Source organism: Xyrauchen texanus, chromosome 14 (assembly GCF_025860055.1).
Source record: "Xyrauchen texanus isolate HMW12.3.18 chromosome 14, RBS_HiC_50CHRs, whole genome shotgun sequence".
In the NCBI taxonomy this organism is placed as follows: Eukaryota; Metazoa; Chordata; class Actinopteri; order Cypriniformes; family Catostomidae; genus Xyrauchen; species Xyrauchen texanus.
The window spans coordinates 38882424-38948462 of record NC_068289.1 but is presented as its reverse complement, the minus strand read 5'-3'; the positions used below and the strand labels follow the sequence as shown (position 1 = coordinate 38948462).

Here is a 66039-nt window from a genome sequence, read left to right as displayed (position 1 = left end):
TACAATTCACTTACAATCGAGCAACTCAGCGTTTAATGGCGCCAGGTGCATGTGCACGCTACCTGTGCATGCATTTACATTTACATTTATGCATTTGGCCGTCGCTTTTATCCAAAGCGACTTACAGTGCACTTATTACAGGGACAATAATTAGTGCTCCTGAGAGATGGTAGAGCCCAGGAACCCAAATTACTCCACTGCTGACACAGTGCTGTTCAGGATGGTGGGGGTGGGGTTGTGGGGGGATTTCTCCTGAAGTCCACTCTCATCTCCACTGTTTTGAGCGTGTACAGCTCAAGGTTGTTGTGACCGCACCAGACAGCGAGCTGATCAACCTCTCATCTGTATGCAGACTCGTTATTGTTGCGGATGAGGCCGATTACCGTGGTGTCATCTGCAAACTTCAGGAGCTTGACAGTGGGGTGTTTTGCATTGCAGTCATTCGTGTAAAGGGATAAGACCAGTGGAGAGAGAATACAGTCCCATATTGACAGCATCATCCACAAACCTGTTTGCACGGTAAGCAAACTGAAGGGGGTCCAGCAGGGGTCCAGTGATGTCCTTGATGTAGTCCAAAACCAGTCTCTCAAATTACTTCATGACCACAGACGTGAGAGTGACAGTTCTGTAGTCATTAAGTCCTGTGATTTGTTTTTTTGGGGGGGCTGGAATGATGGTGGAGCATTTGAAGCAGCCAGGGAACTTCACACTGCTCCAGTGATCTATTGAAGATCTGTGTGAAGATGGGGGCCAGTTGGTCAGCGCAGACTTTCAGACAGGCAGGTGAAACACCATCTGGGCCTGAAGCTTTCCTAGTCTTTTGTTTTCAGAAGACTTGGCACACATCCACCTCACATAAGTGCAGATTGATTAGCAGGAGGGGGGGTTCCAGGAAGTGTTGGTGTGTGAAGTGAATTTCAGAGCGGTTTGGGGTGTGAGATTGGACTTTTCAAACCTGCAGTAAAACACATTCAGTTCATCAGCCATTTGTTGATTCTCTCTACAGATTGAGGGAGTGGTGTCTTATTCTTGGTAATGCTTTTCAGACCTTTCCACACAGATGCAGGATCGCTGGCTGAAAACTGTTTTCAGTATTTTTCTGGCCTGGATGTAGAATATTTTATCCCCACTTCTGTAAGCATCGTCTTTGGCATGATGGAGCTGTGAGTTTTCCTGTAAACCATGTTTTATCGTTATTGAATTATAAAAATGTCCAGGTAGTTCTGCAGCTGTCTTCACTGAAAATGATATATGATGTCACAGTATCTGTGAGCTCATCCACGTCTGTAGCTACTGCTCCAAAACCACTCCAATCAGTGTTGCTTTGCTTTGCTTTATTAGTCCATCTCTTTACAATCCTTACTACAGGTTTAGCTGATTTTAGTTTCTGCTTGTAAGTCAGCAGAAGATGAATCAGACAGTGATCAGAGAGTCCTAAGGCCGCACGTGGGACAGAGCGATATGCATCCTTTACAGTGGTGTAGCAGTGGTCCAGTATATTTCTGTCTCTGGTGGTGCATGTGATGTGTTGTTATTTTGTCAGTTCACGGGTGAGGTTATCTTTATTAAAATCACCCATAATAATGTTAAGTGAGTCTGGGTGTTGATGCTCCATGTCTGTGATGTGAATGAGGAAAACTCCCACTGCGAGTAGAAGGGCTTACAGTTGATGAAGAGCACTTCTAAATTAGGAGAGCACATCTTCTTCAACGCTGTTACATCTGTACACCAACTGTCATTGATGTAAAGGCATGTTCCACCAGCTCTCATTTTCCCAGATGTTTCCGCAACGAGATCCACTCTGAACAGCCGGAAGCCCGGGCAGATTTAGCACACTGTCTGGGGTGGCTTCACAGGTTTCCGTGAAACACAGATCAGCGTAGTTAGAAATGTTCTTATTTGTTTGAGTGAGAAGAAGCGGTTCATCCATTTTGTTTGCAAGGGAGTCGACATTCACCAGATGAATACTCGGCAGCAGAGTCCGAAAGCCGCGTTGAAGAAGCTTCTCAAGCACGCTGGCTATTGATAGTCTACTGAATGTTTATTTAAACACTGTTTACTAGCTATAGCAAGTAAGTCGTTAAGTTGTTATTTAGCTGCTGTTATACAGTGTGTGTGTGTGTGTGTGTGTGTGTGTGTGTGTGTGTGTGTGTGTGTGTGTGTGTGTGTGTGTGAGAACTAGACTAGTCACACACAAGTTTCAAGTGCATTCATATAGGGCAACCTAGGGGCTAGTTGTCACACTTTGGGGTAAGTTGTCACAGTTGGAACCTTATTCTGATTTGGGACTAGCTGTATGAAACCAACACACAGTATAAAGCACTGTAAGAGGAACAAACATTTATATAATTGGACTTTTGACTCAAAACCATGATTACTGACTTATAGCTATTGTGACAACTTGCCCCGTTCTCCTCAATGTTTTCATGTTTTTTGACTTTGGATTCTGGTGTCTGTAAGTGTTTTTCCTTTCATTTTAGAAGGTCAGGTACCACACAAACTTGATTTCTCTTAGATAATTGTAGTTAGAGGTGACTGACCTCCTTCTATGAGAAATACAACCCACCATGTCTAATAATCAAATGAGATGAAGTACCTTTCATTTGTAATGTATTAACTAAATTATCCCCCAATAAAGACATTACTACAATGTTATTATATAACCATTTTTACAAATCTAGCAAAAGTAATTTCATCATGATACTGTTACTATCATGATACTTTTTAATGCTCCATTTGAATGAGGGTGTTGATTTGGGTTTGATAACCAGCAGCAGATTTGACTGTCATCTGGACTGAGGTGGATCCCTCGTCCTCCTATGGAGAGACACACGTCACAAACTTTGACTTTTCCATTTTATGTCATTTGTGCCATTTGTTAGTCACCTACACACCCAAGCATCAGATGAGGAGTTTTATGGGAAGTTTACATTTTAATGTCATGTGACATAATCCAGGCGGGTTAATGGTACACCCGTTTAAATTCCCACTGGAAAAGCTGACGTACTGAGGAAAAAGTACATGTTAAAAAGGTTTAAAAGCATTTTAAAGTGTGTTTACTTAACCCGAAAACATTGGTTTTCTACACAATTTGTAACATCGATTGTTTGTGGATAGTTTATTTTTGTTAGTGACATTGCATGATTTTTAGAGTACTGATGCAGAATCTGTAAAATAGGCCTATATTTCTGACACCTCATGGGGAATTGTTGTGTTTATATCAGTCGTAATTGACAATATTAATCCATATTTTATCCTCGCCAATACTATTTGTTTAATAATCAAGTGATCTAAATTGAAGCGAGAGGATGCACAGAAAAATGTGCCTTATTAGCACATCATGTCCCCCAATTCATATCTTGTGAATAATAATAAAAAATGTAATCTGGTAAAATATCTTAAACTCATCTGTTATGTACAAAAACTTAATTTGGTGAATGTTTACATGTAGAGCATTATCACTGTTTTCAGACTAATGTGTTATTATTAACGAGCTGTAGAGCCAGAGCACTGGCATTATTGAACGATTATTTACAAACACAATTCTGAATAAGTTGGGACAGGGGCAATTTAAGACTAACAATTTGACGAGTTGAAATAACTAGTCGATGTGAAACAGGAGAGGCTCCAAAAACAGCCGAGTCCTTCAAGAGCAACGATCATGCCAGACTTTTGCCAACAGATGCTTCAGCAAATAATCCAGCACTTTCAGAACAATGTTCCCCAAATACAAACTGGAAGGATTTGGGGCATTTCACCCTCTACAGTGCACACTATAGTTAAAAGATTCAAGGAATCTGGTCAAATCTTGTGCGTAAAGGGCAAGATGAAAACCACTTATGAATGCACGTGATCTCTGATCCGTTAAAAAGCATCATTCATCTGTAATGGATATCATGAACATGGGTTTGGGATTACTTTAGTAAACCTTTGTAAGTCAACAGCACTCGCCGCTGCATCCACAGATGCAAGTTCAGACTTTACTATGTAAAGGAGAAGCCGTACATCATCACTGTCCAGAAGCGCTTCCGACTTCTCTGGACTCGCTCTCATCTTAGATGGAAAGTAGAACAGTGGAACTGTGTGTTTTTAGGTCTGATGAGTCCTCATTTCAAATAGTTTTTGAAAAACAGAGGCGTTGTGTTCTCCGGGCCAAAGAGGAAAAGGACCATCCAAGCTGATATCAGCGTCAGGTCCAAAAGCCAGTGTCTGTATGGGCCAGAGGTGTGTCAGTGCCCATGGCATGGGTAACTCGCACATCTGTGAGGGCACCATTAATGCAGACCGACAGGTACACATTTTGGAGAAGCATATACTGCATCCAGCACCGTCTTTTCCAGGGACGTCCTGCATTTTCAGCGGGACAACTTCAAACCACATACTGGCTCAACTGAGCGTGTTGCAATCATCTGATTTTAAATGACTGTGCATTAAAAAAACTATTAAATTCACAATGTAAAACATCATATAATGTGTAGTTTTAGTGCTTTCAATATAGCAAAGGGTGAATATATAATTTACACACCTCTCATTTTTGTTTTTATTAGCATTTTTCATACTGTCCCAAAATTTTCAGTACATGGGTTGTAGAATAACCATTCATTATTGTCGAGTTTGTGATGATTTTGACTGACAGTGTCTCTATAGAAAAGGAAAAAAGTCTTTATCAGCAAACGTGAATTGCTGGGAAACTGGACGTACATTATATGATAAGCGATTGCTGATAATCTATCCACATAAATTTCTCACAGTATGTGGAGGCTCATGCTACTCTCCTCGATCCACACACAACTCACCACACGCCCCATTGAGAGAACCACTAATCACCACCACGAGGAGGTTACCCCATGTGACTCTACCCTCCCTAGCAACCGGCCCAATTTGGTTGCTAAGGAGACCTGACTGGAGTCACTCAGTACACCCTGGATTCAAACTCACGACTCCAGGTGTGATAGTCAGCGTCAGTACTCGCGGAGATACCCAGACCCCCATTCTAGGTCATCATTAAATTATTTCTTCATTGAAACATCAAATTATGCCCCTTCAATGACTGTTGAAATAAAAAATTATGTGACGTTTTCTAGAGTTCTTGGTTTATTTTTTCAATTATTATTATTCTGTTTATATGTTTATATGTATAATTACAATTGTACATTTAAAATTGTATTTATGATTTTATTTGTAGCCTTCTAGTAATTTTACCCGTTGTCGTAGAGTGAAGTCACTGCTTAAGGAGCCGGTGGAAGAAGGAGAGTGGTGAAATTATTAATAATAATTACATTATAATTTAAAGGAGCATGCATCCAAATTCTGATAACATGTTTAAGTCTATGGATTGTCCAGTAATGACGTGTTGTTTCCTGTGACCGAGCAGATAAAGTGTGTTGTAGTTTTACTCAGACCTGACATGGTCTTTGTTTTCGATTTATGAGTTGTGCGTGTGCACGCAGAGTCTCTGATCTCCTGCAACATGCGTCTTATTGAGCGCTTGGCAATGCAGAGGTCAAGTCCATTTAACCCTGCAGTGATCTGTGGTCGCCACGGCAAGCTTCTTTTACCGTGTTGATGGAATATGATGCTGAGCGGTTGTGGAATGTTACAAGTGTTTTGAAGGGCCTCCCTAAAACCCCGCAGCAGGAAATGATGACACGGCAGCTCGCAAAATAACGACCACCTTGCATGAAAGTTCTGCCTTTATAGTGGTCTTCAGTTCACTTCCATAAAACGCAGCTATTTTGGCCTGTAATGTGTGTCAAATTTCCCTCAAAGGCTTAATTTCAGTGCCTTTGATAATAAAATACTTTAAAGCTGATATGTGGACATTTCTGGAAGTGAAGATACTTTTCTGATGTATCACTTAAAAACTATAAGTAAGTTATTTTCATGAAAAGTTTAGCAATGTGACTCTGGTGCATTCAAAGCATTGCTCGGTTAGTTTGAGCATCCCGACCAGCACCAAATATAAACAAGACTCAATTAATGGTGCTCAACATTAATTACATTCTTGAGAGAAAACAAATGTTTTTTCAATTCAAACCAAGTTGAGAACAATTTTAACCTTTGAAGCTTGGATGGGCCCACAGGGAAAATAAAAATACTTTATTAATATTAATAACTACAGTCTTGACAAAAAATGGGTTTCGTTTGAAAGATTAGAAGCTCTACTTTCCAACACATGTAGATATTATGACCAAAATTGAACAAATGCTTTGAAATTTGCAGATAAATCAGAAGTGTTGCATTTTGATCATTTATAAAAACTTTGCATTGCACAAATTATTACAATCAGTAAGAACATGAAATTCATCAAATATTCATGTGTCATATGTTGTTTGAAAGCTGTCAAAGAGTAAAATACAACCAGAATATTTGTTTTACTCACTCACAAAAATATTGCGAGTAATAGCTAAATATATGTCTTTGACAATTATGTTAGTGTTGCTTATATGCCGCATTTTTGCTAATAAATTCATGCAACACATCATTATTTAGAGTCTGTGATTATCTTTCAATCGAGTCCACACACAAGATAATCAGATGTATAGATCATTAGATAATCCACATGAAGCACAATGTTACATATGACCACCAGGAGATGGCGCCAAATACATGACACAGACTCAATGATGACTCAAATGACACAGAATGAAACTCATTCTGTGAAATCTCATGACTAAAATCATGTGTGCATGCTATGCAAACCTTTAGTCATTGTTGTGTTTGCATGTGTAATTAGTTCTTATGTACAATTATTATCTTTTATTTGTTTGGAGATGTTTTTGGCCACAAATTGTCGTATCAACACAAATGTTTCTCAGATACAGTTGACATGATTGAGAACAAAACAAAAGTAGTTTTTTGGAGCCACCTTATTTACACCCAGAGATATATAATGACAAATCAGAAAAGCACGAAAAAATGTAAATTATTCAGCAGTTTCTTAGATTGAGAGTCTCAGAATGTATCATAATCTATAACATAAAAAAATTTGGAAAAAATGTATTTGCAATAATACTAAACACTTGAACCTCCTTTTTTTGTCTAGTTATAAGCCTTTAATTTTTGGTATGCCACTGAAAAATGAAATCTTTAAAATAAAGCTTAAAGTGTTAGATCTCTGCCATTGCATACATCTCTACAATCGCAGGTTGATGTCTTATTTCTAAATGGCAAAGACTTTTTTAGCAGCCAATTCAAGGTGTTTTCACAGCATTCAGTTTCACTGTATATTATAAGGTATGGCTCTATAAAATCGGTTTTATATTTTCCCAAATTCCATGATTTCTGATTTTATTTTTTTCTGAATTCCGTGTTTGAAAGTTTAATTCAATTTTATCATCAATAAAACGAAAATAAATTCATAGCACTTCAAGAATCAAATGAAACAGTACAACAGTGGCAGAGCTAGGGGGTGGCCAATGGGGTGACCAATGGGGTGACCAATGGGGTGACCAATGGGGTGACCAATGGGGTGGCCAATGTGGTGGCCAATGGGGTGGCCAATGGGGTGGCCAATGTGGTGGCCAATGGGGTGGCCAATGGGGTGGCCAATGGGGTGACCAATGGGGTGGCCAATGTGGTGGCCAATGGGGTGGCCAATGGGGTGACCAATGTGGTGGCCACCCCACTCGCAATTGCTGTTTTTGTCTTTTTATTGGTCATTTTTTTTGCCACAATTTAGTTCTTTAGAGGTTAAATCATCTCAAAACGTAACATTTGTGCACACCAAGGTCGCCGCACCTCTCCGTCCCGGGTGTCGTTGCATCCACTCTCTTTTCACACAAAACAGAATGAAGCACTGTAACGTATTCAATGGAAAGGAGGAGGCGAGAACCGGCTTGATAATATAAATGATAGTTTAATGGTAAACTTAAAACAAAGACACAAACACATAAGACGGACATGTCCGCTAACGATCTCTCTCTCCCGCATGGCCCTCTGCAGTCAGCCTTTAAACCTCACGGAGGCATAATTAGCCTAATACGGGACCGGTGTGTAGTATCACGACCCGGCCCCGCCCTCCGCCCTGCCACAAGCACGTTTAGTCTTTATGTTTTTGACAACAGCTTCTCACTTCCGGATACGCAGTTCATGATATGGATTAATGTGCCTCTTAAACAGCAAAAGGCAGCGATTTAATCATATAAATATATAGTTTGCATGTGCTGCATGCATCACAGTGAATATGTGCCCTGCTCCTTGTCATCACACACACACACACACACACACACACACACACACACACAGAATATGTGTGATGTTTATGATGTGGTATTATCTGTGTACGAGCGTCCGTCTTCACACATTCACTTTAATGTGCACAGCACATCCAGACTATACATTTATTTCCATCTTCAACATCTGTTTGTCTTGTATCTCTGTTGGTTTTATCGAGCATCTAGGAAGCTGTTCTCAGTTCTACAGTGTGAGCGACAATGCTTTTAAAGGACGTTTGTGTGTGCCATAGTGTGTGTAGTGTGCACTGGCAGCTGTGTTGGCACAGATATGTACAGATGCGGACAAGGCCGACAGATTGTCACTGTGCAAGCACCTCAACTAAAGAGTTTGCCCACTCAACGCTAATTGGGTGAATAAAATCCCAGATGCATTTTATAGTGCAACAGAAATACCAATAATAACCAGAAAAATATAAAGCAGGATTTTTGTTCCAAAAAGCAACAATCAGCACTGATTAATCGGTTAAATCAATATATCCTCTTCCTCTACTTGAAGCATCAGCAAAGCATGGGTAAATAGAGGGATTTACTGTGTTTCTTGTTGCATTTGGACTGTTTTGGTTACAGTAAGTAGGTTTTCAGTGTCCTGAAGTAACTCACAATGACTTTGAATTTCAGGGACACATTTTACACTGTTAGGCAAAGAAAAATGCTTAAAAATACCCCTTAATTTACATAATGGAGAGATTGTAACCCAAAGTCAATGCAACACTTTTTAGATAATGTGTTGTGTAAAATGCTTTGCATTAACTGTAATTGAAAGCATATTCAACACCTGGTCTATCTCTCTTGAAGGCCTCATAATGTCCTCGGCCCAACGCATGTATCCTTGCAATTAGGATTGTGGAAACTATTTTTCAAAGTACATCACACAAGTGAGGTCGATTATCTGGGCCTCACACAAGAGTTCCTGTGTAGTTTAGCTGGAGGGCAGCAGATATAGTATGGAAAACACTGTCCATTCCCCCCAACAGCTCACATAAAAGGGTTTGGTGCCCATGTACAGTAGTATTTACATTATTTACATGTATAACACAGCAAATAGCATCTTTCTTTGTTTACCCAATTAATACTAATTACAAAACAGGGTTAAGCATCAGTATACTGATTAGAAAAAATAATCCTGTAATACAGCTCTGCATTCAGTGCGTTTGCATGCACAATATTACCCCAATTGTTTATTAACTGCTTTAAACAACCAGTCTTAAACTGTTCGCAGTCATCAGTGTATGGTTGTGCATGTAAACTCCTCCCGTCTCCCTGTTAAATTATAAGAGGAATGAAATACTAGAGTATTGTCATGTTCCTGTAGGAAGATTATCTGAGCCTCGCAAAAGTGCTCACTAGTCTGACTTCCTATTCACTACAATAAGTGCACTATAGCAAGTGACAGCACATGTCCCCATTCACTGTCATTCATTATATGGATTGGGAATGACATTGGGGGGTAAATAAGGTCGGGACTTTTATTCCGTTCATCTCTTTTATTTTTGGCACAACAGACCTCTATCCCAGGACAAATGATTAAACAACCTGGTTCCAGGTGTAAAAATCCCATTCTTTTTGTTCCATAGGGCAATTGCTAGCAATAACTCTGAGGTTGCTAATTGATGGTATTCATCTCTTAAAGCTATTCTTAGTTCATGTAGTTCATGGCATCCAGCAGTTTTTCCATCTGCAACAATTTATCAAAGCAATATGTTGCCTGTCAGACACCCCAAGACTCCACAAAAATGTGTCCACAACAACACCTAACAAATAAACCTGTGGGCTATGCATAACAACGATAATGTTGCATACAGCAGGCAATTTAAAGTCTGATACTGACTCAAATTGAAATTAATTGCTGAGTGCAGTAAATTGGTACACCAGTTTTAAAATGATAAATTGAGATGCAACTTCTCGAAGTTTACTACGCTTCTAGTAACCACACAAAAAGCATGCTCCAACACGCTGAAAATATGACACTAACTGGTTGTTGGACGTCTAGTGGAATATCCTGTCCCATTTGTGGAATATGTACCTGTTATATGACTTCTGTCTGGATGTTTTACAACGGTCGCCTTCAGGAACCCTCAGACATTCAAATGATCCCAAACAGCCGATTTATGTCACTGGTGGATATATAAATTGTCTAGTGGAAGGGGTTTCTACTATTTCAGCCCCCATGCTTCTGGGTCATTCCATATCAACTTAACCAATCGGGTCCCTGGTAAAAAAAAAGTTTATTGGTGAAAGAATTACATAAATGATGGTGAAAGCCAAAATATTAAAAGCCATGGATCAATATTTACTGAGTAGTCCATTATTTTGTAAAGAAGGGTCAAAATGACAATTCTCGCTTATGATTTTGGAGCTTAACTACAGGTAAACAAATAACCTTAGAAAAGTGTCCGTGTCATTATTTTATTTCTACACATAGATAGGTAGGTCTATTACTAAAATCAGTTGACTTCAGCACCTCTTGTTACATTATATGCATATGCTGTGAGTCTAAATATGGGAAAAAGCACTTTTTTTGAGTGTTTTTCCAAAGTTTGAGTGCCAATAATCCTTTTATATTCTGGTTCTGAACAAACTTTACTTTGGGTATCTTTATTTTTAAGGCCCAATATTGTTAAATACCAGACATATGGGGCTCTCAATGTGGCTCCATGTGCAAATTGTTACCCATTCTCAAAGGACGTAAAACCAAATATAGGTCACATGGTATGAAGCTAGTTGTTCTTGTCCAACAAAGCAAATGTCTGAAGAACAAGATATGTTGAAACTATAAATGTTACATTATTTATTCACATAAAACTGTGGTCAAAATCTGGATTTTTGGGAGTCCAAAAATACACTATCTTTAAGAAATGACGTGTTGTTCTTCAGTTTGTGCAATACCTGTATCTACTTTTGTAGTACCAAGAAGCATCGTCATTTTTGTGTATATTTCTTCTGAAAAAGGGTGAGCAATATCAGCCAGACTTTCTGACATTTGGTTGATTTGACATGGAATAACCCTTCTGTGAGATGTGTTGTCTAGAGGTATACCCAAGTATCAAGAGGTCGCAGGTTTGAAACCTGCTCATCTGTTTTTTAATCAATAAATCTAAACAGCATCTTTTATTTCAGTGGACATATCAAGAGCTGAGATTTATTTGGTTGCATTTTATATATTAACATAACTTTTGCATTTGTTTTCACCAATCATCTGAGCCATAAAGTGTGACTAATCAGCCGCAGGATAATGATGTCATGACAATACTAATTGTGCACAGTCCCAAGTATTTTCTGCCCATATACGTATTGTTTCAAAGAACAATTTTCCTACTGATCTTGATCAGATCTGCATCTCTTATTCTGGACTTTATTTTGTTTCTATTCCATAAAGCTCAAGGTCTCCTTCATTCTTCAGATCATCCGCAATCTGATGAATTTACGTTCAGGCCGTTTGATGACATCATGGCTTTATTGTCTTCATCTTTGTGTGTATATGACACTGGTCTGTCTGGTTTTCTTTATGTATATGATTTAAAGCTGCTGTGCCAGCAAAACGCTCATGAGAAATACAAAAGCACAAAACATGCCATATGTCCAAATCTGCCTGCTGCACATAGAAAAAATAATAGAGCAGGTCCCAAACACAGACTGAGATATTGAGGTTCCCCATCTGTCACTCACTCGTGGTTGTGTCGAGTGAAGCGTCACTAGGGGTCTTTCTTGAAGGTCTCGGTTACCTCTGAACTTGAGAAACTGGCAGACAGAATTTGCATGTCCCTCTCCCGGACATACGGGTATAAAAGAAGGGAATCATGCATCTGTTTAATCAGATTCTTTCTTTGGAGCCGAGCGCTTGTGTGTTCAGCAAGCTGGTGTTCCACGACTGTTCCACTCACCTCTAAGTGCATTATCGTGTTGGTGCCAACAGGTTCTTCTGGCCTCCAAGAGATGACTTCCTGTGGTATCTCTTTGATGATGTGCTCGAAATCATCCAAGCACCACAGTCTGTGACATCCCGCCACATGAAAATCCAGAGGGATGTGTGGATGCGACTCTCCCACTCACTGTCATAAAGCTCTTTTCAGTTTTTCAGAGCATGACCAAAGTTTTCCTTTACATCTCCAATTTGAATGTTTCCCCTCCCCCAGTTTTATAAAGTTTAAAACCAGCAGATCATATAGAGGAACACTTTGTCCATACCACCCTGTCACAGTGAACCACCCCATCACATCAGTCACCAGCCCGCCACATCAGTCACCACCCCGCCACATCAGTCACCACCCCGTCACATCAGTCACCACCCCGCCACATCAGTCACCACCCCGTCACATCATTGACCACTCCACCACATCAGTGACCACCCCGTCACATCATTGACCACTCCACCACATCAGTCACCACCCCGTCACATCAGTCACCACCCTGTCACATCAGTCACCACCCCGTCACATCAGTGACCACTCCGCCACATCAGTCACCACCCCGTCACATCAGTGACCACTCCGCCACATCAGTCACCACCCCGTCACATCAGTCACCACCCCGTCACATCAGTCACCACCCCGTCACATCAGTGACCACCCCTTCACATCAGTGACCACACCGCCACATCAGTCATCACCCCGTCACATCAGTCACCACCCCGTCACATCAGTCACCACCCCGTCACATCAGTCACCACACCGTCACATCAGTGACCACCCCTTCACATCAGTCACCACCCCGTCACATCAGTGACCACTCCACCACATCAGTGACCACCCCGTCACATCAGTCACCACCCCGTCACATCAGTGACCACCCCTTCACATCAGTCACCACCCCGTCACATCAGTGACCACCCCGTCACATCAGTCACCACCCCGTCACATCAGTGACCACCCCTTCACATCAGTCACCACCCCGTCACATCAGTGACCACCCCGTCACATCAGTCACCACCCCTTCACATCAGTGACCACCCCGTCACATCAGTCACCACCCCTTCACATCAGTGACCACTCCACCACATCAGTGACCACCCCTTCACATCAGTCACCACCCCGTCACATCAGTGACCACTCCACCACATCAGTGACCACCCCGTCACATCAGTCACCACCCCGTCACATCAGTGACCACCCCTTCACATCAGTGACCACCCCGTCACATCAGTGACCACCCCGTCACATCAGTCACCACCCCGTCACATCAGTCACCACCCCTTCACATCAGTCACCACCCCGTCACATCAGTCACCACCCCTTCACATCAGTCACCACCCCGTCACATCAGTGACCACTCCGCCACATCAGTCACCACCCCGTCACATCAGTCACCACCCCGTCACATCAGTGACCACCCCTTCACATCAGTCACCACCCCTTCACATCAGTGACCACACCGCCACATCAGTCATCACCCCGCCACATCAGTCACCACCCCATCACATCAGTCACCACCCCGTCACATCAGTGACCACCCCTTCACATCCGTCACCACCCCTTCACATCAGTGACCACACCGCCACATCAGTCATCACCCCGCCACATCAGTCACCACACCGTCACATCAGTGACCACTCCGCCACATCATTCACCACCCCGTCACATCAGTCACCACCCCGTCACATCAGTGACCACCCCTTCACATCAGTCACCACCCCTTCACATTAGTGACCACACCGCCACATCAGTCATCACCCCGCCACATCAGTCATCACCCCATCACATCAGTCACCACCCCGTCACATCAGTGACCACCCCTTCACATCAGTCACCACCCCTTCACATCAGTGACCACACCGCCACATCAGTCATCACCCCGCCACATCAGTCACCACCCCGTCACATCAGTGACCACTCCGCCACATCAGTCACCACCCCGTCACATCAGTCACCACCCCGTCACATCAGTGACCACCCCTTCACATCAGTCACCACCCCTTCACATCAGTGACCACACCGCCACATCAGTCATCACCCCGCCACATCAGTCACCACCCCATCACATCAGTCACCACCCCATCACATCAGTGACCACCCCTTCACATCAGTCACCACCCCTTCACATCAGTGACCACACCGCCACATCAGTCACCACCCCTTCACATCAGTCACCACCCCGTCACATCAGTGACCACTCCGCCACATCAGTCACCACCCCGTCACATCAGTGACCACCCCTTCACATCAGTCACCACCCCTTCACATCAGTGACCACACCGCCACATCAGTCATCACCCCGCCACATCAGTCACCACCCCATCACATCAGTCACCACCCGTCACATCAGTGACCACCCCTTCACATCAGTCACCACCCCTTCACATCAGTGACCACACCGCCACATCAGTCATCACCCCGCCACATCAGTCACCACCCCATCACATCAGTCACCACCCCGTCACATCAGTGACCACCCCTTCACATCAGTCACCATCCCTTCACATCTGTCACCACCCCTTCACATCAGTCACCACCCCGTCACATCAGTCACCACCCCGTCACATCAGTGACCACCCCGTCACATCAGTCACCACCCCGTCACATCAGTCACCACCCCGTCACATCAGTGACCACACCGCCACATCTGTCATCACCCCGCCACATCAGTCACCACTCCTTCACATCAGTGACCACCCCTTCACATCAGTGACCACCCCTTCACATCAGTCACCACCCCTTCACATCAGTGACCACACCGTCACATCAGTCATCACCCCGCCACATCAGTCACCACCCAGTCACATGCCACGGAGAATAGCGGTAATATGCTCAACCAGTCATGTGATAAGATTTGCAGATTGACGGTCTCAGACGCGGAGGCAACTGAGATTCATCCTCCACCACCAAGATTGAGGCGAGTCACTACGCCACCACGAGGACTTATTGGGAATTGGGCATTCCAGATTGGGTAGAAAAGGGGAGATAATGCAAAAATTTACAAAAAAAAAAACATCTCAGTTTTCCCAGTCCACACTACATATATCCACTTGGGAGAGCTCAGTATTTGCTGGATAAAAACACTGTCTCAGTGTGGACGGAAGGCCAAAACGTAGAAAAATAACCATTAAAATGTATCCGGAATAACGTGGACGTATTCTCAGTGTATTAGCAGATGTTTGACTTTTCTCTTCACCCACACAGTGATATTTATTTCACTGTCTGTGAAAGTAATTCTGACATCATCGTGCCTGTTTATGTCCTTTTGCTGTAGCCACAAATCAACTAATACAATGAACAGTGGATCTCATTTTTGTGTCACTCGATAGAGACTTTAGTTGTATATAATCACCATGTTTGACAGATGTTGACATGAAGCATGAGTCATATTGTACAGTTTGAGTTCAGTTTTCACTAATGAATCTCTGATCTCTGATCTCTGTGGGATCTGAGTGTCACTCAACAGCAGTTCCAGCGGGCAGCTGGCATGCTGTCCACTAAGAGCGCTGGCGTCCTGCTGTACAACATATGGCTGAAGTTATGCCACATTCTGACATCATACAGGTCATCAAACCCAATCGCAACACAGTTCTGCAGGCTCAGGCTTCCACATTCTCTTCCTGGTGATGCCATTAGTTCTATGACATCAGGAAGGGAAAACATTGTAATTCCCAGTTGCATCAGTTCTTTGTGTGCATCATGTGACTGTGATTCGCAACAGTTAACATGATGAATGATGAGAATAATTTCTTGACTTGACAAATTACCTTGGCACTGATGGCTAATCATGCTAATTAACACCACATGTATATTTAATTCAAAGGTAGGAAAGGGTTGAGATTCCTCTGCTGTCTAACAGCTGCTTCTCATTAACTTCTAATTAACTTTACTGCACTTTAGGTCCTGTGAGTAGAAGGAGGCAATTCTGTTTCCTCTAACCATCTTGGTCATCACCACAAAATGTACTGAAAAATCACCCGTCTTTAAGGCTCAAACACTCATATACTCTATGGCTTTGTTCCATTTATAGAATCAGATGCATGATACCGATGTGTGACTGTAGAGTTCAACAGTGCCTGTCCACTTTTTCAGCCATCTTGATTCTGGATTTTCTTGAAAACTGTAAACACTGTGTCTCTGTGGCACTATCGCAACCCGACCCAACAGCATTACTCAACCAATGGCGTGAGCAGGAGGCGGGACTATCTGACTGTTTGAAGAGCTGCAGAGGAGGGGCGTATTCAGAATGCAATTCCGTTCAGGGGTGCTAGTGTCGCAGAAATGACATACTCGGCTATAAATACAGATTAGCACTATATTAACATCAAACTCAGTTATATGTCAAATCTGAACATTTCAATTAGGATGCCCCCTATGTAGACGGTACAATAAGCAAGCCAGCAAAATAATTTTATTAGCGAGTATCTTTGTCTTGCTTACCAGTAAAAATGTATTAAAACATTCTTAACCCTTGTGCGACCTTCGGAACATTTTTGTCTTCTTCAATTTTAGTTTTTTCGATCATTTTGGCTGTTAATGGCAATGGCATAAATTTTGTCAAAGGTGAGTATTTTGGGGGGAATTTTGATATTTCAACCTCAGTTCATATAATACATCTATAATACATCTATAACCGTTAGGCACAGGAACAGTTTTTTCCCTCAGGCGATCATCTCATAAACAGTTAAAGCCGCCCCATTGAGCGATAATTATGTGCAATACACAGTTTAAATCTATTTATATTATCCAACATATCCACTTCTGCCATTACATACATTACACTATACATAATATACTGTATTTTTGTTCTTTATATAACAGATTTTTATTAGATATGTGTGTGTGTATGTGGGTATGTATGTAGGTGTGTGTCTGAGTGTATGTATGTATATGTATAATTATTTATTTTATTATTCTCTTTTTTTTCTACTTTGTTTTGTTTTTAATTATGTATGTCTTGCTGCTGTTTTTGTATTGTTGTACACTGAAAGCTCCTGTCACTAAGAGAAATTCCTTGTATGTGCAAGCATACTTGGCAATAAAGTTGATTCTGATCTATAACACACTGTGAACACACAACAGTCACACTCGGGACCTTCAGGACACAAATGTCCCCATTGAAACCCATTAAAACTGTAATATTTGATCTCATTTGGCAGACCCACTTACAGAGCACTTATTACAGGGACAATCCCCCCGGAGCAACCTGGAGTTAAGTGTCTTACTCAAGGACACAATGGTAGTGGCTGTAGGGATCGCACCAGCAACCTTCTGATTACCAGTTATGTGCTTTAGTCCACTACGCCACCACCACTCCCAAAGGGAATCATGATACAGTGTTTCCAGCGGTTTCAGAGCGGTTCATAATCAGTTAATTACTGCTTATTTTTGTTTTATGACGATGTTTATTTTACAGTGCGTATATAGTAATAAAGTTATAAGACTGAATATTTTCCCTTATCTGTTTGTGTGAGGAACTTGGAGTACAGATATTTCAAAATAAGAGTCCCCGGTGTATTTTCGGCTTGTTTCCTACATTATGCACCTGTTTTTTCCTGGTTATTATGGGAAATTAGTTTGTTTGTTGCCACTGTGTTTGTACCATCACAATAAGAAAATACTATGAATATTTTGTAAACGTTTAATAAATCAATTTGAAAAATTATTGGTCCATTTATCAGTTATCGGCTTTCTTCCAACACATTATTGTTTCAGCAAAATCCAATATCAGTCCACCTCTAATTCATATGTGTTAATATGTTGGTAAATAAAACAATTTTAATATGATCTGGTATAGTCAAACGGTACTAAATTTATTTAAGTCTTTAAAAGTCTTCAATTAAAGGTAGGGATGTGTCGACACATATCGATACATTGTGCTACTTTGTCTCACGATATAGTATCGGTAATTTAGATCCATGTATCAATGTTTACATTCAACTATTTGTGACATTGTAACTGAAATAATTTGAAATGATTTGAAATTGAAAGCTTGTGAATCAGAATCTAATCATGATATCACGATGTATCGAATCATGAGGTGGCTGGCGATACTCAGCCTCACAGTGGGGTACGAATGTGTGTTGGCCCCTTAAAGGGATTTTGGGGCAGCTTGCTAAGTTTTGGAGTTTTACAGTGTAAACACAGACCCTAAAGTTGCATTTCTAATAACTGACAATAACATTAAAGATCTGTTGTTGTTCATCTGGTTGACTAATGAACTCTAATGAACTCTAATGAACTCTAATGATCTCTAATGAACTCTTATGGATGTGCTAATAAAGCACGTTTGTTGAGGTCTTCTGAGAACAGATGCTGCCAGATATTCTCTCAGGTGTCTGTATTTGGCAAGCGTGAGATGAACACAGTGGTATGAATGAAATCTCATGCCGTTTCCAGAGAGAGATGGAACATTCTAGACATTCCTCCAGTGAGCGGTGACCGCTGCTGAAGTCTACCGCAGTACTGCAGAGTAAATATTTAGCATTTCTTATCACTAGCTTCTCAATTCCACCTGATTAATTTGTGCTTCATTAATGTTTGAAATGAATAACTTGGACGGACAAAAATTAAACAAAGTTTGTCAATAAGATAATCAAAGCTATTTTGAGTTCCCCAGTGACCGTTGGTATTGGTTGGTTATGATTATATATTACTAAAGACTATTTAGGCCTCTGTGTGTTTAGTCTGGTGTGGTCTGCAGCTTATTCTGGCCAAGAACTGCCGATTTAGTCAAGAAGAGGCCGCCTGATTGATACGTCGAGCAAGTTGTTTTGATTAGAGGCACGTGACTTGTTGAGCGTGTTACCGTGGAGACGTAGCGTGTGTGGAGGCTTCACGCTATTCTCCGCGGCATCCACACACAACTCACCACACGCCCCACCGAGAGCGAGAACCACATTATAGTGACCACGAGGAGGTTACCCCATGTGACTCTACCAGGGGTGGACTGAGAAGAGAAATCGGCCCGGGATTTTACATAGAAACTGGTCCAAAATTGTTGCCGGCTCAAAATTCGCACAATGGCCAGTCCGCCCCTGATCGCCCCCAAAGTGCGTCGGCCCACCAGGAAAATGCCCGGAATGCCAGATTACCAATCCTGCCCTGGACTCTACCCTCCCTAGCAACCGGCCCAATTTGGTTGCTTAGGAGACCTGGCTGGAGTCACTCAGCACGCCCTGAATTCAAACTCACGACTCCAGGTGTGATAGTCAGCGTCAATACTTGCCATCTCCTGATGATACAAATGGACCGCTTAAATTAAAACTCCGCCCATTACAGCGGCCGGCATCTTGGATTATGACGTTTATTTATTCGCTACAATTCATGCAGACATTTCCCAATCAAAATATTCTCCTGACTGATCCGCACAGAAAGAATAACACCAAATTTCGACTTTGTTAAAGGTTAACACCAATTTAATGATGTTGCATTGAACAGGAAGTGAGGCAATATCTTGCCAGTGGTTTGTCATACTGAAACAAAACTTTATGGGTCAAGAAATGTGAAAAATTGCTATTTTTCCCCGTAACTTTTTAACCGTATGTCCTAAAATCATGAGTTTGGTGTCTATGGACTCCCATATCAGCCATACTGCCTCTCGGGCACATTAACAACTTAAAGTTAAATATCTTTTGAGTGCACTGTCAGATTTATAAGAAATTTGGTATGCATCTCTGACATCATGTCCTGAACATACCTGAGCAGATTGGAGACAGCGCCACCTATAGTTCAAAAGATAATCCACACTTGTGTGCTGAGTCCAACCTTGTCTTTTTGCCATTTGTGAATCATGTCAACTGAGTGGCACAGTGTGTACATTGCTGTAAATATATATATATATATATATATATATATATATATATATATATATATAAATTGGCTAATCTAGGACAAGGGATTTCGATTGCAGCATCATAGGGATGCATCAAATGCTCGCTGCATTTCCTGTTGTCTTCTCTGCAGCATTAAACTACGAACTGAACCTGTTACACTTCATCAGGGAGACATCAATGGGAAACTCTAAAATCTAGGACATCTAACATCAGCTGATGACACTAAAATGACGTTCATCACTCGGGGATGTGTGACTCCATCTGTATGCGAAGGCTGTCGGTGAAGTTGCAAGCTCGGCTGCATTTCACATCCTTCTTATACTGTCTCACAGTGCAGTGAACACACAAACTCCTCCCGCTGTACTGAGGATCTGACCTCTCAAACCTCCGGTTCCCCGTTTAATACAAGATAATCCAATAGTTTGACTGAATGCTTAATGACCTTGTCTGTGTGACGTTATATCTATTAAAGCCTGTTGCCAAATGATGAGACAATTTCAGAATTTAACAGAAACGATTATTGCAAAAGGTGTTTTAGCACAAACTTTATAATTAACATATTTTTTTCAAGCAAACTCATTATGTGTATGTTGAAATACAGGTTGTCATATGAACAAGCAGTCAGTAAATACTCTCAATTATTGGTTCATTTCAAGTCAGACATGACATTAATTTGAGGTTCAGTAAGTTTTTGATTCTTTTGTTGAAAAGAACCAGCTGATAAGGCATTTGTTTGGTCATTGTTGATTCAAAAGAACAAACTCATAAGAGTTCGGGATCAGACTACATCGGTCACACTGTAGATTTAAAAGTCCCGATTCATAAGAGTTAATATTTTGGGAGTCGGACTACACTGTTTGCACTGTACGTTTTGCATTGTACATTCAAAAGAACCATCTCATAAGAGTAATTTGTTTGGGAATCGGACTTCACTGGTCACACTGTAGATTCAAAAGAACCGGCTTATATGAGTAATTTGTTCGGGAATCAAACTACACTGGTCACACTGTGTGTTTCACGATGTATATTCAAAAGAACCACCTCATAAGAGTCATTTGTTCAGGAATCAGACTACACTGGTCACACTGTGTGTTTCACACCATAGATTCAAAAGAACCGGTTCATTAGAGTCATTTGTTTGGTCATTGTAGATTCAAAAGGACCGACTCATATGAGTCACACTGTAGATTCAAAAGAACCAGCTCATATGAGTCATTTGTTTGGGAATCGGACTTCACTGGGCACACTGTAGATTCAAAAGAACCGGCTCATATGAGTCATTTGTTTGGGAATCGGACTTCAATGGTCACACTGTAGATTCAAAAGAATAAACTCAAAAGAGTCATACGTTTGGGAATCGGACTTCACTGGTCACACTGTAGATTCAAAAGAACCGGCTCATATGAGTCATTTGTTTGGGAATCGGACTTCACTGGTCACACTGTTGATTCAAAATAACTGGCTCATATGAGTCATTTGTTCGGTAATCAAACTACACTGTTTGCACTGTGTGTTTCACGATGTATAGTCAAAAGAACCAACTCATAAGAGGCATTTGTTCTGGAATCAGACTACACTGGTCACACTGTGTGTTTCACGCCGTAGATTCAAAAGAACCAGTTCATAAGAGTCATTTGTTTGGGAATCAAACTACACTGGTCACACTGTAGATTCAAAAGAACCGGATCATAAGAGTCATTTGTTCTGGAATCAAACTACACTGGTCACACTGTAGATTCAAAAGAACCGGATCATAAGAGTCATTTGTTCTGGAATCAAACTACACTGGTCACACTGTGTGTTTCACAGCGTAGATTCAAAAGAACTGGTTCATAAGAGACATTTGTTTGGGAATCAGACTTCACTCGTCACACTGTAGATTCAAAAGAACAAACTCAAAGGAGTCGTTCATTTGGGAATCAGACTTCACTGGTCACACTGTAGATTCAAATAAACAAACTCATAAGAGCCATTTGTTTGGGAGTCGGACTGCACTGGTAACAATGAAGATTCAAAAGAACTGGCTCATATGAGTTATTTGTTTGGGAGTCGGACTGCACTGGTAACAGTGAAGATTCAAAAGAACTGGCTCATAAGAGTCATTTGTTTGGGAATCAGACTTCACTGGTCACACTGTAGATTCAAAAGAACTGGCTCATAAGAGTAATTTGTTCGGGAATTGTACTACACTGGTCACGATTTGTGTTTAACACTATAGAATCAAAAGAACTGTCTCATATGAGTCATTCGTTCAGGAATCAGGCTACACTGGTAGCGGTGTTGTAGTTCCGCTGGATGGTATAATGTAATTCATAGGAAAATATATGACTCATGTAACGGAAGCCAGCTGATAGATAGCTGTGAAATGTGTATAAACCTCACCCTCCTGACCTCAAGAGGTACACTAGCGACTGACGCTAGGGGCTGTAGCTTTTAGCCTCCTTGTTAGCGCACCCGTCCTCCATGCCGGAGACGCCGGTTCGAGTCCCGTTCGAAACGGGCAGAACAGGACCGTCACACTCATGTTATGTAACAGAGGTGCTGTCTTTAAATCATGTGTCTAGTTTATTGATTACAGATGTTAATGGTTCTTCATGCTTTAATGTTTGGCAGAACATATGGTTTATGTGCACCAACATGTTCTCTTAAACCCTGTCATCAGACTTGAGCTCAGGGTTAAGGATAATTTTTAGGCTGATGTGAAATTAAACACATTATAGGGGAGAGTGGGGCATGTTGTGACACATTTAACTCCAGTGAATGTTTCTCAGGGTGGGTTTTATTTTTGAAAGTCTTGGCTACAAAATACTATTGTGCACACACTGACCTTTGTGACAATATGCCCCAATAGCAAGCACAATTGATCTACCATATGATTCCCTTATCAGACCTGATATTGAAGAACTGAAAATATCAGGAAATCAGTAAAAAGTAAAACTGATTGTGTCTGTACAAAAACATACACGCTGATGTTTTTAATAAACATATTTTAAAATGATGTGTTCTACATCTGTTCACATACTTCAAACATCTTTCTAATCTTGAAGGCACAATGAAATCTATTGACAGACTGAAGAGTTAAAGAGAATGCAAGAGATATTACTGTTTCCATTCATTAGTTTATTTACTTTAAAGAGAAAGGAAATGTTAGAATATGTTTGGTTTCATTGTTTGTTTGGGTTTTGGCAGCTCAAACATTCTGCCAAACGTCTCAATCTGGGTTGAGAAAGAAAAACAACAAACAAGCTCAATAATAACACATTAGTAATGTCTGTAGATCATTATCTTTTATTATTTGGAGATCTGTGGACCATCTGCAGACATTCAGATCATCTGACAGGAGACGCAGACAGATGCTTCAGAAGTAGAGCTCTGTCACTTCATATTTACTGTTCAATAAAAACTGAGAAATGTAACGATCAGATCCGTATCGGTTCTCCCTTTAAGATCTGAATGTGTTTTTAACCATTTCCTGTTTCAGTGGCATACCGAAAATTAAAGGCGTATATCTTGACCAAAAAAACAAAGAGGTTCAAGTGTTTTGTGTCGTTGTATGAAAACGGTTCTATTTGTTTTATTATATAGATTATGAAAACATTTGTGTTGATACGACAAAGCAATCAAAAGTTCCAACATTACAAATATAATTGATCATAGTGTCCAAAAACATCTCCAAACAAATAAAAGATAATAATTGTACATAAGAACTAATTACACATGCAAACACAACAATGACTAAAGGTTTGCATAGCATGCAGACATGATTTTAGTCATGAGATTTCACAGAATGAGTTTCATTCTGTGTCATTTGAGTCATCATTGAGTCTGTGTCGTGTATTTGGCGCCATCTCCTGGTGGTCATATGTAACATTGTGCTTCACATGCATTTTGTGTGTGTGTGTGTATATTTGTGTGCATGAGTGTGTGTATATATATGTGTGTGTGTATATAAGTGTGTGTTTGTGTGTGTGTGTGTGTGTGTGTGTGTGTGTGTGCGTTTGTTTGCATTTACATTTATGCATTTGGCAGATGCTTTTATCCAAAGTGACTTACAGTGCACTTATTACAGGGACAATCCCCCCGGAGCAACCTGGAGTTAAGTGCCTTACTCAAGGACACAATGGTGGTGACTGTGGGGATCAAACCAGCAACCTTCTGATTACCAGTTATGTGCTTTAGTCCACTACACCACTACCACTCCTGTTTGTGTGTGCGTTTGTGTGTGTGTATGTGTGTGTTTGTTTGCATGTGTTTGTGTGCGTATATTTGTGTGTGTGTGTGCACATCTGGGCAATAACAATGTGATTTCTGATGGTATAAGATGGTAATATAATTGTACTTTGATATATAACTATTTATGCACATTCTGTAGTTGCATGTAGTTACTTCAAAGAATACCGTGTTACTATCATGGTGTTTCGTTATATGATTACCATATTCATATAGCTAACCATTGCATTAACATAGTGCGTCAAGGTAATGGTCCAAAAAACATGGTAATGCCATGGTACATTTTTATGTGTTCGTGTAGGCTAATACAGGTTTTGATAATCTTGTATTTATCTGCAGAATTCATTTACAAGCTGCAAATGTCTTGAACTTTATAAAGACTTTCTTCATCACTGGCAAACGACAGGACGCATTTGCAGGTTTGGTTTTCATTGACTGTAGATCCACTGCAGCCAGTTTATGTTTATTTTCCGTGTTATAAAATACTCCATGAGCTTATTGGCAAATGAGTGTGCACACAAATGATTCAGCAGTGTGAGCGCAAGCTTTCTGAGTCATTCAAATTGAATTGTGAATGATTCAGACTGCCCTCCTATCACATGGGGCCAATTCATTTTAAAGAACCAACTCAGATGAGCGATTCATTTGTGATCAGATATCTTTCGTTTTTTTTTAATTCTAAACTGGCGATAGTAAACACCGGGTTCAAGGCTCTTCCCAAGGCTACACTATCAGAAACATAGCTTCGCTACTGAAACGCTACTTGATTTACAAACTAACGAGGCTAACCTCGCTACTCAGAAATGTAGTTAAGCGAATAGCCTCGCTATTTGGAGTTTGATAAGGGTTTTAGAAAGTAACTAGTAATAAGTAATGCAATTAATTTCTGACAGAGTAATTAGTATAGTAGAAGATGTAATTAGTAATGGATTACTTTTTTAGAGTAATTTACCCAACACTGGTCATAATATCTTCATGCATTGTAAAGTAGAGCGTCTAAGCTTTCAAATGACACTTGTTTAGTGTTAGTAGAGACTGTAGTTATTAATATTTTGACGATTATTTTTTTGGCCCATCCAAGCTTAAAGGGTTAAACAAATGTTTCATATTTAGGATCAGATGTCACTATTGCAATCGGCCAATATTTATAGTCATGTAACCAATGTGTAACTTTCAATAATACATACCTGCTCAATCTCAATTGATAATTAAAGCTGTAATAAATGAGGAAAACCTCTTATTTAAATGTACGCATTATGTTATAACGATTTTAATTATGTTCTCCCGTTTGATTGTGTTTAGTTATACACTTGAACTCTTATTGCCATGTCCATCCATCCATCCATCCATCTTCAACCGCTTATCCGAAGTCGGGTCGCGGGGGCAGCAGCTCCAGCAGGGGGCCCCAAACTTCCCTATCCCGAGCCACATTAACCAGCTCTGACTGGGGGACCCTGAGGCGTTCCCAGGCCAGTGTGGGGATGTAATCTCTCCACCTAATCCTGGGTCTTCCCCGAGGCCTCCTCCCAGCTGGACGTGCCTGAAACACCTCCCTAGGGAGGCGGCCAGGGGGCATCCTTACCAGATGCCCAAACCACCTCAACTGACTCCTTTCAACGCAAAGGAGCAGCGGCTCTACTCCGAGCTCCTCATGGATGACTGAGCTCCTCACCCTATCTCTAAGGGAGAAGCCCGCCCCCCTTCTGAGGAAGCCCATTTCGGCCGCTTGTACTCGTGACCTAGTTCTTTCGGTCATGACCCAGCCTTCATGACCATAGGTGAGGGTAGGAACAAAAATTGACCGGTAGATCGAGAGCTTTGCCTTCCGGCTCAGCTCTCTTTTCGTGACAACGGTGCGATAGAGCGAGTGCAATACCGCCCCCGCTGCCCCGATTCTCCGGCCAACCTCCCGCTCCATTGTCCCCTCACTCGTGAACAAGACCCCGAGGTACTTGAACTCCTTCACTTGGGGCAATACCTCCTTCCCTACCTGGAGAACACACTCCATCGGTTTCCTGCTGTGTGCCATGTTCATGTTTGTCTGAAAATCATCATTGTGTTTCTTATGCATTAATGCAATTAATTATAACATGGTAAAAATAATAATAATAATAATAATAATTTCATAAATGAATAAATGCAATTATTCAACATTTTCTGTAAAACTATGTTAGATAAAGTTGATCAGTTAACAAACAACATCTAATTAATTTCTCAAAGATGCAGCACAAAAACATTTAAATAAAATAAATAACTCATGATGCAGTGGAAATTTACCAAAATGTGTTTAATGGAGCAATTTGTGGAGCACTTGAGTCCCAAATGTCATGTGGCTTAAAAACGGCTGGTTAGTTTAAAGACTGCCCTTTTATATCATTATTAAAATGATGTATAAATGATCTATAATGCATTATATTTGAGCTTATTCTGAAAGAAGAAACGATGCAGGATAATACATTGTTACAGCTGCACCGTACCTTACAGGTTTAATCAAATACTGTAATAGATTAAGATGCATAATGAGTTGCATTGGCAAGAAATTGTCTGCTAAGGGCGTAAATGCACAAAACACAACACAAAGGGCTCCTGTATTAGTTAAATGCACAATTATGAATCGAAACACAGTTCTGTTGTTACGTAAAACATCCAATAAAAGCTGCCGTGCAATTCTGAATCCAAGATATTTGTAAGTCTTTCCTTCTCCTTGAATTATCAGCCAGACCAGGACCACCCCAAACCACTCCTGAACACGTCCTGGAAAATTCTGTTTTCTGAACTACTGAACAAACAATCGGCACTCTCATAAAGACTGAGTGAACACACATTTACAGCTGACGATCACCAAATCACTCATTATATTCACAGTTTGCACAGACACTAATGCTTCAGCTGTTTGAAACGAATAGTGACACATAGTGCATTATTCACAGGAATTATATTTATAGTAAAGAATGGTGTCGGATTGCAAAAGGTCAAGAAAGGTCATCAATAGGCACCGGGATTAAAATAGCCCTGTTGCTTTCAGAAGAGGTGTGACACAGGGATTCTGCGGTTAGGGAAACTTTTGACTACTTAAAATATTGAAAAATAAAACTGTTTTTTATATTGTCAGTGTTAAAATACAGGTGTGTTTTTCCTGGAGTAAGATCGGATCACGACCCTGATAATCCTTCAAGTGGATTGAGGTTTACTGTGTTTTGGTGAAAATCAAGCCTTGGGACAAAGTTAAAGAAACACCCATAAATATCTTGAAATGAATGCGTTCAAACTGTCATTGTGTTGCTCTTGTAGAGATGTCCTCCTCTTTTTCCCCAGTTGGCTCCTCCTCTACAGACTGAACTGAAGGTTGAGCTTCACAATCACTCTTTTACAGCTGAACTCTTGGAGCTCCAGAGTGTCCTGCACAAACACTTGGATGGGTCTAACTGGATCCTTATGGGATATTCTGCAGTTGTTTATTTATCAAATGAACCGTTGGAGGTTTTCCTCACTGAATCATCAGCCCGTTTTGTCTAGATTTATTTCTATTTTCTCTGTTGTTGCTATTCAAATCTAAAGAGTCATTTTTGATTAAGATGTTCAGACGTTCTAGAGGATTTAATGCCCACGGCTTATTACAATGTGCACTATTTTAAGAAAATGAAGGCTCAAGGTTCATCCGTGTGCAAGAACAGCAAGGTGAGTGTTTCTCTAGTGCTTTTAAATGAAAACTTGACATGAAATGAAACTGTTACAGCTTCAAACTCCTTATAAATTGGTCAAATGTAGGTTTAATTGTATAAATCATACACATTCAATGCATACAGTATTTTATTATTGATGTTGGCGGTTGGGGTCTTCAGCTGCATGCTGGCTTTATTTGGTTATTAATTAAAATTATTTTTCAAACTAAAATAGTAAATGATTTATAAAGGCTTGACCATATCTGAATATCTGTCTGTCTCAGTGATTCGTTCTGTCATGGGCATCATGGGCTCTTCACGCGTCGGGTTGATGCTGATGTTGCTCATCAGCGTTCCGGGCTCCACCGGCTCTTGTCCGCGGCCATGCGCCTGTTACGTGCCCGCCGAAGTTCACTGCACCTTCCGCTCGCTGACCAAGGTGCCCACGGGAATCTCCACACGAGTTCAGCGCATTAATCTTGGGTGAGTCAACTGCTATGACTGTGTAGCTTCATGGTTATTTACACGAACAATCTAAAGTCTGGACACGCCTTTGTTACCATCAACATTTTAGAAAAATATTAAAGTTACCTGCTGACTGCTTTTCCTTCACCATCTACACTCATCCATTAAAATATAATTATGTTCCTATTGTAACATACATAGCCAAAATGTATGTTTATCTACAAAACGAGTTTCAAGCATTTAATCCTTAAACTCAACGGACCCGCCGGTGGGTCCGCCAAAGGGGCCGCTATAGCGTGAGAAAAAGTTTACGCTTAAAACTTTAAAGTCTCCGTATAAATAAGTCGGGCATGTGAGGGATCATTTGAAAGCTTAGAATCTGAACTTTACAGCGATAACATCACTTCTGTGTTTGTGTTACTTAAAATAACAAAATAAGCCCTCAAATCATTCGCGTTGAAAATTAGCGCCCCCTAGAGGAAATGGGGTAGAAATATTTATTTGAAAATACAAGTTCTTCACATAGCACCTAAATGGACAAGTCATATATCAAATGAAAGCTCTCAATCTCAGGAACGTGACTGTATAGTTAAAACCACAGTTCAAAAGATCTGAAAAAGAATCACAATGTGAAATATGATTTTTGTAAGTCATCAAATACAAAAGTCTCTTTTATGCTCCAATAACTGCTGCTGTCAGCCCCAAATAGCCAAAAAAAAAACTTACAAATATTCTCTGTTCCCTAAGGTAAAAGCAGATATAAAGTTTTTTGTTTTTGTTTTTGTTGGCTATTTGGGGCTCACAGCAGCAGTTATTGGAGCATAAAAGGGACTTTACTTGTCTGTTAGATTGCTTGACTGAATAATCCAATGTTATACATCATTACAAAGAGGATCTCATCTTTCTAATGACCCCTAGATTGAGCTTGTAGTCCACTCAGAGGCCGAGATATGAAATGAAATAATGAGGGTGATGCTTGAACTGAACATTAGACTGAATGTCTATGGACGAGCACATCTGTGAGGGGTAAAATGTGTTAGAGCGCCCCCTACAGTTCACATCTGTGAGGGGTATAATGTGTTAGAGCGCCCCCTACAGTTCACATCTGTGAGGGGTATAATGTGTTAGAGCGCCCCGTACAGTTCACGTCTGTGAGGGGTATAATGTGTTAGAGCCCCCTACAGTTCACATCTGTGAGGGGTAAAATGTGTTAGAGCGCCCCTACAGTTCACATCTGTGAGGGGTATAATGTGTTAGAGCGCCCCTACAGTTCACATCTGTGAGGGGTAAAATGTGTTAGAGCGCCCGTACAGTTCACGTCTGTGAGGGGTATAATGTGTTAGAGCGCCCCTACAGTTCACATCTGTGAGGGGTAAAATGTGTTAGAGCGCCCCTACAGTTCACATCTGTGAGGGGTAAAATGTGTTAGAGCGCCCGTACAGTTCACGTCTGTGAGGGGTATAATGTGTTAGAGCGCCCCTACAGTTCACATCTGTGAGGGGTATAATGTGTTAGAGCGCCCCCTACAGTTCACATCTGTGAGGGGTAAAATGTGTTAGAGCGCCCCGTACAGTTCACATCTGTGAGGGGTATAATGTGTTAGAGCGCCCCCTACAGTTCACATCTGTGAGGGGTAAAATGTGTTAGAGCGCCCCGTACAGTTCACGACTGTGAGGGGGTAAAATGTGTTAGAGCGCCCCCTACAGTTCACATCTGTGAGGGGTAAAATGTGTTAGAGCGCCCCCTACAGTTCACATCTGTGAGGGGTATAATGTGTTAGAGCGCCCCTACAGTTCACATCTGTGAGGGGTAAAATGTGTTAGAGCGCCCCCTACAGTTCACATCTGTGAGGGGTAAAATGTGTTATAGCGCCCCCTACAGTTCACATCTGTGAGGGGTAAAATGTGTTAGAGCGCCCCTACAGTTCACATCTGTGAGGGGTAAAATGTGTTATAGCGCCCCTACAGTTCACGTCTGTGAGGGGTAAAATGTGTTAGAGCCCCCCTACAGTTCACATCTGTGAGGGGTAAAATGTGTTAGAGCGCCCCCTACAGTTCACATCTGTGAGGGGTAAAATGTGTTAGAGTGCCCCTACAGTTCACATCTGTGAGGGGTAAAATGTGTTAGAGCGCCCCCTACAGTTCACATCTGTGAGGGGTATAATGTGTTAGAGCGCCCCCTACAGTTCACGTCTGTGAGGGGTAAAATGTGTTAGAGCGCCCCCTACAGTTCACATCTGTGAGGGGTAAAATGTGTTAGAGCACCCCCTACAGTTCACGTCTGTGAGGGGTAAAATGTGTTAGAGCGCCCCCTACAGTTCACGTCTGTGAGGGGTAAAATGTGTTAGAGCGCCCCCTACAGTTCACATCTGTGTATTGTGATTGAATGTGATAGAAAAAGAATTCTAGTGTTTTCTGCCCTCTAGTGGAATAAAATGTGACTTTTCAAAGTGAGATAAAGCGAACAAAACCAAAATTACATGTTTACAAAGTTACGACAATAAAACTGTTTATCATCAGAGTATAAACACATACAATATTATTTATGAATAATTTGAGTCTTTTTATTTTACTTGGGGTGTTTTCTGAAAAATGAGGGGAAAAATTGCAATTAGTCCACAGTATGAGTGAATGGGGAGCTTTTAAATTGAAGTGTGAAAAATTGCGAATGGCCCAAAAATGCACCAGAGTTTAAGGGGTTTAAGCATAAGGCTTTAGATAAAAAAAAAAAGGTGTTTAAGAGCATGAAAAAAACAATTCAGTCAAGTGTGAACTAAATTTTGACTTGTAGTGTACATTATACATTCATTATTCTACGTGTCTAAAAATGGAGGGTTTTTTGGGGTCACGTATTTTAAGAAACAAGTCTAAAAAAATGAAAATGTGGTTGTTAACGATGCGTTTCACCTTGAACAGGTTTAACACTATTAATCACATCACAGACGCCACCTTTGGTGGCCTGAGAAAACTGGAGCTGCTGATGATGCACGGCAACAATGTGCAGAAACTTCCAGAAAGTGCCTTTCAGGATCTGGTTTCCTTGCAGGTAAAATTACTGTCCTCTGAAGCAAAATATTTCAGTCATTATTTACTCACTCTCATGTTGTTCCAAACCTGTAAGACTTTGTCTTTACTCAAATGCAAAAGGGGCGGGGGTTATTTTGCAATAAAGACTAGTTGGCTGTACATTATCTGGCTTATTACACGGCTGCCTACCAAATAAATCAACTAATGGACATGCAATATTGGTTTGCATTGAAATTATGTTCTTATGTGAGATCAAAGAAATCACAGAGCCTCTAGAAACAACCTCATTTCACTTCCGGTTTACGTGGATGTTCAGATTGCTCATTATCCAGCTTATTACAAGACTCAATTGCCAAATAAATAAATACATGAAACAATGATTTGAGTTTAAATGAATGTATAGAAATACCTATTATTTTCCTTGCAGGTGTTAAAGATTAGCTATAATAAACTGCAAGTCATCACTGGGCACACTTTCTCTGGTTTGGCGAGTCTTATGAGGCTCCATCTGGACCACAATCGCATCGAGTTCATCCATCCTGACGCTTTCAGTGGTCTGACATCACTGCGACTGCTTCATCTAGAAGGAAACCACCTGCAGAAGCTCCATCCTGCTACATTCAGCACCTTCACCCTGATACAGCGGTTTCCCATGTCCACACTGAAGCACCTGCACCTGTCTGACAACCTCCTGAGCAATCTGCCCAGAGACATGCTGAAGAACATGCCTCAGCTGGAGAACATCTTCTTATATGGGAACCCCTGGAGCTGTGACTGTGCTATGAGCTGGATACAGGACTGGAGAACACATCATTCAGGTACATCACCAGACGTATACACTTCACATGAACAATCCCATTTTACTCTAGATATCAAATCTGGCTATATCAGTTCTAAAACATATATAACACATGTTAATACTTGGTATAAATATTTTATATTTAGAAATACAATTTCTAAAGCTTTTACAGCAATTACAAGCTTTTCCCCCATTCTCTGTTTGCTGTATTATAGAGACCTGCAGGACAACTGTATACATGATGTATATATATATATATTAAAATTGCATATTTATGGCAGTTTTTTGACCCAGACATTTTTATCCTCTAAGGACCTCTGAGTAACTTTTTTTTATTGACGCTCAAGGGTTAAAAACATGTTCCTGTTGTTTTAAAATAGCCAATAGCCTTTAGGTAACATCATAGGCGTGAACCATAATTGTCTACGTTGTGTTGTTAGGTGGTGCACAATTTTTCTTGATACTGAGTGCAAGATGTGTATATATGTGTATATCTGCTTAAAGTAAATTATTCTATTGTTAGTATTACACTAGCATATACAGTAGATGGCTAACAGACACAACAACTAACACCAAACAAGACACAAGTCTCCAATTTCGATTTCATGAGCTTTTTAAAAGTGCAAATTAGAGGTGGATGTGTTGGGGAACTACTTTGAATCTGTAGTATGCCAAGCTACAAGCTACACATTTAGTTACACGAGTTGCTCCCAGCACTGAAGATGATTGCGATGAACTTGTGAATGAAATACTGAAATCAGTCTTCTAAATTCTGGCATTTTTATTGATCTTTTCCCAGGTGTGATGAAATGTAAGAAGGACAGAACATTTCTCAATGGCCAGCTATGTCCACTATGCACCTCTCCTAAACACCTTAAAGGAAAATATATCTCTGATTTTAAAGACTTCATCTGCTCAGGACCAGCCATCAGGTCTTCAGGAATGGACATCTCACATGAGGAGAACATCAGTGAACTTCTGCCCATCGACAGAATCAAACCACCATTTGGAAATATCTCCCTAACTTTATCGGATGAGCATGGGACTAAAGCAGACCTCATCTGCCAAATACTGGAACCAAGAGAGTCCAGTAAAATCAGCTGGAATTACACCAAATCTCTGGAGATCGCTGCAAACATGAGTCTTTTCTTTGACTTGGAATGTCCTATTGATAGAGACAACTACGAAAGCTTGTGGAGGCTTCTTGCATACTACAGCGAAGTGCCTGTGCATCTACGAAGGGAAATCATGTTAACCAAAGAGCCGGAGGTGAGCTACAGATACAAGCAGGACATTGAAAAGGACGCCTTCTACTACACTGGAGTCCGAGCCAACGTTTTAGCCCAACCGTCTTGGCTCATGCAGTCCTTTATGAACATAAAGTTGAACAGGCCCTATTCCTCCTCTAAGAGTGTGAGGCTTATTCTTAACACTCATCTGTCAATCATCACAGACAGGGAAATCGTGAGACAGCAGAGGAGGTCTTGGGTCATGATCCAACAAAACAATAAAACCCAAACAACCTTCAGCTCTATTGTGGGGGGTGTAATTGAAATGGACTGCAATGTGCAAAGCTCTGGGAACGCGGCCATTCGGTGGATGTTGCCTGATGGTTCAGAGATTAAAGCTGCATTCAGAACACCTGACAATAGAGTATCTGTCTCTAGCACTGGCACGCTTCACTTTAAATTTGTTGACCACCGAGACTCTGGAGTTTATTACTGCATTGCAGAGGTTGTAGGAGATATTGATATTCTGCCTTTCCGTCTATCCATTGTGGAGTCGTCAACCCCACTCACAGGTGAAAGAGTTGGAAGCGCTTTGACTAGATTTGTTGGCGAGTCGGCTTCCTTGCCTTGTCTTACTGTAGCAGCACCAGATGCGGTGGTGAATTGGATATTCCCAGATGGCCATATAGTGAATGCAAAGGCAAACATTTCCAGGGCTGTAGTCTATGCCAATGGGACTCTCTTCATTCCTCATAGCCAACTCAACAACAATGGATATCACAAATGTGTTGCCATGAATCAGCATGGTGTGGATGTATTGGCAACTAAACTCACGGTCTTGCGAAGGAAACCAATCCAGCCACTAAAACGGTTTCCCATTGGACCACAATCTGCTGCAGGGGTGTCCACTAAGGTAAAAGCCTTTTTGGAGGAAATGGAAGAAGCTTCTGGAGATGATTCCAATACTCAAGACAGAATACTACCAAACAGAAGTTTCATTAACCAAAGGTGGGGTCCAAATGCAAGAAAAAGAGGACAGTCATTTGGCAACGTCCGCCGTAGACGTCCTTTTAGGAAAGGCATGCACGGAGAGCAAAACCAAAGAAGTGTTAATACAAAGCACAAAATAGACCCACAGAAATGGGCCGATATTTTGGCCAAAATTCGTGAGAAAACGGCCAACACACCACGCCGCACTGTGAATTCAGCGAAGCCAGGATCGATTGACAACACAGAGGGTTCATCTCCAGATGGCATAAATCCACAAGAGGAACCAAATACCTTCGGCACTCCACACGAAATGGGTCATCAAGCTTACAACACTCCAACGATTGCACCTCAGATTGAGCAACAAAACCATAACATCAACCAAACTGCTCCTTCAGAGTTAGACACTAGTTCAGACAACGTGACTTACACCAGATATCCCACAGCTGCTTCAGATTATGTGATCACAGAGATGAATGTTGCAGAAGGAAGGCATGTGGGCACCATAAGTCCACATGAGCAGACAGAAAATAACCGAGTAAACTTGGGGCCTGTCATCAAACTGGAGACAGAGAGTCCGGGTAATATCTCAAGAACAGGTGGTTTTGATGCTGGAAAACTTGTTGTGTTTACTACCAATTCAACTGGCAGCATTAAGCAAGAAGCTCCAACTGCCTCAACGCAATCAAGAGCTAAAGATCACTGGAACACTAGGAGGCGTATCGGAGGCAGACGGCGCATAGCATTAAGAAGGCCGATCTCAAAAATGACTACAAGAAGACCGTGGTCCACATCTACTGTAGCAGAAGTTCATTTTCAAACTGTATCTTTGACCACTGAACCTAAAACCCTAGCTGAAGACTCATCGGTTCATCCAACTACAAGAGCTTCTGTTCATGTATACCTCACAACTCCAACTGAAGGCAAATCGGTCCAAACAACTACTAGAGCTTCTGCTCAGGAATACCCCATAACTCCAGCTAAAACCACATTTGTCTATCCGACTACTAGATCTTTCCAGAGGATATTAACAGATGGAATGAATGAGGAAAATACCATCATCTTTTCTGATGGGAACATCCATTTAGTCAAGCCAATTGATCTCCTCGAAATTGAGGAGACAACTAGCTCTAGAGGTCCGTCTACATCTCACCCCATAAGCACTACATTGGCAACAGTGTCTGGAGTTTTGACTAAGGGATTACAAAATGAAGATACTACTCCTTTAGAGGATAAAGAGGATGAAGACAATGCATCTGCAGAAGAAATGGATGAGAACTTTGTTCCTGTATATAACAATCCAACAGATACACCTCCTGCTGAAAATGTCCCACTGACAACTTCTCGGCGGGACTTTACAAACATCCTTTCACCTGTGTTACTAACTGATGCAACAGAAATGAGCTTTACACTGAACCCAGATGATTCTCCATTGGATGTCTTCCATGTGCAGGAGTCACACTTTGAGGATGCTCTAAGACAGAATGATACGTTGGAATTTAGTAGTTCTAGGGAAAATGTTACTTCTAAAGAAGAATCTGTAGTCAATTCAGTGCCACCAGAACATTATTTAATTCTACAACCAAGTGAAAGCTTAAAAGAAGAAGGATTGGTTCAAAACCATATATCATTTTCCTCAACAACAAAGACAACTGTTGGGATTCAAACCAAATCTTTGGCCACACATTCACATCCAAATGAACGCTTTAAAGAAGAAGGATTGGTTCAACACCAAGCATCTATTCCCTCAACAACAGAGACACCTACAACATCCATCATCTCTGTTGGGATTCAAACAGGGTCTTTGGAAGCAAGTTCACAAACACCTTTTCTTGCTACTCACAATGACAACTTATATTCAAATTCATTTTCTAAGGGAGACCAAAGGGAACGGTTGGTTCCGAAGCATGAAACTTTGATTGTTCCTGCAACATTTACAGATACCTCAACCACAATTACATCTGCAGAAACAACAACCATAATTCCCAATACAACCCAACTCATTAAAATAACAACACTACCCACAGCAACCACTTTACTTTCTACAACCACCGCAACACCTGCTAGCCCGTTAACTTCCGGCCTTCCCTTACCGGACAACAAAATCCCAATTTACTCAAGAAATCCTGCAACAAACTACATAGATGCCAGACACAGTATTATAATACCCAGCACAAATAATAGGTATCCTTTCTATCACAGTAGAAATCCTTCTGTAGTTTTCAGGCCCAATATCAACAGAAAACCTCCCGAGATCACCTCATCTGTGGATTTAAGATCTGTCAACAACATCAAGTCAATAACAACACCGAAAATATTGACCACAACCAGCTCAACTCCCACGACTACCTCAAGAACCACTCAGCCAAACAACCATATTCAGATCCATGGGGAATCCATAAACAGACAGTCAAGCACAGTTCTTTTACCTCAACGACCCCAAACTCCAGCTGTCCTGCCAATGAGACCCAGAATTACTACTGCCAAACTCCACACCATCACTGTGAATGCTGGAACAGATGTGCTACTGCGGTGTGATTCAGTGGGGGAGCCCAAACCATTCCTGACCTGGACTAAAGTTTCCACAGGTGATTCACATATGACATGACAAGGAGTTACAGTACAGTAACAATATTAAAGCAACAAGCCATGAAAGTCCATTTGTATTAATAGACATGCAATGGCTAGTTCACCCCAAAATGAATGTCCTCATAATGCAAGTGAACAGGTGCTGTCAGTCCAAAAGTCATATTTAGGCAGCATAAAAGTAATCCACACGACTTCAGTTGATCAATTAATGTCTTCTTCTGTTTGTAAACAACAGCAGAATGAACAGCAATCAGAAAAAAAATTGTTTCTTACATCAACCTATCGGTTTGCTTCAGAAGAATTGAATTGATCGAGTCCTGTTAATTACTTTTATGCTGCCTAAATATGACTTTTGTACCATTAAATAGCGAGCAGCCCGATGGCACCCGTTTACATGCATTATATGCACAAATGGAGCTCAAATGTGCTTGTAAAAATCTTCACTTCGTTTCTGCTGAAGAAGGAAAGACACACACATCTGGGATGGTTTAAAGGTGAGTAAATCATGAGAGAATTTCCATTTTTGGGTGAACATTTCCTTTAATATAGAATTGTGTGCATTAATATAGAATGTGTTATGCAAGTTGTGTTTACATTAATTGTCGGCTTCAAATGTAGCTCATCCAATTAGAATTCAGGGTTCATTTTATAGTTACGCATTAACAAAAATTTGATATGATCTTCGTTAATGTCTGAGAAAGTTCAATTTTATTATTAAATAACATAATACAATGAAAATACAACTGAAAAAATGAAGACACCAATTGATTGTGACATGGGCCGTCAGTCGATTAAAAAGTTTAATCAAATTAATTACAGGGTTTGTCGATCAATGAATCGCATGTATAAATATTTAATATTAAATAATTATAATAAAAAAATATATATATAGTTAAAGGCCCTTTGTGCGATTCCGAGCCATGGCGACTTGATGGATGAACAATCTGTAGGATGATCGATCATGTGCCAGTTGGATAAGTTGGGCCATGGTCTTCTCCATTGTTGTCTTGATAGTGTCGAGCCATCGGGTTGCTGGTCTTCCTCGTCTTCTTGTTCCTTCGATGTGTCCCATTATAACGTCCTTCTCCAGTGAGTGATCTATTCGTACGATGTGTCCAAAGTAGGCAAGTCGTAGTTTGGTGATCGTTGCTTCGAGAGACATGCTCCAATATAGATTTGTTTGTCTGTCTGGCTGTCCATGGTATCGACATGATTCGTCTCCAGCACCACATATCGAAGGCGTTGATTATTTTCTGTTCTTGTTTCTTGACTGTACAGCTCTCGCTGCCATATGTTACAATGGGGAAGATGAGACTGTGAACGAGTCGTGTCTTTGTGGGCAAAGAAATGTCCTTCGATTGGAAAATTCTGTCCAATGATTTCATCGTTGATTTTCCCATGTCTATTCTTCGTTTCACTTCTTCGAGAGTATTTGCCTTCGTGTTGATCATTGACCAAGTAGGCTGAAGTCGTTGATAACCTCAATTTCATCTCCATCCAGGTCAAGGGTTCGTCGATCGTAATTTTCATTGGTCACCACCTTGGTCGTCTTGAAGTTCAGCAACAGTCCCATTTCCTGGCTCTCTCTTTTAACTGTCCGCAGTAGGTTCTTCATTCCTTCTTCAGTGCCCGCTATCAAGGTAGTGGTGTAGTGGTCTAAACCACATAACTGGTAAACTGGTAATCAGAAGGACGCTGGTTCGATCCCCACAGCCACCACCATTGTGTCCTTGAGTAAGAAACTCCAGGTTACTCCGGGGGGATTGTCCCTGTAATAAGTGCACTGTATAATACATTGGTAATCAGAAGGACGCTGGTTAGAGCCCCACAGTCACCATCATTGTGTCCTTGAGTAAGACACTTAACTCCAGGTTGCTCCGGGGGGATTGTCCCTGTAATAAGTGCTCTGTAAGTCGCTTTGGATAAAAGCGTCTGCCAAATGCATAAATGTAAATGTAGTGTTGCCCGCATACCGTAAATTGTTCACATTTCGGCCTCCAATCTTGATCCCTTGTTTGACCTCGTCCAGTCCGGCTTTTCTGAAGATTGTTTCAGCGTACAAGTTCAGCAAGAATGGTGACAGGATGCAGCCTTGTCTGATGCCTCGTTCCACTCTGAACCATTCGGTGTTTCCATGTGCCGTTCGGACGGTTGCTTCTTGTTGACCATATAGATTTCTGATGAGGCTAATCAGATGTTCTGGTACACTCATGTTCTTGAGTGTTTTCCATAGATTCTCAAGAACGATGCAGTCAAACGCCTTGTTGTGTATATATATATATATAAAAAATTATAATACAGAAAATTAAAATGCATTACATTATTTAGCATTAAAAAAGACAATACACTTAAGTGGCTTTATAATGCAATATATTGTTTATTTCCATATTATTGAACATAAGACTATCATTAGCATACATTTCACAGCAATCCATTTTGCCACTTAATTCATCAATCAGTCTGAGATTTATTATGAGGACTTTTTTGGACCATTTTTAGGTCACTGTGTCAAGTTAAACAAAGTTTGAAACTTAGAAAAACACGTCTTGACATCCCTGCGTTCGGATTTGCGCTCCATCGAGCTGTTTTTGTCTGTAAGTGTGGTTTGCTCTCGGTATGAGCTGCTCATTGCCTATACAATGAGTTTCGCTTACTGCCCCCTGGAGAAAACAGGTGGTACTTCAAGCGTGAATTGCTCATGGAAGGAATATTCCTTATTACGGTTCAGGGACATGACTAATTGCGATCATTTTTGTTAAACTTTATTTTTTACATAATTAATCACACTGAATTAACACATTAAATTGACAGGCCTAATTATGACTATTAGCCTTATTTGGACAGGACTAGTTTACCCTTAGGAGGGTACGGAAATGTGTGTGTCACAGACATACTGAGACGTATTGAATCCCGTATGAATCTGACAAGTCTGTGCTTTTCTCACACAACCTCTGTAAAAATTCCAGTGCCAGTAACCTACTGTTTTTCGGCTAATTTAAGGGTCCTCTGAAAAATCGAATCCCGTCCGAAAGCGAATGTTTGTGATTGTGGATATTACATTTTTACAGTGCTTCTCCTTGTGTGTTTTGACCTGCATGAGCTACCGTTAAGATCATACTTTGCCTTCTGCGCGCCTGTCAATTTGGATTCAATCTTTTTTTGCCATCTGAAAAATAATAAGAGCCAACAAGGAGAGCCAAATTGCAGAAACTGTTAAGACTGGCCGCTGTAATAAAACCAGCGTCAGGTAAGATAATCACCGACTTGCCAATTAATATGACAAAATTCTGGAATACCAGAAAAATTTACAAATAACAAACAAGAAAAACACGATGTTTAATTAATAAAAAGGTTATCGATGCAATGCTTTGAGCTTGTGAAAGGTTCTGGATTTTTGTGGAATAATGATGGCTTCTAATAAATAAAATAAATAAATAAAGCAGCTTCTCGTATTCTGTCATTGTTTTCCCGCACAGGAGCCATCCTATCAGCAAATACCAGAATCCAGCGGTTTGAGGTCCTGTCCAATGGGACATTTATCATCCACAACGTCCAGATTCAGGACCGCGGCCAGTATTTGTGCAGTGCCCGAAATCTATACGGCACTGATAAGATAATCGTGACCCTGGTGGTCTCTGCCCACATGCCCAGAATGACACTTCCACGTCATCAAGATATGACTGTTTATCTCGGAAACACTGCTCTTATGGAATGCCAGGCGCAGGGTCTCCCGCCCCCAAACATCAGCTGGGTGCTGCCCGACCGCTCAGTGGTGCGTTCTGTTAGCAGGACAGATCAGAGGGTTACGCTAATGGCGAATGGAGCTCTTCAAATCAAGCACATTAACTACCCGGACAGGGGCGTCTACAAATGCATAGCAAGCAATGTTGCTGGGACCGACATGCGGTCAGTGAGGCTCCAAATTCCAGCGTTGCCTCCCATGATTCAGGAACAGCGCTGGGAAAACTACACGGTCCATGATGGCGAGGCAGTGTACATCCACTGTACTGCTGAGGGCGCGCCGAGTCCAGCTATTCGATGGGTCACCATGAGTGGTGCACAAATTCGTCCCTCACAATTCGTCAATGGCAACGTGTACGTTTTCCCCAACGGGACACTGTATATACGCAATCCAAAAGAAAAGGATTCTGGGAATTATGAGTGTGTAGCTGTGAATTCGGTGGGAGTGTCTAGAAGAAATGTGAGTTTACAAGTGAAAAGAAATTCATCAACATCCAAAATCACATCCACCTCTACACAGAGTACAGATGTGAGCTACGGAGACCAGTTGAGTCTGAACTGCTCCGCCACTGGAAGCCCCAATCCCAGGATCATCTGGAGGACTCCATCTAAAAAACTGGTTGATGTACATTACAGGTATGAGAATTTCCATATGGCCACAGCTTCATTTAAAGTACCATGTACCATAAAGTACACTCCATAACCTTTCCATGCATTTGTTATTAATGGAGACAGAATTTTAAGAATAATTTTTGACCCATCATTGACAACACATGCAGGCAAGTTTTAGGAGTCGTTCCCACCGAATGCGTTTATTTTTCTATGTAAACATTCACTAGACAGACATCTTTGACCGTTGCGCAGAGCTGGTCAACCCTAATATAGGCATCTGCCTAGGGCGGCATCTCATTGGGGTGCTGATCTACAAAGCCAAACTCAGAATATTTTTAGTGTCCTATCATGTGCCTCCAGTTGTGCTGCTGTCACTCAAATAACAAGTACCTAGTGTCAATGTAGCATCCGTAAACTCAAGAGGGGGAAGTAAAGGTCTCAACCTTTGCATTGGTTGGTGAGGCTGACAGGTGCCGCGAGGCGTGATCAAACAACACGACAGTTCATCAAAAATGTACACATTAAATGCTAATAAAATAGAATCTATCACTACATTTGCACAACAACTACATTTTGATATAAGATAGACCTGACAGACATTAGTGAAATTCTAAAATAGAGTGGGGGTGTTCGGATGACACATATGAGTAAATAATCATACGTTACTTAACATTTACACCCACATACATTACATATATAATGCTTAAACAGTATAGCAGGAGTGTAAACGAGCGTTATTGATATATTCATATAAGTGGACAGACATTGTTTTTTTAACCCTTGTGCGACCTTCAGGACATTTTTTCCTTTTTTTGTATGTTCAATCATTTTGGCTGTTAATGCCAACGGTATACATTTTGAGTATTTTTGGGGGAATTTTGATATTTCAACCTCAGTTCCTATAATACATCTATAACACACTGTGAACACAAAATAGTTACACTCAGGACCTTCAGGACACAAATGTTCGCATTGAAACCCATTAAAACTGCAATATTTGATCCCAGTGCCATGAATTCTGTGATATTATGCTTTCATTCTGGAGTCCTGACTTCAAAATGCCATTTTTCTCATGTTTATCCTGTGGAGCAAATACAAGCTTGTGTGTGTGTGTGTGTGTGTGTGTGTGTGTGTGTGTGTGTGTGTGTGTGTGTGTGTGTGTGTCTGTTTGTGTGTGTGTGTGTGTGTGTCTGTGTGTGTGTGTCTGTTTGTGTGAGCGTGTATTTATCACTTTGTGGGGACCAAATGTCCCCATAAGGATAGTAAAACCCGAAATGTTTGACCTTGTGGGGACATTTTGTCGGTCCCCATGAGGAAAACAGCTTATAAATCATACTAAATTATGTTTTTTGAAAATGTAAAAATGCAGAAAGTTTTCTGTGAGGGTTAGGTTTAGGGGTAGGGTTAGGTTTAGGGGATAGAATATAAAGTTTGTACAGTATAAAAACCATTATGTCTATGGAAAGTCCCCATAAAACATGGAAACACAACATGTGTGTGTGTGTGTGTGTGTCTGTTTGTGTGTGTGTGTGTGTGTGTGTGTGTGTGTGTGTGTGTGTGTGTGTGTGTGTGTGTGTGTGTGTGTGTGTCCATAGCACAATCAACTCTTTATCTCGAAGGAAATGTTGATTGGTCCTTTAACAAATAATATATTTTATAGACATCAGAATCAAACCTCTCGCTTCATCTCTCGTTTCAGCTTTGATCGTAGGATAAAAGTGCTCAGTAACGGCACCCTGACTATCAAATCAGTGACCGACAGGGATGAGGGCGACTATCTGTGTGTCACCAGAAACAAAATGGGAGACGTATACATTCTTCTTAAAGTCAACGTGATGATGAAAGTCGCCAAAATCGAGCACAAGCCACTAAGCAATCACAAGGTGTCATACGGAGGTGAGCTGAAGGTTGACTGCATCGCTTCTGGTCTTCCAAACCCAGAGATCTCGTGGAGTCTTCCAGACGGTACGATGGTCAACAACATCCTGCAGTCCAACAACAACTGGATCCGCACCAAGAGTTACGTTGTGTTTGACAACGGCACGCTGTATTTCAACGAGGTGGGAATGAAAGAGGAAGGTGACTACACGTGCTATGCCGAGAATCAGATTGGTAAGGATGAAATGAAAGTTCACATCAAGGTGGTGGCGGATGCGCCAGTAATTTGGAATAATACTTACGATGTCATCAAAGTTCCTCATGGGGAGACGGTCGTCCTCAATTGCAGTGCGAAAGGAGAACCTTCTCCTACCATAACATGGATGTCACCATCAAGTCACATCATATTGCCAGTATCGGACAAGTACAAAGTCACCAACGACGGGATGCTGCGTATCCAGAAGATCCAGAGGTTTGATGCAGGGAATTACACTTGCTCAGCTAGGAACGTTGCAGGAGTGAACCGGAAAGTCTTTCATGTAGAAGTCCTTGTGTCTGGACCTGTCATCAATGGATTGAAGAGTCACGGCACCATCAAAACCACAGCCTCGAAAGATGAGCGTGTACTTTTAGACTGCAAAGCCGAGGGAAACCCAGTTCCACAGATCACGTGGGTACTTCTGGACAATGTTGTCCTGCCTGCGCCATACTACGGCTCAAGAATCACAGTTCATCGCAATGGTACGCTGGAGATCCGTGCTGTACGGAAAAGCGATTCTGCTGTGTTTCTCTGCATTGCACGCAATGATGGAGGAGAAGCAGAACTCCAGGTTCAACTTGATGTGATTGAAGATATTGAGAAACCACGGCTGAGAAGTTTGCCTAAGGAAACCGTCCCATTGACTGATGGAATACCAGTGAGCTTAAACTGTTCTATTGATGGAAAACCCAAACCAGAGATCACCTGGATTCTCCCCAATGGAACGTCACTCCTCAGTGGAACCAGTATTTTCCGCTTCCATCATCGGCTTGATGGGACTTTACTCATTAGAGAACCTTCCGTTTCAGAGGCGGGCCGGTATCGTTGCATAGGGCATAACAGTGCTGGTTACGTCGAAAGGACTGTGATGTTGGAGTCGAGCAGAAAACCTGACATAATCAACAAGTACAGCTCACTAGTTAGAATCATAAGCGCTGAGAATTTGCAGCTAAACTGTTTGTCAAATGGAAATCCATTGCCCAAACTGACATGGACTTTGCCGAATGGAGTCGTCCTAATCAGACCAATGCACACAGGACGCTACGCTGTTCTCAGTAACGGTACGTTGACTGTTCAAAGGGTGTCCGTCTATGACAGGGGAATATACCTCTGCCAGACTACTAACGAACATGGATCTTCAAGTCTGACAGTTCCTGTCATCGTAATAGCGTATCCTCCTCGCATCACCAGCGGACCTGCGGCGGTTACCTACGCCAGACCAGGTGTGGCGGTTCAGTTAAACTGTCTCTCTCTCGCCACGCCGAAGGCTGAGGTGGTTTGGGAAATGCCGGATGGACTGCAGTTCAAGCTTGGTGCCCAGCCTCGTCTCTATGGCAACAAGTATCTCCACCCACAAGGCTCATTAATTATTCAGAACCCGTCAAGCAGAGACAATGGCTTCTATAAGTGCACGGCCAAAAATGTGGTGGGTAGCGACAGCAAAGGAACATATGTGTATGTGTTTTAATGTAAAGTGATTCATTTTGCAGACGCACCCGAAGAACTGTGATTAGTTATTGCAGACGATACTGTGTATACATAGAAAAGAGGTCTTATATATAGTATATGTTTATTTAACATTTTCTACTGGCTTTCTTGTAAATAAAGTATGAAGTTTAATACATTTTAAATGAAGCAACTCTGGAGTGAGAAGTGTTTTGAAGAGCAGATACATGCGAAATCTGCGACTGCAGAAAGCAACGCATATGTTCACACAATTGGAACCGAATGGCCGGATCTTTCACCCCTTGCATTTTTGGTTATCATTTTGGCTAATTGATTTTTATTACACGTATCGCTGCAGTTTCGAAGTGAAATGTCCACTGTGTGGCGCTAAAATCGAGTTAAATGTTCACCCAAACAGATGAGATTGCATGGATTCACATGCTCTTCAGGACTCGTACCCCGTTCAGTAGCGGTTTTAACCACCACGTAATTGTGTGGGGCCCCGGACATTAGGGGGCCCACGCCCTGGTAGGAAAGCTCCACAAAAACAGCTTGAGAGGTGACATGCTGTTCTGGGTACGCCCATGAATACGCTGTTGTCTGCGGTCTCTGAGCGTATTTCCCTCTTGAAAGAAGAATAACACATAACCCACATAGGTTGTAAATCACCGTTATTTTACTTGATTAGCCTGATAACATTGTGCTAACAGTAAGGTAATTCAACGACTATCATATAAGTCATATCATGCAAGTTATAACTACTTACAGAAACATCTGGACTCGTGTATAACAGAACATCTCCTTATGGTTCAACACACTTCTACAAAACATCGCAGAATTTCAATGACAACAATCAGCGCGCCCTCATCGACTTTCATTCATCTCTAGCTTGTTTTATTCATGTTCTGTAATGTGGAAAACCGGTTCGATGGACCGATCAGACGTCTGCATATTTTCACTTTCTTGGTGCAAGAGGAATAATGACACGTTTACCTTTTTAAATGAATATCAAATGCTAAATTAATCTTTACCGGGAATATACTTTAACGTCTGTTGTTGTTTATGCTTGAGGACTTGCTATTGGCTGTTGTTATTGCATAATTAATGAGGTACATCTGTGCATGATTTGGGGATGTTATTAATTAACATTTAAAAGTTATTTGGGTTATAGTTCTGTTTTAAGTTCTGTTTAATGTTAATTATGCCGTGTTACATTATGACGGGGGTTTATTTTTTAGTTACCGTGGGTGAGATTAGTGTTCGTCTAGGTTTGTGTGATCTTGTTTCCACTAAAGAGGCGTTAGCATGAATAAATGTGTCTGTAGCTTTGAATCAATTATCTGTTTGTTCATAAAAATGGTTCACAACTTCAAAGTGTTTGAGACTCCTCACGCTGGTGACATCATCAGATTTGGCTAATCTGAAACATGCTCTATTTCTGAAACATTGTGATTTTGTAGAGTTTCAAAGCGCGTACTGCGAGTGTTCGTTACTCGTTTAAATGATCTGAAACCTGGCTTATTGATTGCATGAGCAAGAAATCAGTTTGATCTTTGTTGTTTATCAAGAACAGGAAAGCAATGTATTCATTTCTTTCCAGTCATTTCCCATGCTTTACTACTTTTAATGCGTGCGCCAGAAGTGCTCATATTTTTAAGTCAGCTGAAGTTTATTTGAGGTTTACCCCATTTACCACGTTTAAATCCATTCCTTACAATTGCACAGATTTTCTCCATAAACAGAGCAGACAATGAAAAAAAAAAACATCTACAGATTCTGTCTGGGCCTGCTGATGGGAACAAATGACGAATTCTGTGTGTCCTTCGGGAAAACAAAAAAATCCATACTAATACAGTTAACTCATAATTGGTACACAATAAATGACTGTCCCAAAACTCACAACCTCAAGTGCCCTTGTCTACACAAGCAACGCCCTAACTGAAATGGACCCTCATAAGTATCACAGTGAAACCTTATTTTGTACTGCAAGTGTGCATCACGTACATAATGCATTATATAACTTTCAAACATGCATGTAATGTTGTACGATTTGAAATGGCCTTTGCATCTGATCACATCTGATGCCAAAACACTTCTAGATTGAGGGTCTTAGCTACTGTTTAACTGATAAGTGTTTGGCTTACATGAAAATCAGCTTAATTGATTAACTGTTTATGTCTGTATATCATCTCTCACAATTCTTAACATTTATTTTCATCATTTTCTCTTGAAATCGTAATTACATAATTGAATAAACATTGTATTATTTATGAACACATCAAAGTTGAAGTGTTTGGCTTCATTTATAATACTGTAAGTTTTTCCTCAATACTTCTCAAGCAACAAGTGTAAAACCTCTGAAGTACTAAATACTCACGAATACCTAATAGAGCGCAACTGTGCCCGCCCACTTTTTCACCCGTCTGGGTTCCAGAAATCAGTTCTAGCGGGAAGACTAGCAGCTGTATATCATCGCACCATCAGCTAGCCAATCCCATGTAAGATGTTGCTTTAAATGTCTGCTCACAATCACGTTGCTGTTTCAGTGTGCTAACACGGCAACCCCCTCCACCCCACCACCACCTGTTGAGCCCCGTCCTGTACGGGGGTACGCTCCTCGCCCCTGCCTCCTATCTCCGGCAGGATCCGAGTACAACTTCTTCGTACCACCAGACGGGGCTTACGCCAAAGAGAGACATTACATTTCTGTTTTATATTCATAAAATATACGTCATCTTAAATTTCACTCAAGTCTGCAAGTCTTCCTGACAGAAGTATTTTCCTCATTCATTTCTTCTATAGACTTCTAATAAAATCCTTCATAAATGAGTTGTGAGTTCATGAACCAAACAAACCAGCTCCGAGGTGAATCACGGCATCACTAACTTTGTTTTGAGGCAAAAAAGTGTTTGAATATCGGACATAAAGACAAAGATACAAGACTGTGTACTTACTGTTTTTAATCCGGGCACAAACTACAATCCCATGAAGCATTACGAATGATGTCATTGAATAAATAACGATGGGAATATATAAAACTATTGATTTTAGGTTGTTGATTATAAGTATAGAAACAATTGATTTGGGGTTTAATGCTAAATATTCCGATATATACAGTAAGTAGTTTAAAGGTGACCTGATTACATAATTACTACAGTGCGTCATGGGAGCGAGCGGTCGCTCCGAGGCACGTTTCCTGGGTTTCGTTAGCCGCAGGTCTATGATTGGTGCATCTTTTTACAAGTTGAAATAAAGCAGACAGATGGCTTCAACGGAAGCACATACAATCGATTAACAATCTCGTAGCTCACGGTCTGTCTTTAAAGGTTTATATGTTATCGTGGAAATTAAATTCGTCTATGCGATAAACGAATGGGATTCTTCCAGGACCAGACTGTTGCGCTCTATTAAAAGTAAACATGGCAGACAGTAAGTTGTACTAATGGAATAGTTCAGCCAAAATTGAATTTACGCATTCCCATGTCGTTCCAATTCTGTATGACTGACTTTTTATTTGGAACATAATAAGTCCGTCCCATTAAAGTGTAACGGGAGCCTCCTTGTTAGCGCGCCCGCCTCCCATGCCGGAGACGCCGATTCAAGTCCTGTACGGAGCAGGTAGAACAGGAGCGTCACAGTGGTGCCGTGACCCGGATGGGACTGAGGTTTAGGATGGTGAGTGTAATGGTGGCCAGTTGATAGATAGCTGTGCAATGTGTATAAACCTCACTCTCCTGACCTCAAGAGGTACACTAGCGACTGACGCTAGAGGCTGTAGCTATTAGCCTCTTTGTTAGCGCACCTACCTCCCATGCCATATGTTGTAGACATCAATCCACCTATCATGAAAGCTCCTTTACACCAGGGAAAGAAATCCACAAGAGCAAGACCAGCACTGTGTCTGCAAGATCTCCACCAACAATCAACACCAATGAAGATGAGCAGGACTTTTAAAGATTTTGTGAGTATCATGTATTTTCCATCAACCCTGCAGTTATTTCCAGATGTCTTCAGTATTTAGTACAAACTAAGGCGGTTTGACAAGGTAATAACTCACAGAACTTTGATATTTTACAGGGACCAGAGGTGTTCCTCCCCTGTTTGACCCATTACCTCTTTAAAATTCCCAGAGTGAATCTATCCTCATATCTAATGATTCACAAATGCTCGTGTGTGTCTGACCTTGAGTGTTGCAGTAACAGTGGCGACATCTGCAGCCATTAGATTTATTATAGACAACTAGAGGACTGCAACTGGTTTATACCCCTTTGTGTACTAAACATTTATGAAAACTTATTTGCAGATATCTGATGACTGTGCAAAAAATAGCCAGGATTGATTAAGAGTTCGAGATGACTTGAAGTCTGAGATTCATTTGTGAGACATTTTTACTGATTCATTAAAAAGAATCGTCTCATAAGAATCATTTGTTTGAGAATTGGAGAAAATTGTTAATATGTTTCAAGCAATAAGAAAAGTTATTATTGTTCTTAGTATTGTTTAGTCTTCATTCTTCATCATGGCACATTTAATGCAGACATCAAGCTCAAAAACCTGAGGAGCCCCTTCGAAGACAGGGCAGGAATTTAATTTCTGGAATAGTTTTACGTTCCCTTGCAATCAATTTAAATAACACATTTTTAACCTTGATATTCAGAGTAAAACCATAGTACTAATACAGGAAAACAAAAACTATGGCATGCATCATACGCAAACCATACATTTGAGCACAAAGCATGAAAATTACCTGAACTTAAATGGTTGTATTTACGGGACTCTTTGGAGTTTGGACACAGTTGTGGTATCTATTGAAAGAGACACTTTGGACTTTATTTCACACATTTCAGAATTAATATTTGTTGTTATTTATTAAAGTTAGAGAAGCTGAAGTTTATAGTAATGGAAATATTTTGTGCTGAACATGTTTTTATAATTTAATAAAACAATAATAAAAGTGTCAAGACACCCCAGAAATACAATATTCCCAAAGTCACGAGTCTAAAGAAGTTTTGTGTCTAATCTGAAGATGATTTAATAATAAATGAGTTCCTGCAGCTTTAATCTCTGTAAAATCTCTGGAAGTGTTCAGAGTAAAATTAAGCTCCGCCTCTCAAGACGACACTAAATCTGACGGCACTGCTCGACTATTATGAATAAAACTACGCCACATTTTTAAAAACAGACTTTGGAGACGGGCTGGTTTTGTTTATGAGACTCTAATATATCAGATCATAAACAGTTTTACAACATGAATGCTGCTCAGATTGCAGTTTGATGAAGAACGATGATGAAGGTGAAATCTCATGTAGACAATGGAGAATATATCAATATTTCTCACATTTATCACTTTTATGGACAAAAAGTGCTATTGGATGTTTTTAATGAACGCTTGTCATGGACGATTGACTCAAGTGTGTTGAACTGGATTCATCTGGCGATCGTGTTTTCATAATAAAAGTCCTGTTTTGATATCGCATGTTTTCATAATAAAAGTCCCGTTTTGATATCGCATGTTTTCATAATAAAAGTCCCGTTTTGACGTCGCATGTTTTCATAATAAAAGTCCCGTTTTGATATCGCATGTTTTCATAATAAAAGTCCCATTTTGATATCGCATGTTTTCATAATAAAAGTCCCGTTTTGATATTGCATGTGTTCATTTGTACTCCTGCACAAATAACTCAATCACTGTTTCTGGAGGATTACAATCGTGAAACAGAGATCGGATATCAATGCTGAACCCTTTGACCTTTGACAAGATGTATCGTGTTAACATTAATTACATTTATAGACGGTAAATTATATATTAAATGTAAGCAGAGTGATGTCACTCCCGCATGCAGTCGATTGCATATCAACAGGTTAACATATGCAACATTTCATTTTAAAAAATGTGTTATGTTGAAATTAACATTTAATCAATAAATGGTATAAAAGTATTATTCATTGTTAGTTCATGTTAACTAATGTTGTTTACTAATGTTAACAAATTAAACCTTATTTTAAATTGTTACCACAATATAATTATTGTGAAAAAAGCATAGTTAAACTATGATATTTGCACAGTAAAACCAAGATACGCTCAAAATTATGATTTTTATTACCATAGATTTTGTTTTCCTGTACTACCACTATGATTTCACTATGAATATAAAGGTTAAAATATGGTTACTGTAATAAAACCAAGGTAAATTAATTGTGATACTATCGCAAGGGAACACAAATCTATCTCGAAGGAAAGCTAAATTATAACGAGGGAAAGCGAAATTATCGCAAGGGAACATAAAACTATCGAGGGGGAACCCAAAACTATTGCTAGAGAATGCAAAACTATCACTAGGGAACCCAAAAAGATCGCTAAGGAACCCAAAACTATCACTAAGGAACCCAAAACTATCACTAGGGAACCCAAAACTATCACTAAGGAACCCAAAACTATCACTAGGGAACCCAAAACTATTGCTAGGGAATGCAACACTATCACAAAGGAACGCAAAACTATCGCTAAGGAACCCAAAACTATTGCTAGGGAACGCAACACTGTCACAAGGGAATGCAAAAATATCACTAGAGAACCCAAAACTATCACTAGAGAACCCAAAACTATCACTAGGGAACCCAAAACTATTGCTAGGGAACGCAACACTATCACTAGAGAACCCAAAACTATCACTAGAGAACCCAAAACTATCACTAGGGAACCCAAAACTATTGCTAGGGAACGCAACACTATCACTAGAGAACCCAAAACTATCACTAGAGAACCCAAAACTATCACTAGGGAACCCAAAACTATCACTAGAGAACCCAAAACTATCACAAGGGAACCCAAAACTATCACTAGAGAACCCAAAACTATCACAAGGGAACCCAAAACTATCACTAGAGAACCCAAAACTATCACTAGGGAACCCAAAACTATTGCTAGGGAACGCAACACTATCACTAGAGAACCCAAAACTATCACTAGGGAACCCAACACTATCACTAGGGAACCCAAAACTATCACTAGAGAAACCAAAACTATCACTAGGGAACCCAAAACTATCACTAGAGAACCCAAAACTATCACTAGAGAAACCAAAACTATCACTAGAGAAACCAAAACTATTGCTAGGGAACCCAACACTATCACTAGAGAACCCAAAACTATCACTAGAGAACCCAAAACTATCACTAGGGAACCCAAAACTATTGCTAGGGAACCCAAAACTATCACTAGAGAACCCAAAACTATTGCTAGGGAACTCAAAACTATCACAAGGGAACCCAAAACTATCACTAGGGAACCCAACACTATCACTAGAGAACCCAAAACTATCACAAGGGAATTTATGTCTACGTTTTTTCCTACAAATCCCAGTCTTAAACTTTGCTGCTCAACTGTAAAGTGTCTTTTAGCTGCTCTGTCAGACATTTTATCTACAGCTTTTATGAAATGCTTGTTTTATTAGTTTTGTGATTATAATTTTTTTGTGGCTGTTATTTACAGTCTGACGTTACGCAATTTTTTCAGCTATCATAATCGGATATTTTGCCTTTTTTGTTGCAAAAATAGATTTGTGCTTAGTTCATTATTTTCGTTAGGAAATGTTACTTTGTGAGTGGTAGTTTGAGCTGCTTTTCAAAAAGAAATGTCCTTGTTTGAACAATTTTAACAATGCTAACTTTCAAAATTGTGGCTAAAGTGAAATAATAATAATAATAATAAAAACTGTACTCAAAGCTCTCAAATCATAATCTCTATTCCGCTTATTCAAACTAGCGCATCACTTTTGAGTGCAATCCAAAAGTTTGTTTGTGTTCTACAGGAAGAAGAGAAAACAGCATTCAGGTATGGAACGACATGAAAGTGAGTAAATAATTACAGAATGTTTATTTTTGAACAACTGTTCCTTGAAGAGTCAGTAATGGAAAATATTGATCTTCTGAATTCAGGGCTGTATCTTGTATAATCACTTATTGTGAGCCTTTTCATATTAGAAATCAGATGATTGTTGGTAGTCGTTCTCTTTGAGTCGATGTCTGGTGTTGATTTGGAGTCTGTTTACAATGGCTTCATCTCCATTGCAGAAGAACTGAGTTTTGTTCAACAGGTGGAACTCTCCAGAGCTTCAGTGATTATAATAATTAGTGTGGATGGAAAGTTGGAAGATTCTGTGATAAGCGTTTATGCCAGCTCAGCTTGAAGAGGTTTTGGAGCAATCATTCCACTCGTCCTCAGAAGAAAGTCCTTCATCCACGACAAGCCCTCGTCTTCTGTATCTGTAAGCTGAACGATCAAATACTTCCTTGAACAGACTGTATGAATTTGTAACATCCATGCGCTTGATGCTGTACAGATGTTCCTCGTGCAAACTTCAAAGCCCTCCTGCTTAGCAATAAAATCAAAGCTACAGCATATTTGCTTTGTCTGTTTGAAAATACAAATAAAATTATGCAAAATTAATAAGCATTTTTATGAAATGCCCTCATGACATGTTTCATCTTATTTTTCAGGCACATCAAACCGTGAGATTGGAGGAACTTGTATCTGGATCTTGATGGAACACAAAAGGATCTTCACGCAGCTCTTTTCAATTAAGCAAAAGCTGATAGTGACTAGGACCATCAAACTCTGTAAAGCAACAAAATCAACACAAAAATATCATAACAATTTTCTTTAATAGTCCATTTGATATATACCAGATCACCCTCTGCATGAAGATTCCTAAAAAAAAGTCTCATTTTGAGTTTGGAATGACATGAAAATGGGTAAATAATGATAGAATATAGATTTTTGACTGAACTATTTAAGGGTTCCTTTAAGAGAACTTGATAGGGTCCTCTGGATTAGTATGGAGCTAAAACAATGACAAAAGTATTTTAATCTGATTTCTGTTCTTTTGATGTCTAGACATGAGACATTTAGCAAAATTGAAGATTTGTGTGGCATATTGTATAAATTTGTATATGTAAACATCAGATTTTTTTATTTTGAATGTATTTATTTTTTTAATATGGGTCGATTTTTTATATAGCTGTACATCGTACCACGCTAGAGAATTTTGGTAGCTCTGCAATTGGCCAAAATGCTAAGTTCGACTTTTCCCTGCGAAACACGGAAGCTTGACCTTTGGCCTGTTTTGTTTACAATCTAAAATTCTGAGATCTGTGTTTAAGGCATTTGTATTAGTAGTTCTGTAAAATCTGTAATATTATAATCTAAATATTTTCACTCAAAAAATATTTTGGCCTTAAATATTTAACCCTTTAACACTTTATAATCCACATGAAGCACAATGTTACATATGACCACCAGGAGATGGCGCCAAATACACGACACAGACTCAATGATGACTCAAATGACACAGAATGAAACTCACTCTGTGAAATCTCATGACTAAAATCATGTGTGCATGCTATGCAAACCTTTAGTCATTGTTGTGTTTGCATGTGTAATTAGTTCTTATGAACAATTATTATCTTTTATTTGTTTGGAGATGTTTTTGGACACTTTGATCAATTATATTTGTACTGTTGGAACTTTTGATTGTTTTGCCACAAAGGATATATAAAGTTAAATCATAAAAATATGGGGAAAAAAATGTACATTTTTTTCAGCAGTTTCTTAGGTTGAGAGTCTCAGAATTGATCAATCTATATCATTAAAAAGCGTAAAAGTTTTCTTTACAATGTTAACAAATAGTTGCTCCTAGTGTTTTTATTATTATTATTATTATTATAAATTGATTATAATTATAATATAAACAATAATATATTGTTTGTTTTTTGTCGAGTTATAAGCCTTTATTTTTGAGTATGCCAATGAAACAAAAATCTTTAAAAACACCTTCAGAGCTTAAAGGGTTAAAAACATTTAGGTAATATTTACTTTAAATATTTAGTTTTTTTATTTTGTTAAAGATTACTCATTTCAATTCAATTTGATGGAATTTTGTTATGAAATTGAAATGTGTAAATCTTAATTATTATTATTTTTTTTTAAGTGTACAGCTTATTCCAACTTGGAACAAAAAATCTGCCATTTAAAAATTTAAATTCATAAAATAATCAGCAAAAATATTCAATTTTGTTAAATGTCACATGTCTAAAACACTTCAGTCATTGTTTGAGCTCCATAGATCAGGAACACCAATGCAGTACTTCATCTGTTTACGTTTACACATACTGTAGGTTTTAGTTTATGTGGTTGTGTAACTCTGAGAAGGATGTAAAGACTCTCACAATTAAACCCACTATTGTTTGTCGAAAGCAATCCACAAAGATCTCTTAATCTTCAGTGTTAAACTTGCAGCATATGTGATGGCCACTAATGTTGCAGAATAAATATTGTAGTCTGTATTCCCACGAATGAAATGCCAAAGCAAACATGTTGTGTTGCTGACACTGAATTCCACCACAAACCTATTGACACTGAGTGACTGACAGCTAAACAGCTGAAGCAATAATCAGACCACACAGAGAAAGACTATTTTCAGATTAAAATGCCCATTTAGTATTCAGAAACAATCCTATCATCTGTAGCCTACAACAAAATAATTTATAGTGGAGTCTAGTGAAAATATTCTATTTTGTATTCTTTGCTTGAAGACTGTGAGGCAACGCTTTACTCAATCTAATAATAAACCAAGTCTCTTCTTGCTCCAGATATATATGAACTTAGTTGTCAGGTATGTGTCTTATACTTAAAAGGATAGTTCATCCAAAAATGTAAATTCAGTCATTGTTTACTCACCCCTGTGTTGTTGTAACACTATACGACATTCTTGGGAGAAATTGTGCATAATTGTTGTGCTCAGTGATGTCATACAATGGCAGTTTATGGTGACACCTCTTCAAGCTTCAAAAGAACACAAAAGTATCATTCAGAAGTCTAATTAATTATTCATGAGACTCATGATTGTTATGAAAGTATACGATAAGATTTGATGAGAAACTGAAATATAATGTGTTATTTAGTGTAAATGTTCACTGACCGTTGATCTCCTGTGTGTGTTCATGATAGGACACGAGAGCAACAGTTCACGCACCCCTCACGACATTGGGGCGTTCAAGAGAAAACTCGTTTTATTTATCTAAAAACAGTGATAGTGACAACAGAACACAACTGCACACAAAACACAGAACAGAACTTACTAAACATGTCTGAAGAGTTTGTAGTCCAAGAATTGATGCATTTCTGTGCCCAGCCTTACTTGTAAATCAAACAGAAACATAGAGGAGCTACAGGACGCCACAGTCACACCGTGTCCAAACCTGACAGCAAACGACACAATCAAAGGTATATTTTCTGTGATAATCAGAGTTTTCATACTAACCAGCCGTGACGAGCGACAGTACATTCTATCGATCACTTGTTTTCTATTTTCAGCATTGCACGAGTAAATCCATCCACCGTGAACTGGCACCGGTCCAAATAATAAGGCTGGGCACAGAAATGCATCAATTCTTCAACTACAAACTCTTCAGACATGTTTAGTAAGTTCTGTTCTCTGTTTTGTGTGCAGTTGTGTTCTGTTGTCACTATCGATGTTTTTAGTTTGTTTCTCACCAAATATTATCGTATACTTTCATAACAATCATGAGTCTCATGAATAATTAATTAGACTTCTGAATGATACTTTTGTGTTCTTTTGAAGCTTGAAGAGGTGTCACCATAAACTGCCATTGTATGACATCACTGAGCACAACATTTATTCACTATTTCTCCCAAGAAAGTCATTTGGGTTATAACAACACAGGGGTGAGTAAACAATGACTGAATTTACATTTTAGAGTTAACAACCCCTTTAAGAAACATCTCCAGTTCTTGATCAGGGACTTCTATTTCATTATAATGAGTGGTGATGTTAAAATGTTAAGTGGCGGTTATTAGTGGCATTAAGTCACAGACGGGCGCTCTACTCGCTCCACTTTTCCACAGTTCTTTAGCCCAGGTAAGCCCATGCATTTATTAACAGAAGCAAAGTTTTCCCCTGTAAATTAAATATATTTTCTGTTCTATAATATTACAAAAATGTATTTAAACCAGCTTTGGCAAAAGATCAAAGAGATAAACAGTATAACACAGTACATGCACTGGTCAATCTTACTAAAGAGGTTTAATTGGAAAAACATTCTTATTTTATCTGTGAGTTGTGCAACCTGGTCAGCTGTCTCAGGTTTCTATCAAATGTTTAGGATTAGATGCATGTGTTTTTCATCACTGCGGCTCAACACGCATTCTAGAACAGAGTAAAATAAAAAAAGCCTCTAATATACCGGCGAAGTGGCTCTTTTTCCTTTGCTTTACAATTATTACTTTACTGTTTTGTCTCTTCTGAATTGGTTTAGTTGTTCAATTCTGTACTCTGAGACCTGAGCGGGACTGATGTGTGCATTTCCCTATTTAATTTGAAACTAGTAGGACCTAATAAACATGCAAAAAAAATACAAAACATTATAGAGCAAATTTTTCCTCAAAATTGATGTCCACATATGTGACATATCAAGTTCTTCTAGGCTTTGGGGTTTATTGAGTATATGAGATAGATCTGGAAGATTATTGGTGAAGCTATCTTTAGCGGTTGAAAGAACGATAGCGGGTGTAGATTGAGTAACATTAGCTGATTGCAGCATATAAGAGACGAGGTAATGATACGTGATGTCATCGCTCTGCTACAGAATATCTATAGTATCAACATCAACCCCATATGACAGAATTAAATCTAGCATATGATTATGGCGATGAGTTGGTCCTGTCACATTTTGTCTGACTCCAAGAGAGTTGAGAATATTGATGTGAATGTTGAAGTCACCAGCAATTAAAGCTCTATCTACAGTAACTACTAGATCTGATAAATTAGCAAATTCACGAAGGAAATCAGAATACGGTCCAGGTGATCTATATACTGTAGCAAGGGCAAAAGACGACAGAGATTTTTTATTTATATCTGCCGGTGTCACATTAAGCATTATTAGTTCAAAAGACTTAAACTTATATCTTGTCCTCTGAGTAACACCAAAAACTTCCCTGTAAATTGTAGCAACACCTCCTCCTCGACCCTTCAGACGAGGCTCATGTTTATAACAATAACCTGGGGGAGTAGATTCAATTAAACTAATATATTCATCCGGTTTAAGCAGGTTTCAATCAAACAGAGCACATCTAAACTATGATCTGTAATCATTTCATTAACAATTAGTGCTTTGGTAGAAAGAGATCTAATGTTTAGTAGCCCCATCTTTATATGATGTTTGTTATAATTTATTTTCTAAATGATTTAGTGAGGGTTTTTCTCAACCTTTTTTGAACAAACGCCCCCTGACCTCTTCATGATCCTCTTAACGCCCCCATAAAAAAAAAAAAACACTTCAGAAATACTATTACAGCCAAACAATTGCAACACTGATACCTGAAGCCTGAGTTTTTGGTAAAAAAAAAACTGAAACAGAAGTTTCTTATTGTATTTAAACTACATGTAAAAGCCTCAAGTTGAGTAATATTGTGTTTGGAAAAAAATGCAAAAACACATGGATTGTTTGAAAGGTATTGCAAATGTATTTAGAAATTCAAACAAATTCAGGCTCACACACAAATATTTTTAAGATGAACCAATCACGTGAACAATAACGTAACTAACCTAAATGCCAATGAAAAAGCAGCGGTCGTTCGCGCACTCAATTAGGCAATATATACTAGCCTTCAAATTTGAATAGCCTACAAACGGTCATTTGATTTCAAATGACGAACAAAGACGACAACAGCTCGGCCACCTGAACTGAACCGAAGAAAAAACGACGTCAAAAACAGCCACTTTTTTTTAATTAATTACGGTCATTAGTGTGAGCCCTGAGCACTAATTATGCGCCTAATTATGTATTCCGCGTCATGTACAGAAAAAGCCGGTGAAAGCGCGCCTCTATTTTGCGCTGAAAATTCTCCGCCTATTAAAAGCATGTGTAACTTAGGAAGCGGCTCTCCTGGCATATCCTCCTGGTGAAGTGGCAGCAGTAATCCGAGCAAGACGAAGACATGGGCTAAGGAGAAGAGCTGAAAAGATTTTTGCGCAGGCCGCCTGTTGAGTACCTCTGAGTAACGCCCCCCATTTGTGCCTGAGCGCCCCCCTCTCTGCTGCCTCGTTCACACCGCCCCCCAACACTGTCCCCCGTTGAGAAACGCTGATCTAGGTGATACTGTCTCTATGTGTTGTAGTTTATGTGACTGTGGCAGGGTGGAGGGTGGGGCCGGATCCTACACACCCGGTCCCGTATTAGGCTAATTAAGCCTCCGTGAGGTATAAAGGTCGACTGCAGAGGATCGTACGGGAGAGAGAGATCGTTAACGGACATGTCCGTCATGTGTGTGTTTATGTTGTCTTTTAAGTTTATCATTAAACTATTATTTATATTGAAAAGCCGGTTCTCGCCTCCTCCTTTCCATTGATCTCTTTACACTGGTGTCCGTTAACGATCTCTCTCTCCCGCACGATCCTCTGCAGTCGACCTTTATCCCTCACGGAGGCTTAATTAGCCTAATACGGGACCGGGTGTGTAGGATCACGACCCGGCCCTGCCCTCCGCCCTGCCACATTGACCTGTGTCATATTTATTCTCAATTTGATAATGCACAGTGAATATATAGGAATGCATTCACTAATGTTAATGAATAGAACCGTATTGTACAGTGAGAACAAATCAAATATAACAAATGACCCACAGATGTGTTAATGTTGAAAGTTATTCAAAATAATTTTGTTATTCTGTTTTTCAACTTTTGTGGAAATTATGTTTTAAAATCCACGGATGTGGACATCATGTTTATCAGCGCGCTAATGCCAAAAATAATGCATTTTTAAAGCGACACATCAAGTGAAACTACTGATGTTCCCCTTTATACCCAAACAGGTTTCAATGAAGAATCTTAAAGAGGTTTCTTACCAGAGGAATTTTGTTGGCTATGCATTTGTAGAAGTGCTCCACGAAAATCAGTGCCATGTTGTTGTGTCACATGACTCTGTGTGGCATAAGTTTGACCCTTAAATGACAGTCTAGAGTCTTGTGAACAGTTTTCAGTAGGTTTACATGTATTTAAATTATGTGTTGCTTATAGGGAAGCCAATATAGAACATCCACGCATGTGGACGCGGGGTTGCACGAGATTAATGTGACTGTGATTATTGCAGTCTGAATCTTTCAGGAGTGAATTGTGTGGTCGATTGTAGTTGTCACTCCTGTAAATAACTAAAGTTAGTGTAAACAGAGTGAGATTAAACACTCAGAAGTGTTTTGGGCATCCAGACAGATATATTCAAAGACCGCAGCACTGTGGAAAATGTTAACTGAGTTTCTGAATAAATCCACACATCGGTTGAAATCAATAAACTGTTTAGAGACATTATTCTTTGTTTGTGGCTTCTTGCGTGGAGAAGCAAACATTTGCTCTGACATTGTTTTATTTATGATATGTCAGACAATGAGAGGCAGATGGAATTGAGCCTTTAAACAAATGCAGTTCCTGGAAGATTAATGTTGAAATTACATAATTTACTGTCTGGAATAAAGCATCATTGTTCTCTTTATCCATCTACACAATGTGCCATTCATAATTTGTAACACATCAGGTCTTTTATCCAAATCTGATACTGTATGTCATTAATCAGGGTGTTCAGTGTGATTGTAATTGCGACACCCTGCTGTAATTAAGTAGGTCAGTGAATCAACAGCTCATTTCTCCAATAATTATATATTATATCAGACTGAAATGTAGCCAACCGACGTAACATCAGATGCATGTATTATATTGATATAAATATCACGTGCATCAAGTCATATCGGGATATTACAGCAGCGAAGCTTCATGTAAAAGTTCAAAATGTTTCTTATTTTGGTCCCTGCAGCTAAACGTGTAAATGCAAATCTAATTTGGACTTCTTGGAATATGCAAATACTCTTTATTGCAAGCTTTGAACACATAATTGGAAGTTCGAATGGATCTTCAATGTCTAAATGAAAGCAGGAAGTCTTAATGTAATGCTCCGCACTGAACTCAGAATGATGTGTTGTAGCAGATGTTTGATTCTGTGTTTGACGTCAAATCCTCAGTTACCCTCAAACTCACTGTAGTTTATATAACCTGTCCTCAACGGGTCCTGTAATCAAGCTTTAGACTGGATGTACTTGGGCGTCTCCAGTGGAGTGAGAACAGCGTTGAGTTTGACTGGTGTGTATGTTTGACACAAGCCACAATCCCCCTCTGTGGGCTCTAATTATCACCAGATGACCTTCATGTCCAGAAGACTTTGCTTCTAAAACCTAAATACATTAGTAGAGTTTGTCCAAACACGCCCGCAGACCAATGAGAATGTGAAGACAAAATAAATGTCTAGAAAGATTTGACATTTTGCTGCGGCTGCGCTGAATTAGTCTCACATAACCAGACTTAAAGGCTGGTCCAGTTTGCCTAGAACCGGTCACTTAGAATCAGAGTTTGTTTCCTTTTTAAGGCGGCTTTATCTGCGATGGATTAAACCACAAGAATAGATCGGGATGGAAAAACTCAAAAACTTGCACATGTTTTTCAGAAGGATCTGAAGTGGTCTCCAACTGCAACCAAGCGATCTACCATGTTCATGTGGAGTTTCATGAATGAACTAAAGCTTGTTATCTGAATGAAGTCTGTCCTTATGCATTTGCAGTTTTACTTACTGTACTGCAGTCACTTATTGAATCCAATATTACCTTTTTGAGACTAAATTGTGGTCTTAAAAGTGACGATATGGATAGGTTGTTTTCAGGGATGGGGAGTAACGGAATACATGTAACAGATTACGTATTTAAAATACAAAATATAAGTAACTGTATTCCACTACAATTACAATTTAAATCGTTAGTAATCAGAATACAGTTACATTCAAAAAGTATTTTCATTACTGGAGAGATTACTTTGCATTTATTGTCATTTAATCGATTTAATATTTAGATGTGATCCAAAGAGTATTGATCTAGAAGTCGACCGATAGTGGATTTTGCCGATGCCGATAACTAAGTTGGTCGAATAGGCCGATTAATTGGTCGATAGTTTTTAAAATCGATTTATAGAATTTAAAAAAACTATAGAAAGGCGACAAGAGTCCAAAATGAACAAAACTCCAGAATCTGTCTATTGTGCAGCCAATAATTTAAATAATAGTAGCCATAAAACAATGAAGGACTTTTAACTATAAACAAGCCTGAAATGCATTTACTTATTTCAGGACTCTTATTTTGAAACGACACAGAATCGACTTATTTAGAATGCTCTATATTTAACTATTTACCAAATTAAGGTTTTATAGCCTATATTCACCAGATTGAGGATTGTTATTATTATTCACAAGGTGGAGACATTTCTATATAGCCGCATTTATCTTTACATGCGCTCGCTTCAATTTAAAACGATTATTGATTTATCTAATCAAAATAACAAAATCTGCATTTAAATGAGGATACAAATATTAATGTTATCAATGGTGAATGATTTAAATGTAAATTATCCCCACGAGGTGTCAGTGATTGTTTTTATTTCACGTCTAGTGACTGCTGTTGTACTGGAGGAATAATAATAATAATAAAACTGTCTGCAACTATCGGTATAGATTTTTTCAGATAACCGATAGTTCCAAAAAGTAACTATCCGTGCTAATTAATAGGTAAAACCGATATATTGTCTACCTCTAGTTTAAACAGCAGTGAAACGCTTTCTTATGATTTGTGAAGTTCGTTTGGAGCAGCAGAAATAACACATAAATGTAAATAAACCTCGTGTAATTTGTCATGTGAACATTTAGCTTTAGGCTAAGCTATAATGCTATTTCTAGCCATTTGACATCCACATGTTACTAGGCACAACAATATATATTTTTAGACTTGTTTTATTTTTCTCTAGTAAGATGTTTGATATTATTCATAAATCGTATTCTTAATCATTTCTGTAACAATATCTAAAAATCCTTAAATAAGATCAAGTCATTTAATCTTGTTTTAGAAGCAACACTGCATAAGTATTTCGGTTTTTCAGAAAATGTAATTGGCAACTCTTTATAATAACGACACAGTATAAACTATTAGTAAAGCATTAGTTTATAGTTAATTGATCATTTATAAATGATTGCTCCTACATTAATAAGCTGCATATAAATAGTATGTTACATGTTTCTATTCACTTTAGCAAATTATTTATTATTGTTCAATAAGATCATATATAGGAAGTTTAATCATGTTTTTATCATAAATAAACAACTTGTTAATCATAACTAAATGATGTGTTTTAGTTATGCAAAACAGTGTTAAACAAGAGTTTATGAGAACATGAAGAAAGCATAAAATAATAGTTATTATATATGTTAAATATGTAATGAACTGGATACACATTTCTGTTTAATGAATGTGTTTATTAATGTTTTAGGAACACTTTGACATCAATTAATGCTTAATAAAAGTTGTAATAAAGCACTTACTAATGACTAGTGAACTAGTGAGAACCTAATTAAACATTTATTAACGTGGTTCAACAGTAAGTATGGCCGGCTGTCCCGGGACCAGTGTGAGTTTCGCCCCTTCGGGTCAGTTTTGCATTGTCACTAAATCTTCTGCTGATCTTGTAAATGTGTTGTACATGTAGTCTGATTATTAAACCACAGCAGCCTCCGATTTCATCTCAGAAATATCCAGTTCTCTTGTGTTGCAAGCTTCAAAGTGATGTGTGAAGGCGTTCTGACATTATGACTTCTGTAATCTGTGTGTTCGATTACAGAGAGCGAAACGCGCAGACTATTCCAGACTATTTATTTAATGAACCTGCAGCCTCTTATTGTGTATCAATCAAACGACCACACACAAACTGCTTATTTACATTTACATTTCTGCATTTGGCAGACGCTTTTATCCAAAGTGACTTACAGTGCACTTATTACAGGGACAATCCCCCCGGAGCAACCTGGAGTTAAGTGTCTTACTCAAGGACACAATGGTGGTGACTGTGGGGCTCGAACCAGCAACCTTCTGATTACCAATGTATTATACAGAGCACTTATTACAGGGACAATCCCCCCCGGAGCAACCTGGAGTTAAGTGTCTTACTCAAGGACACAATGGTGGTGACTGTGGGGCTCGAACCAGCAACCTCCTGAGTACCAATGTATTATACAGTGCACTTATTACAGGGACAATCCCCCCGGAGCAACCTGGAGTTAAGTGTCTTACTCAAGGACACAATGGTGGTGACTGTGGGGCTCGAACCAGCAACCTCCTGAGTACCAATGTATTATACAGAGCACTTATTACAGGGACAATCCCCCCGGAGCAACCTGGAGTTAAGTGTCTTACTCAAGGACACAATGGTGGTGACTGTGGGGATCAAACCAGCAACCTTCTGAGTACCAATGTATTATACAGTGCACTTATTACAGGGACAATCCCCCCGGAGCAACCTGGAGTTAAGTGTCTTACTCAAGGACACAATGGTGGTGACTGTGGGGATCAAACCAGTGACCTTCTGATTACCAGTTTGCCAGTTGCTTTAGCCCACTACACCACCACTCCAGAACAATTACAGCATCTCACTAATAATCCTGTACTTTTGTGCTGTGGAGTTATCTAATGGATCATTAATAAATGTTTAATTAATCATATACAGTTCTCACTTCAGATCAGGTAAAAATGCTTAGTTAGCAATTGGTCAATGATTTATTAAGACCTATATATTAAGTAATAATTGCTTTAATAGTAAGTGTTACTTAGTAACATTAACAAATACATTCATTATGTTTAAATGCAAATCCAATTAATTATATTCTGTATATAATGCTTTTATTTACTATGAATTTATGGCTTGTTTATGTTAAAAAACATGATCAAACTGCCTGTAAATGAACATAAATCATTTTCTACAGTTAATATAAACAAATAAACTATTTATATGCAGCTGATTAATGTAGGAACAATGATCAATTGATTATAAACGAATGCTTTATAAATACTTTATACAGTGTAGTTATTATAAAGTGTTTCCTGTATTTGTAACGTGCACTTTGTCAAAACAAGTGAAAAAATCTACCAGTGCTGCAGAAGTAATCCAAAGTATTTAGATTACATTACTGAATATGTTACAAATAACATTTTATAGCATGTAGTCTGTAATCTGTAGTGGAATAGATTTTGAAAGTAACCCTCCCAACCCTGGTCGTTTTTAATTAGAGGAATGGATTTTAATTTGCAGTATTTACTTTTAATTTGGTACCCACATGAAACAATGTTCTTTTTATTCAAAGGAGACCTATTATGCACCTTTTTACAGTATGTAATATACGTCTCAGGTGTCCCCAGAATGTGTGTGTGAAGTTTCAGCTCACGGATCATTTATTATATCATGTTATAAAAGTCTCTTTTGAGTGGAATCAAAAACAAGCTGATTTTGTGTGTGTGTCTCTTTAAATGCAAATGAGCTGCTACTCCCCGCCCCCTTTCTGGATGAGGGTTGTGCCTTTACAGCTCGTGCTTCGGTTACTACAGCAACAACAAATCAGAACCGATATGATTGACAGCTTAAATACTGGAGTTCAGGCTGGACTGGGAAGAGAAATCGGACCGGGATTTTACACAGCAACTGGCCCACAAATTGAGCGGGGGGTGTTCGCTGTCCTTTTCTGCATATCATGACACCGTTTTGAGGTCCGCTCTGCATAACGCTGCAGCTCATTTTAGCTTATCGTGGCCCATTTATCTGCCGACCCACCGGCCCGCTCGGTTCTCCCGATGGCCAGTCCGCCCCTGATCGGCCCCAAAGTGCGTCGGCCCACCGGGACAATGGCCGGTATGCCAGATTACCAGTCCAGCCCTGAGTTCAGCCATATATGTATGAATATATATGTATATGTATATCTGGTCTCCGTGAATACAATTAGAGACAATGCTAACTTTAGAAAATCCTGCTTTATTTTGACACTCATTCACAAGCAGTCCGCTGTAAAATTATTTGCACAAACACACATTTTTGTATTTCACATTTCCTTCAAAAACTAAACTTGTCCACTGCGTCTTCAGCGGCTCTGATGTCGGGAGTACATGAAGACTCTTATGAACACTTATGAGACATTATTCATCTCACTGTATCTGC

General features: G+C 39.8%; 1 protein-coding gene across 1 annotated transcript; it reads left to right on the top strand.

Moving 5' to 3' along the window:
* The first annotated feature begins 27688 nt into the window (after positions 1-27688).
* mxra5b (matrix-remodelling associated 5b) lies at positions 27689-47175 on the top strand. Its single transcript, XM_052143117.1, has 7 exons — positions 27689-27888; positions 28157-28355; positions 31253-31382; positions 31791-32181; positions 32962-36966; positions 40444-41344; positions 43020-47175. The coding sequence occupies exons 2-7, from the start codon at positions 28171-28173 to the stop codon at positions 44923-44925; spliced, it is 7518 nt and encodes a 2505-aa protein (XP_051999077.1). The 5' UTR covers positions 27689-27888; positions 28157-28170; the 3' UTR covers positions 44926-47175.
* Positions 47176-66039: the final 18864 nt, after the last annotated feature.

Excerpts from the sequence above, each read along its gene's own strand:
- mxra5b (XM_052143117.1), top strand. The coding sequence starts at position 28,171 with ATGGGCATCATGGGCTCTTCACGCGTCGGGTTGATGCTGATGTTGCTC. Across the intron at positions 31,383-31,790 it reads AGGATCTGGTTTCCTTGCAG|GTGTTAAAGATTAGCTATAA; the intron begins GTAAAATTACTG and ends TTTTCCTTGCAG. Across the intron at positions 32,182-32,961 it reads CTGGAGAACACATCATTCAG|GTGTGATGAAATGTAAGAAG; the intron begins GTACATCACCAG and ends ATCTTTTCCCAG.